The sequence below is a fragment of the Oncorhynchus mykiss genome, chromosome 9 (assembly GCF_013265735.2).
Source record: "Oncorhynchus mykiss isolate Arlee chromosome 9, USDA_OmykA_1.1, whole genome shotgun sequence".
NCBI classification, from domain to species: domain Eukaryota; kingdom Metazoa; phylum Chordata; class Actinopteri; order Salmoniformes; family Salmonidae; genus Oncorhynchus; species Oncorhynchus mykiss.
In genome coordinates, this window is record NC_048573.1 from 48,100,006 (window position 1) to 48,172,094 (window position 72,089).

General features: G+C 43.1%; 1 protein-coding gene across 1 annotated transcript; it reads left to right on the forward strand.

Annotated features, from left to right (window-relative positions):
- Positions 1-4,326: 4,326 nt before the first annotated feature.
- ntsr1 (neurotensin receptor 1 (high affinity)) lies at positions 4,327-58,959 on the forward strand. Its single transcript, XM_021615974.2, has 4 exons — positions 4,327-5,178; positions 44,765-44,966; positions 56,484-56,565; positions 57,771-58,959. Exons 1-4 carry the CDS (start codon positions 4,486-4,488, stop codon positions 58,018-58,020), a joined length of 1,227 nt encoding a protein of 408 aa, XP_021471649.1. The 5' UTR covers positions 4,327-4,485; the 3' UTR covers positions 58,021-58,959.
- The last annotated feature ends 13,130 nt before the right edge of the window (positions 58,960-72,089 follow it).

Here is a 72,089-nt window from a genome sequence, read left to right on the forward strand (position 1 = left end):
AAAAATAAAGAAAAACCCTTGAATGAGTAGGTGTGTCCAAACTTTTGACTAGTCATGTAGATCAAATAGATATGCAATCAAGACATGCTACATTTTCACTTTGATTTAGACTGTAATCCTAATTCGGTCTATCTTGCTCTGCTTCTCCTTACAACAAAAATGCATTATTAGCCATTATCATTTGCCTTTCCAAATGTAATTTGTCAGCTTTCCTTCATTTTTTTATGGAAAAGATAGCAGAGTAAATAAATGTTTTAATATCATCAACAACACCTTTCTCAGATATTGAAATGGATGGCACTTCTGATTTTTAATCTTTCTCTGCTATTCGAGTGTCACTGTTGACAAATGCATGGAATTTATTAAATGTCTCCTGAGATCTCACCTGTGGGATAATGCTAATATTTCAACCCCCCTTTTGCAAGTAAACGGATCGTGCCTCCATCTGGCGACCATTTAGATAAAAGAGTTCTCAGCTGAGGTACCAAATCTCATTCAGGAATATGAAGTATTGAATAAGAAGAGGTGGGTGAAAAACTCACTTTAGCAAGCATTGGCCAATCAAAACCTAATATAGATGTGACTAACCATACAATTATTACATCTAGGCTAATTAGATCAGGATCTGTCTTTCTCATCCACAAAGCCTTGAGCCATGAATAGCTGTTAAGCAGAGCTCTTCTGGCTCTGAAGAGAGGCTATACTGTAGATAAGTACACTGGTAAATATTAATATAGGTGGTTGTGACAGACTGGGACTGGAGCCTGCAGACAGAGCAGAGTAGCCCTCCAGCGTAGCCAGGCCCTTTGATTAGCCTGGCCTGAGGACAGCGAGTGAGTGAAGAAAGAACCCCATCTCCCTCAGCAGACAAATGTCAGTTTACAGGGTTATAAGATAAGAATCCCTCATTGACAGATAGCAAGAACTTCTCAGTTTGACAAATGTGTCAATGTTAAAATTACGCCAAGCATCCATCCAGCTGAGAGCCAGCACACAATGAATGCTACAGTGTTGAATCCACACAATATAGCTCACTGTGCACTGAAGCAGATAAACAAGGATGGATTCTGAGAATTATCTTTTTTAAATGCTGTATTAAAAACAACTTGTGGAGATGTGTCTGAGGTTAACTGTGTGCAACATCAGACTTGCCTGCCTCAGTGGGCTCTAAAGCAGCAGATACGACATCCCATCGCCTTTCAGAGGCTCGGCGACATTCTTACCTTTTCTTTGCGTTTGGGTCATCATCACCAGGCGACTCACTATGCGCAATCTACCGTTTATGGTTTCCAGCTGTGAAAGAGTTTTTCTTTTTAACCTCTGCACACTGTGGGGAGAGTGTGTGAGTTATGCACCTGTAACAACATGTGTGGAGCATACCAGCGCCCACTTCTTCCCACCTATGTCATCATCAACTTTGCAACAAGATGTCACGGTTTTACCAATTTCAATTTAGATTCTGACTTTTATCCACGTTTCTCGAAAAGTTACATTTTTAAGTTGCTCCAAATGTCAAATTTGTATGTTTTTTTTCACACCCTGGGTTGCTCCTCCTGCTCCGCCGCATCGTTCAGAATGGTTGAGAGAGAAAGAGAGACTTTTGGTCTTTCTTTAATGAAACATTCTCATTTCATCAAAGCCCCCCCCCCCCTTAAAATAAAACACAAAAATGTATCCTGTAGAGAGAGCTATCATCTACACACAACCCACTGGGCACACACTGCTTGAATCAACGTTGTTTACATGTCATTTCAATTAAATTATGTTGAACCGACGTGGAATATCAAATAAAATTGTATTCGTCAATGCATCGAATACAACAGGTGTAGGTAGACCTTACCTTGAAATGCTTACTTACGAGGCCCTAACCAACAATGCAGTTTAAACAAATATGGATAAGAATAAGAAATAAAAGTAACAAATAATTAAAGAGTAGCAGTAAAATAGCAATAGCGAGACTACATACAGGGGGGTACAGATACAGAGTCAATGTGCAGGGGCACAGGTTAGTTGAGGTAGAGTTATTAAAGTGACTGTGCATAGATGATAACAACAGAGAGTAGCAGCGGTGTAAAAGAGGGGGAGGGGGGATGCAAATAGTCTGGGTAACCATTTGATTAGATGTTCGGGAGTCTTATGGCTTGAAGCTGTTTAGAAGCCTCTTGGACCTAGACTCGGCGCTCCGGTACCGCTTGCCGTGTGGTAACAGAGAGAAGAGTCTATGACTAGGGTGGCTGGAGTCTTTGACAATTTTTAGGGCCTTCCTCTGACACCGCCTGGTATAGAGGTCCTGGATGGCAGGAAGCTAGGCCCCAATGATGTACTGGGCCTTTCAATGACAGCCTAGGAACAGTGGGTTAACTGCCTGTTCAGGGGTAGAACGACAGATTTGTACCTTGTCAGCTCAGGGATTTGAACTTGCAATCTTTCGGTTACTAGTCCAACGCTCTAAACACTAGGCTACCCTGCCGCCCCAGATTTTGGGTCATCACAGCGTGATCACACAGTCTTCTGCAACAGCTGGTGCTCTCAAGCATGTTTCAGTGTTCTTTGCCTCAAAGCGAGCATAGAAGTAGTTTAGCTCATCTGGTAGTCTTGTGTCACTGGACAGCTCTCGGCTGTGCCTCCTTTTGTAGTCTGTAATGGTTTGCAAGCCCTGCCACATCCGACGAACGTCAAAGCCGGTGTAGTACCATTCAATCTTAGTCCTGTATTGATGCTTTGCCTGTTTGATGGTTTGTCGGAGAGCATAGCGGGATTTCTAATAAGTGTCTGAGTTAGAGTCCCGCTCCTTGAAAATGGCAGCTCTAGCCTTTAGCTCAGTGCGGATGCCATGGATTTGTATGTACGGTCACTGTGGGTGGGGGGGGGACATCATCGATGCACTTATTGTTGAAGCCAATGACTAATGGGGTGTACTCCTCAATGCCATAGATATTGTGCACCAGCTGTTAGTTACAAAAATACATAGTCCGCCGCCCCTTGTCTTACCAGACGCCGCTGTTCTATCCTGCCGATACAGCGTAAAACCAGCCAGCTGTGTGTTGATAGTGTCGTCGCTCAGCCACGATGCTGTGAAGCAAAAGATATTACAGTTTTGATGTCCCATTGGTAGTTTAATCTTCCGCGAAGGTAATCTATTTTATTCTCCAAAGCTTGCACGTTTGATAGCAGAATGGAAGGGAGGTTTATTCGATCGCCTACGAATTCTCAGAAGGTAGCCCGCCCTCTGGCCCCTTTTTCTCCACCTCCTCTTCATGCAAACCACAGGGATCTGGGCCTGTTCCCGAGAAAGCACTATATCATTCGCGTCGGGTTCGTCAGACTTGTTAAAGGAAAACAAGGATTCTGCCAGTCCGTGGGGAGTAATCGTAGTCCTGATGTCCAGAAGTTGTTTTCGGTCATAAGAGACAGTAGCGGCAACATTATGTACAAAATAAGTAAAGAAATACGTTGTAAATAAATGAACAGAAAACACAATCGGTTGGGGACACATAAAACGTCAGCCTTCTTCTCCGGCGCCATTGTTACCATAGACGCTAAATTGACATCTGTCCCCAGTGGAAAGCTTCTAAGGATGTGGTAGCTTAAATCTTCTCCATGGGGCCCTGTGTAGAAATATCTTGGAGGAGAGGGAGTCGGCACCTTCTCCAACACAAAATCCATTCAAAAAGATTTAGGTGCTTCTATATCCCATTAGCAATAAGGCTGTACAAAGAGCCCTCTATAAACTAATGCATGCAATCATTGTCTGCTTAGTTGATTACATTTTTTTTGTTTACATTTTCTTTTTTTGCTGCTGTATATTTCACATTGATTAGGCATTATCCTCTGCTCTGCTGCTCTCCATACAGATGTGAGTTACTGTAACCATTCATCATGAATCTTTCTCTTGGGTACACACACACACACACACACACACACACACACACACACACAGACAGTCTGGCAGTCTCTGATACGAAGAGTAGTTAAGCACACCCAAGCACTCTAGTTTTCTAAAACTATTACATATCAAAATCCAGAGATCACTTGTCATTTTCATTCAGTCATTTCAATGTCAATTTTTTCCCCACAAATATATTAGTCCAATAGCCAATGATATTTCAGTCAACATTTATAGACATAGATGAAGGCTATCTACTTTCTAAAGCCATTAGTGGAAAGAATCCGTTTATAATGATCAAGTCTACTTTAGGTATTCAAGGTGAAATATCAATGCATATATCAAAAAAAAAAAAACACAATTTACTGAATGCCACTGCGTCATCGTACAAGGTTTCGAGTCAAAGCACGCCTCCTCCTGTGCCAGATATAAAATCATCACAACTTGCCTCCTGGGCTCTAATCCACACTCTCGCTTTGCTGCTTTTACGCGCAAACTCACTTCCCTCACTAACGCTACATGTGTTTTCTCAACAGGATTTTAATATTTTGCAGTCTTTAACAAGTGATTCTACGAGTCAATTATTTACATTACACAATATGGAGGGTAATTTTACACTGACAGGGCGCGACTTTCTAGATTTACGCGCGTTGGCTCAGAAACTTCTGACTCGGGGAAACAACTACTCTCTGCGTCTGGTGAACTACTCTCTGTTTGACAACGGATCGGGGTTCTATGAGGAGGACTCATTGGACGTGAACACTAACATCTACTCGAAAGTCCTGGTCACTGTGATCTATATCGCGCTCTTTGCGGTCGGTTGCTTAGGAAACTCCGTTACGTTGTACACCCTGCTGACCAAGAAGTCACTACAAAATCTCCAAAGCACTGTCCACTACCACCTAGCGAGTCTCGCCGTCTCCGACCTGCTCATACTTGTCCTTAGTATGCCCGTTGAACTCTATAACTTCATCTGGGTCCATCACCCTTGGGCGTTCGGGGGAGTCGTTTGTAAAGGTTACTATTTCATTCGGGATGCTTGCTCTTATGCCACAGCATTCAATATCGCCAGCCTCAGCGTGGAGCGTTATATGGCAATTTGCCACCCTTTCAAGGCGAAGAGCATCATGTCGCGCAGCCGCACCAAGAAGCTGATCAGCGGGATGTGGGTGGCTTCGTTCCTTCTGGCCTCTCCGATGCTCTTCACCATGGGCCAGAAGTACCATGGGCCCCAAAGGGAGAAGATATGCACCACAATCGTGTCACCTGTCTTATTGAAGATAGTGATTCAGGTGGGTTTGAAACGCCTCTTTATTTCACAACAATCAGTTGAGTAGTGCACAGGAGGTTGGCCCGTACCTTAATTGGGGAGGACTGGCTTGTGGTAATGGCTGGAGCAGAATGAGTGGAAAGGTATAAAATACATCAAAGATATGGAAACCATGTGTTTGATGTCATTCCATTTACTCCGTTCCAGCCATTATAATGAGCCATCCTCCCCTCAGCAGCCTCCACTGGAGTAGTGGTATTTTACGCACCTATTTAGTCACTGCACAGCACACACAGAGAGAGGGGGAGAAATGGTGCAGGAGAGTAGGGTGAGAGAGATACAGAAACAGAGATGAATACCCAATAATCAGAACATTTTCATTAATTTCCCCACTCATGAGAGACAACCTGGTGGTATATTTTGGAGATGCAATACCTAATACTGTTGAGGGGTCCTTGGATGGAAGTGGTCTGGTTGTCATGGTGATGGGCTGCTGCAGTTGTTTGTGGAAGTGTGTGACTGGTGATATTGTGGCATCAAGTAGCCTAGTGACTAAAAAAGCGGGCCAGCAACTGGAGGGTTGCTGGTTAGAATCCTAGCTCAGAAGATTTATTGCAGAGGGTTGCTGGCATTATCCTAAATTCTATCGCCTGCTGTTGTGCATCTAAACTAGGCACTTAACCACCTATAATTGCTGCACTGTGGTTGCTTCCCACCACTTGGCATATGTGTGTGTCTCAGGGGGTTGGGTTGTGCATAAAGATATGTGTCCAATCCCTGTACATTAATGCACTATAAAGTACATATAATCTTGTCCCTCCTTGCAATGTCCCCACACCCTCTACTTCCATCCTCACATATCATTGTCATATACAAAAACTGAGAGAAGAGCATCCAAATACAGGAAATCCTGTCTTCTAAGGGTGCTGTTGTTGCGCAACATATTTCTTCAGAATGAATGGTATAGCAAGGTCGAGCTCGGAGCTTGATGGAATGGGACCATAAATTGTATGAATTTTGCGCTTCCACAGAACTTATCATAATCTCCAAACTCATAAGAATTGCATTGCCAGAGCTGTCAGTTTTTTCTTTCCACTTCTCTTTTCCCTACATGACCATTTCTTACATCATGTAATTTCACTTCTTCTCCTCCTCCTACGCATAGGGATGTCATTACACATGCTGCAGGAACACACACTCTCCTCCGCAACAAACCATGTGTAGCCTAGGATACCTGGAGGGCAGCCACAAATGTCTTCGCTCATTTTATTTTGTTGGGCATAAATACTGACATTGTCAAGCATCAGGACACGGGAGGCAGTTTATCAACCTAAGGAATGGTGTGTGTGCATGTGTCAGAGATGTATTAGTGACTCCCATTTCAGAAGCAACTGAACTAATAAGTCTGTTGACCTTTCAGTTTAGCTTCCTGCTGTTTGGTAGTGCAGGGCCCTATAACACTTCATCCACCAGTTTGACCACTTCAGAGAAAGAAAGATAGTCAGATAGTTGCTCCACCAGCTGCCCACAGATGTTTTTGGGTGTGGTGGAAAAGTAGCCCTCTAAAATTGTTGATATTTGTTTGTCAGTGTATACGTGCATGTTTGTGTGTGTGTGTGTCAATGTTTGTGTGTTTGTGTATGTGGGCGTGTGCAGTATTACTTAGTTTTTGGCATAGAGCACCACAGAATAATAGGGGAACTCCGGGATTAACATGAGTGGTGTCCCTCTGTGCAGGGAACTCTCTGGTTGTATTTCTGGAGAAGTCCATGCTGTGTGAAACACTTGGGATTGTGGTCTTTCTTATTCCAACCACCTCAGCCTGCTGTGACGTCACTGGGAAACAAACCAAACTCTAACACTCATGACTGATGACAGAACCGTGGCACAGCTTTCTGTGCCTTCCAGGTAACACCTCACAAACTCAGCCAAGGCTCGACATGAGTCTTAAAGTGTCTTGCTGTGTTTAGGCAGCCCAATTCTGATCTTTTGCCCAAGTATTGGCCAAAGATCTGATCTGATTGCTCAAAAGACCAATTAGTGAAATTGGTCTGCAAGTGCACTGTATAAAAGTTGAGATTCAGTCAAAATGTCTCATCTTATCAAGCCAAGTCAACAAAATTAGGAAAATGTTAAGTTGACTCACTGAGAAAAAAAAATAATTCAGTTGAGTAAACAAAAACAATGTGTTTCCTCAAAGTAGAAGTACACAGCCATGAAGTCAAAGAAACTGAAGCAACATACATTTTGTTGACTAAAAATGTGACTGAATGGCTCAAATCGGTCTAATGTAGCAAAAATTGAAATTGTGTTTTTTACATTGGAAAAAAGTAGAGACTCAGAGGTACAAAATGGTATATCATACACTACAGTTAAGGAACAATGGGGAAGTAATTCTGCTTTGAAAGTTGATAAACTTGTGAACTCACTTTTGAGGAAATGGATTTTAAAATGTTTTGGTACTACTACTGGAGAGCTGTTCTTTATCTACACCCATTCAGCATCGTTCACACCCTCTTAAGCTTTAACCCCACCCATCCCACCCACCCCAGCGGGGTTCTCCATTCATTAAAAATTCTACATCGTGATTTTCTGGATTTTTTTTCTCATTTTGTCTGTCATAGTTGAAGTGTACCTATGATGAAAATTACAGGCCTCTCTCATCTTTTTAAGTGGGAGAACTTGCACAATTGGTGGCTGACTAAATACTTTTTTGCTCCACTGTATACTGTATATGAAATCACATTTACATACAATACCAGAAAAAAGTTTGGACAGACCTACTCATTCAAGGGTTTTTCTTTATTTTTACTATGTTCTGTATTATAGAATAATAGTGAAGTCATCACAACTATGAAATAACGCATCTGCACTTGAAGAAACTTTCAAAGTTCTTGACATTTTCCGGATTGAATAACCTCCATGTCTTACAGTAATGATGGACTGTCATTTCTCTTATTTGAGCTGTTCTTGCCATAATATGGACTTGGTCTTTTACCAAATAGCGATATCTTCTGTATACCACCCATACCTTGTCACAATACAACTGATTGGCTCAAATGCATTAAGAGGGAAAGAAATTCCACAAATTAACTTTTAACGAGCACACCTGTTAATTGAAATGCATTCCAGGTGACTACATCATGAAGCTGGTTGACAGAATGCCAAGAGTATACAAAGCTGTCATCAAGGTAAAGGGGGGCTATTTGAAGAATCTCAAATATAAAATATATTTTGATTTGTTTATCACTTTTTGTGTACTACATGATTCCATATGTGTTACTTTGATGTCTTCACTGTTATTCTACAATGTAAAAACAAATACTAAAAATAAATAAAAATCCTTGAATGAGTAGTTGTGTCCAAACTATTGTCTGGTACTGTATATGCAGGTATAGTCTATTTAATTTGATAGTAAATTAGATTAATTTAAAATGTGAAGTTCTCTACCAAAACATTAATTGATTCAACTATAAATAGCAGGTTGTACTGAAACTGTAAAGTTGACTTGACTTTCTTTTATTAGTCAAAGTACATTTGGTGTTAGTTTGGAAAACTCTACATTTAAAGTTATAACTAAAATTGACTAGGAAAATTGTAGGTTTTTGTTGTTTTTGTTGTTGTGTTATTTCTTACATTATTACCTACAGCTGAAAATAACTTTTTGATATTAGATCAACGGTCACTTACCTACATAAGGGACGCTGATGGCAGCTTCCGTATGGTTGATGAGCAATTTTACAAGGCATGACTTCCCTTACCAGAAATTTCCCTTTGTTTGAACTGCCCGAGTCAGCCCCGTTCATCCAGGAGATACTCCAAAACGTCACCGCCGGAGTGGGGTCTTAGTCAGACTCGGGAAGCAAGCATACCACTCACCGCTTCTGAGTATATTACTCTCTAACGTTCAGTCCCTGGAAAATAAAATAGATTAACTCAGGGCGAGGATCTCCTTCCAGAGCGACATAAAGGACTAACATACTCTGTTTTACGGAATTGTGTCGCTCTCTGGATATATTGTCCCCGTCCATACAACCAGCGGGGTTCTCCATTCATTGCGCGGACAGGAACAACAAACTCACCGGGAAACACAGAGGTGGAGCAGTATGTCTCATGAAAACTCATGGTGTGATTGGGGTAACGTACAGAAACTCATCCTTTTATTGTCCCGATCTGGAATACCTCACCATCAAATGCAGACCACATTACCCCTCAAGATAATTTTCTTCCATTATAGTCACTGCCGTGTACATTCCCCCACAAACCGACACCAACACGGCTCTCAGGGAACAACACTGTACTGGGCGGAGGTAGCCTAGTGGTTAACCTGTCTGGGAACGGGGTTCCGCTAGCGCCAACAGCCAATGAAATTGCAGGGCGCCAAATACAAATCAACAGAAATCTCATAAATCAAATTTCTCAAACATAAAAGTATTAGGCACCATTTTAAAGATAAAATTCTCGTTAATCCAGCCACAATGTCTGATTTCAAAAATGCTTTACAGTGAAAGTTCCACAAGAAAATCCCAGCCATTTTTCCAGCCAAAGAGAGGAGTCACAAAAAGCACAAATAGAGATAAAATGAATCACTAACTTTTGATGATCTTCATCAGATGACACAATACATGTATGTTTTGTTCGATAAAGTGCATATTTATATCCAAAAATCTAATTTTACATTGGCGTGTTATGTTCATTAATGTTGCAGAGAGCCACATCAATTTACAGAAATACTCATTATAAACGTTGATGAAAATACAACTGTTATGCATGGAACTTTAGATATACTTCTCCTTAATGCAACTGCTGTGTCAGATTTCACATTTTTTTACGGAAAAAGCATACCATGCAACCAGCCAAAAGAAATATCCGCCATGTTGCACAGTCAACATTAGTCAGAAATAGCATTATAAATATTCAGAATCAGAATGCACTCCCATGAATCCCAGTTCCACAATAAATGTTTGATTTGTTCAACAAAGTTAATAATTTATGTCCATATCCCTCCTCTTGTTAGGGCGTTTGGTAAACAAATCGAAACGCGCGTGCTTCCAGCGGAAAGGTCGGACGAAAATTCCAAAAAGTTAGATTACTGGTTGTAGAAACATATCAAACGTTGTATAGAATCAATCTTTAGGATGTTTTTAGCATGAATGTTCAATAATGTTCCAACCGGAGAATTCCATTGTCTGTAGAAAAGCCATGGAACGAGAGCTAACTCTGTGACACTCTGCCAGAGCACTGACTCAAAGAGCCCTCATTCCCCCCTCCTTTATAGTAGAAGACGGTTGACATCTATTGGAAGCCTTAGGAGGTACAATTTGACCCCATAGACACTGTATTCGATAGGCCAAGCTTTGAAAAACTACAAAACTCAGATTTCCCACTTCCTGGTTGGATTTTTCTCAGATTTTCGCCTGCCATATGAGTTCTGTTATACTCACAGACATCATTCAAACAGTTTTATGAACTTTAGAGTGTTTTCTATCCGAATCTACTAATAATATGCATATATTAGCATCTGGGACTGAGTAGGAGGCAGTTTACTCTGCAGTGGAAAGGGTCAAAAGCTTCAAGTTACTTGGCATGCACATCATTGACGACCTGAAATGGTCCCTTCACACCGACAGTGTGGTGAAGAAGGCGCAACAGAACCTCTTCAACCTCAGGATTTGGCTTGACCCCTAAGGCCCTCACAAACTTCTACAGATTGAGAGCAACCCATCAGGTTGAGAGCAACCATTGAGAGCAACCTGCCAGGCTGTATCACCACCTGGTACAGCAATTGCACCGTCTGCAACCACAGGCCTCTTCAGAGGGTGGTGCCCTCCAGGACATCTACAGCAGCTGGTGTCACAGGAAGGCCAAGAAGATCATCAAGGACCTAAGCCATGGCCTGTTGACCCCCACTACCATCTAGAAGATGGAGATAGTACAGGTGCATCAAAGCTGGGACCGAGTGACAAACAGCTTCTATCCCCAGGCCATCACACTATTAAACAGCCACCACTAGACGGCCTCCGCCTATTACCCTGCCCTCTGCCCAGTACGCTGCTCCTCAGTCACTGTCACTAGCCAGCTACCATCGGGTACTCTACCCTGCACCTTAGGGACTGCTGTCCTACAGAATTGACATAGCCATTGAACACTAGTCATTTTAATATTGTTTACATACTATTGATATATCTGCTGCTGTACTAAACTTTTGATATTTTTTTTATTTTGTATTATTGTGTGCTTGTTGACATTTACTTTTTCACTTTATTGATTGATAGGTACTAGGAGCATAAGCATTTAACTGCAGCCACCACAACACCTGCTATACTGTGTATGGGACCAATAAATACAATTATTTTATATTTTATTAGTACATTTTGTGTAAGCTAAGTTGATCGAGCTTGATAGAGGCCATGCAACTTTATGACTGGAAATAATAAGTTGAAACAACAAATACTTTTTTACGGTGGTCTAAACACAGCCTATTAGTGACTATTGCTGTGACTTGCAAACATACTCCATCTGCTTTATCACCAAAGCTTACATTCGGCAAACAAATCCCTTACAATTTGGGTAAGATTCAGGGGTAAATTACCACTTAATAACATTTTAAAGCTAGCTGTGTCTCTTCACCCACCGGACATATTAGACACAAAGGGACACACAAACATGTCCTGTCATTCCCACTACCATGCCAATTCATCTGCCATTCAGAACCTAGCATTAGGGTTGGCCAATGCCTCTGCGATATTGACATGTTGCACAGAAACACTCTCACAGAGAGTTGGGAGGATGGACACTAACACCCGTTTGGCTCTCTGGCCTGCTGGCATGTGGTCCTGGCACCACTCCCCTTGGAGAGAGAGCCTGTGCTGGGGTCTGGACACTGGTTTCCTGGCCCGTCTGGTCCACCTAGCTGCTGGCTAGCTGTTGATGCGATGACTCCTCTATCCCCACTCCTTCCCTCCTACATCCCCTCCCAACACTCAGGCTCAGAAAGAAGAAGATATTTGGTTTGAGAATTTGAAAACCTACAATATGGCCAACAGGAACTAGTCCACCAAGCCTTGTGTAAAAAGTAGATTAACTTTCTCAATGCAACCTAATCAACTTTTATGTTTTGTGATTATTCAGACCAAAGCATATTTTCTCCCGTGTGTTTGTATTGTAGGCTTCTGGCCTCAAACTCAGATACAATAACACATGATAAAGAGTTAACAACACCGCAGGGAAGGCAGTACCCAGACTCCTGTTTCCACTGTTCCATCTCTGAGGCTGGAATTCAGCACAAACTTGGCTGACAGGCAAACATTGTTTTCAACCAAAGCAATTGAGAATAAACAAAATAAACTGAGTTTAAACTGAGAGTAGTTTGGGTCTCATGTTGGTGATGCCTGTGGTTTTGTTTTGTTCATGCCAGTTTGGCGGTGCCAACAAGTTTATTTGGGTGTCTTTTCCAAACTAGCCAAAGCAAAATATGCCATTGTGGTGAGGTTGGCATGCTCATGTGTGAGGGGGAGGATATTTGGAAGGGTTGTGCAACCCGATGTATGGTCATCTCTGACTCTAGAATTACTTCAACAATGGATGATCAGTGAACTGCTGTTCAATGTGCCCTCATAGGAGAGGGAGAGGATGCATTGTAAATTATAATATGGATTGAACCTTGGGGCTAAGAGTTCATTTCTTTATTACAAAGGTATTACATTTTTTGGAATCCCATACCCAGGGCATAGGTATCAAAAACATTCATCATTTGTCATTTGCTCTCCATCACCCAGAGAGCTTCTAGACACCAGGTGAATTGAATCTCATTTCAGCTCCAGACTAAAAGCTATATCAATAGCATGAGTTACACCATTCAGAGAACTGCTCAGCTTAGTGTGCCTACGTGACCCAGGGACCCAGGATTTTTTTGGGCACACTAAGGGCTATGCTGGCCATAAGATTAACAGTAAGGTAATCACAACCTACAGTTAATTTATGAATTGATCTTCTACAGGGCAAACAGTAAGAGTTATTGCTTTTTTGGAGTGTGTAATAGCCTGCTAAATCCTTGAATAAATTTTCAATCTATCCTGGTGCCATTCTAGTGATTTAGTTTTAGATTAAAATAAGAAAATCTAACAGAATAGCAAATGACAGTTTTCTTGGCTCATCTATGTATATTGTTATGGCTCAGATAGCTGTCCAGTTGATTCCCTTGCTCTGTCCATCCACCAGGAAGAGACAGAGATCGTGAGCAAAGTATGTGAGCGGAGCATGCCCAATTTGACTTGAGTGCGGAGCGAGTTTCCCAAAGGCTGGAGAATCGGCCTTCACGCCCTCTCCAATTTCCGTAATGAGTTCAGGGCATGCCCAGCCCAGCATGTATTTGTAGGCTACTTGTGTGCTGCTATAACCCCTGTCATGGAGTTTGCTAAATATTTAAATAAATAAACTGATAAAAAACACAGGTGCAAAATCAAGGTGACTTACAAAGATGAAGTGGACCAAAAGCAAGAGAGGGAGTGCAGTGATGTAGTGTCCACAACTAAAGAATCATTGTGGAATCTAGACACGTATTCCTGAAAGCGTGATGCTATACTACATGGAACGAGATGGGTAGCCAACTAAGTGTGTCATTTGAGCAAAGTATTTTATAAGCAAACAATCAGATCTCTTAAAAGTTTTGTTAATTTTCAGTTCTATTATCTATACAATAGGCTATCATTGATTTTGGCCCAATAGGCCTGACATATTACCTCTTTCAAGGAGCTTTCCGTTTCTATTGGGTTATTTTGCCTAAAAACCTTTAGGCCTACCTATAGGAAAAAAACTCTGCATCCCTGCCCATTCTGTGAAGAGTGGCCTGAAGGGTGTTAAACATCTCCAGTGGCTCTGCAAGCGCAGAGAGGGTATTCTCTGCTGCTGGCCTGCTTTCCAGGCACCGTCGCATGAGCCTGAAGCCACAGACTCTGGCCAAACACCTCTTTCTAAAAGTTCATTCAAATGAATATTTATTTAATTCTAAGTCACAGCCTATTTGCGCGATTTATAGACTCTAATAATTTACTACAACTAAATGTTGTTTAAATGCTGAGCGCTTAATGTTCCTGCCAGCCTAGTGTGTTGCACTCGCAAATGCTTCACAATGTATTGGTCACGTTCTGACCTTAGTTCCTTTGTTTTGTCTTTTTTTTTAGTATGGTCAGGGTGTGAGTTGGGGTGGGCAGTCTGTTTTTCTATGTTGTATCTTGCGTTTTGCCTGGTATGGTTCTCAATCAGAGGCAGGTGACGTTAGTTGTCTCTGATTGAGAATCATACTTAGGTAGCCTTTTCCCACCAGTGTTTCGTGGGTGATTGTTTTCTGTGTCTGTGTGTTCCACACGGAACTGTTTCAGTTTTCGTTTTTGTCTTTCACTTTGTTATTTTGTATTTGTATAGTGTTCAGTTTGTATTATTAAAATGGACATATACCACGCTGCCAATTGGTCCGACCTCTCTTACTCCTCATCAGAGGAAGACGAATCCCGTTACAGTATTTCTTTGTAGGCTATAGCCTTGAAATATTAATAATATAGCTTAATAATATATTTTCGTTCCTTCTTCTGATCTATTTAGTGTTTATATACTGTTTTAATATATTATATGTAGCCTATGTAAGAAGCGCTCATCATTTCAAAGTCACCTTTTCATGTTGTTTATTGAAATGCTTTTTATTCAGATCATATGGTATGGTTTCAGTACTTCAAAACCAACTGGTAGGTCCAGGTAATCACAAAAATAGATAGGTGTTGGTTAAATTGTGATTTTAATGAATGAACGAATTTGGAGTAGCAGTGTTTTTTTCCTGTGAGCCAGGAGTGGTTGAAAAAGAAGTAAGGCGCTGGAACGGTGGAGCGATCGCTGTCTTGAAAATGACCGGACCAAGGTGCAGCGTTGTGAGCGTACATTGTCTCTATATTTTTAAATGTCGCCAACAAAACAATAAAAAACAAAAACGAACGCGAAGCTCCGTAAGGCTATGCATGAATTAAACGAGGACAACTACCCACAAATACAAAAGGAAAAAAGGCTGCCTAAGTATGATTCCCAATCAGTGACAACGATAGACAGCTGTCCCTGATTTGAGAACCATACCCGGCCAAAACACAGAAACAAAGAACATAGGGTTTCCCACCCGAGTCACACCCTGACCAACCAGACGGAGAATAAAAAGATCTCTATGGTCAGGGAGTGACAGTACCGCCCCATACCCACAAAACTGACACTATAGGGGGGGGGGGGGTGTCCGGGTGGGCATCTAGTTCGGTGGCAGCTCAAGACCACTGATAATCTCCCATGATCTGGGGCTCCACGCAAGATCTCACCCCGTGGGGTCAAAATGATCACAAGAACGGTGAGCAAAAATCCCAGAACCACATGGGGGGACCTAGTGAATGTCCTGCAGAGAGCTGGGACCAAAGTAACAAAGCCTACCATCAGTAACACACTACGCCGCCAGGGACTCAAATCCTGCAGTGCCAGACGTGTCCCCCTGCTTAAGCCAGTACATGTCCAGGCCCATCTGAAGTTTGCTAGAGAGCATTTGAATGATCCAGAAGAAGATTGGGAGAATGTCATATGGTCAGATGAAACCAAAATATAACTTTTTGGTAAAAACTCAACTCGTCGTGTTTGGAGGACAAAGAATGCTGAGTTGCATCCAAAGAACACCATACCTACTGTGAAGCATGTGGATGGAAACATCATGCTTTGGGGCTGATTTTCTGCAAAGGGACCAGGACGACTGATCCATGTAAAGGAAAGAATGAATGGGGCCATGTATCGTGAGATTTTGAGTGAAAACCTCCTTCCATCAGCAAGGGCATTGAAGATGAAACGTGGCTGGGTCTTTCAGCATGACAATGATCCCAAACACACTGCCCGGGCAACGAAGGAGTGGCTTCGTAAGAAGCATTTCAAGGTCCTGGAGTGGCCTAGCCAGTCTCCAGATCTCAACCACATAGAAAATCTTTGGAGGGAGTTGAAAGTCCGTGTTGCCCAGCAACAGCCCAAAAACATCACTGCTCTAGAGGAGATCTGCATGGAGGAATGGGCCAAAATACCAGCAACTGTGTGTGAAAACCTTATGAAGAAAACGTTTTACCTCTGTCATTGCCAACAAAGGGCATATAACAAAGTATTGAGAAACTTTTGTTATTGACCAAATACTTATTTTAAACCATAATTTGCAAATAAATTAATTAAAAATCCTACAATGTGATTTTCTGGATTTTTTTTCTCTCATTTTGTCTGTCATAGTTTAAGTGTACCTATGATGAAAATTACAGGCCTCTCTAATCTTTTTAAGTGGGAGAAATTGCACAATTGGTGGCTGACTAAATACTTTTTTGCCCCACTGTACTGGAGGCCTGGTACGTGGAGCAGAGACGCACTGGAGGCCAGGAGCGCTGTGCCGGCACCATCCATCCTGGCTGGATGCCCACTCTAGCCCGTCCAATGCGGGAAGCTGGAATGTAGCGCACCGGGCTGTGAACGCGCACTGGAGACACCGTACACTTCACCACATACACGGTGCCTGACCAGTACCACCCTCCCTACCGTGAGCACGGGGAGTTAGCTCCGCCAACCTCCCCGTGTGCCTCCCCAAAAATCTTTTTTCGAGTGGCCTCCCGGTATTCCTTGCCAGCCGTGAACCTGTGTAATGCTGGTCCCCTTTTCTCTCTACTTCCGCCTTCCTCGCTGCCTCTGCCTGCTTCCACGGCAGGCTCTCGTGTCCTGACATCACCTCCTCCCAGGTCCATGATGTCCTCCACTCTGTCTGCCCCTCCTGGCCACTCTGCTTGGTCCGTTTGTGGTGGGTAGTTCTGTCACGATCGCTGTCTTGAAAATGACCGGACTAAGGTGCAGCGTGGTGAGCGTACATTTTCTCTTTATTTTTTAATGTCGCCAACAAAACAATAAACAACAAAAATTAAACGAAGGCAACTACCCACAAATACAAAAGGAAAAAAGGCTGCCTAAGTATGATTCCCAATCAGAGACAACGATAGACAGCTGTCCCTGATTGAGAACCATACCCGGTCGAAACAAAGAACATTTGTTTCCCGCCCGAGTCACACCCTGACCAACCAAACATAGAGAATAAAAAGATCTCTACGGTCAGGGCATGACAGCAGGATTTCCGACTGCTCAAGTCAGCTCACATACTCTGATCATGAGAGATGAAAGAGGACCATCAAGATCTCTTTAGGTTGGGAATAAAGTGCTTTAGAGAGACGAGTCTGGACCTTAAAGGGATACTTTGTGATTTTATCTACTTCCCAATAGTCAGAAGGAAGTTGGAGGTAGTTTTGCGAGCCAATGATAACTAGCGTCAACGTAATGGCTGGAAGTCTATGGGTATCTGCTCGCATGCTCATTTCTACAATCCTAAAGTATCCCTTTAAATGTATTTCAACCCTGAAAGACGAGGCAGAAATGGAAAGGTGAAGGAGAGTTCTGTGTTTGAAGATATATTGTCATTATCTGAGAGAAAGAAGAGGAAAAATAGAGACCTTTACAGCAGGGCTGCAGGAAGATGTTTTGGTTTGGGGGTGCTGTCGACAGGGGATGCTGAGGAAAAATAGAGACCTTTACAGCAGGGCTGCAGGAAGATGTTTTGGTTTGGGGGTGCTGTCGACAGGGGATGCTGAGGAAAAATAGAGACCTTTACAGCAGGGCTGCAGGAAGATGTTTTGGTTTGGGGGTGCTGTCAATGGGGGGTGCTAAGGAAAAATCTAGACCTTTACGAGTGGAGGGAGATTTAATTTCACCGTATTTTCTTTCATTCCAGTGAAATTTGTTCCACATCTGCCCCTACTGTTTCTGAAAAGTGTAAATACATTCCTTTGCATATTCAAGGTCCTTTTCATTATTACATCAACAGTAATATCAAATGCCTTCATTGCATGTACAAGTGGGTAACTTGAAAAAATGTGAGGTGTGAAATGGAAATCCAAACTAGGGCTGTGGTGGTCGTGAAATTTCGTCAGCTGGTGACTGTCAAGCAAATAACGGTTAGTCTCATGGTAATTGACCGTTAATTAGCATCTCCTGGCATCTCCTGATGCAGACCTTTGGAACATCTACATTTTAAGGCGTCTAATAAATCCATGTAATATAGTCTACACCTTCACAATAAATCCCTTATTTATTTTAGACAGGTCTAAAGAAGCATGATATGAAGAAAATGTAGTCTATTTCAAAAGGACAGAATATCATACTCTGAGAGGTCCTGATATGGCTATGCCAAATGGCTGTGGGCTACACTAGTTGATTTGCTTAGATTTCCTTGGCATTATTTTATATTATTTTATAGTATGAAGAATACAATTGTACATAGCTGAACGATTTGAGGGAGTGCTGACATGCTGCTATTCTGTATTGAGCGGTTAACAAAGAAATAGGTACCCCTGTGTGCTTCATTTAGAGTTGTTAATATAACTTTAGTTCTACAAACGTTGGGCTATATGTTTTGATTTTTAATACATTGTAAGGCTGCATGATGGGACACCAATGATGATTTGAAAAAAAGTTGCATGAAAGGCATGTGCTCTGCTTTGTTTTTTTTGTTCAGGCTGTACACACTTCAGTCTCTCATTCAACATTTGACAAGCACTTGATAATGCCTCAAATTTCACGGTGGCATCACTTTTGGGTGGCCCTAATGCACCCCAAAAAAATCCATGCCTTTTGTGGCCATTGTGCCCTTGGCCCGGAGTGCTGCGTTGTGCCCTTCTCCCTGAGTGCTGCGCGCTCCAAAGCACCTCTCACTCACATGGCTCTCTGTCACTTGATCGGGTCTTTCTCACAGGCTACAAGTGAAGACAGACACAGAGGCAACTGCATGCGCCCTTATCCAATTCCGAATTGTCCACATTTACTTTTCATCAGCCAACAAGAACAGCAAAAGCACTAGGCTATGTCAATCTACTATCCCCCATAGTATAAAAGTTGACCTATTCTGTGTGAGAAATAAATATTCCAAACATGGTCTAGGACAGTTGTGGGACAGTTGTGGGATGCGATAGATCCCAAATTAATTAAACCGCTACCGTCAAAAACCTTTTTTTCACTATGAGGCTGACGCAACAGATCAGTACATTTAGCTTTAAATGTTGATCAACAATTAGGCTATTTCTTCACATTATAAGCGCAGCAATGTGCACATGGCAGTAGGCTATAAGTGCAAATGTTCCATTATCGGGAAAACACCATTATCAAAAGTGACCACAAATGTGACTGACCGGCTCAAATCAAGGTCCTGGGTGTCGTGAATGTGGAGTCAGGCGCAGGGAAACAGAGTTCAGAGTAGTGCTCTTTTAATGCACACACGGTGAACACGCCTCGAGGTCGACCCGGAGGACGAGGTGCAGGGCGATCCGGATGGAGGCGATGGAAATCCCTCAACATTGACGGATCCAAGATGTCCCCCACCGGTACCCAGCACCTCTCCTCTGGACCGTACCCCTCCCAGTCCACGAGGTACTGCAGGCCCCTCACCCGGCGTCTCGAGTCCAGAATGGCCCGTATCGTGTACGCCGGGGACCCCTCGATGTCCAGAGGGGGAGGAGGGACCTCCGGCACCTCACTGTCCTGCAGGGGACCAGCTACCACCGGCCTGAGGAGAGACACATGAAACAAGGGGTTAATACGATAATAGGAAGGGAGTTGTAATCGATAACACACCTCGTTTATTCTCCTCAGGACTTTAAAGGGCCCTACACAGTGCGGCCCCAGCTTCCGGCAGGGCAAGCAGAGGGACAGGTTTCGAGTCGAGAGCCAGACCCTGTCCCCCGGTACAAACACGGGGGTCTCACTGCGGTGGCGGTCAGCACTCCTCTTCTGCCGTCCACTCGCTTGTTGGAGGGATTCCTGGACAGCCCTCCAGGTCTCCTTGGAGCGCTGCTCCCATTCCTCCAGGAGCCTCGGTCTGGCTCGGATGCCATGGTGCCAGGACCGGCTGGTACCCCAACACACACTGGTGTGTGGCGTAGAGAGTTCTGGGCCATTTCAGCCCGGACGATGTATCTCGCCCACTCCCCTGGCTGATCCTGGCAATACGACCGCAGAAACCTACCCACCTCCTGGTTCACTATCTCCACCTGCCCATTACTCTTGGGGTGATAACCGGAGGTCAGGCTGACCGAGACCCCCAGACGCTCCATGAACGCACACCATACTCGGGATGTGAACTGGGGACCCCGATCAGAAACGATGTCCTCCGGCACCCCGTAGTGCAGGAAGACGTGGGTGAATAATGCTTCCGCAGTCTGTAGGGCTGTAGGGATACCGGGCAACGGGAGGAGACGGCAGGACTTAGAGAACCGATCCATAATCACCAGAACTGTGGTGTTCCCTTTAGACGTGGTAAGATCGGTCAGGAAATCTACGGATAGATGAGACCATGGCCATTGTGGAACGGGGAGGGGTTGTAACTTCCCTCTAGGAAGGTGCCTAGAAGCCTTACTCTGGGCGCATACCGAACAGAAGGAGACATAAACCTTAACGTCCCTAGTCAAGGTGGGCCACCAATACCTCGCCCGAAGGCTCCCCACTGTCCTCGCCACCCCAGGGTGACCCGAGGAGGGTAGGACGTGAGCCCACCGAATCAGTTGGTCCCGGACACCAAGCAGCACGTACTTTCGCCCCGCCGGACACTGAGGAGGCGCGGGTTCCGCCCGTAACGCCCGCTCGATGTCCGAGTCCACCTCCCATACCACTGGTGCTATCAGCCTCGAGGCGGGAAGGATGGGAGTAGGTTCGGTGGACCTATCCTCCGTGTCGTAAAGGCGGGACAGTGCGTCAGCCTTTACATTCTGGGAGCCCGGTCTATAAGATAATGTAAACTGGAACCGGGTGAAAAACATGGCCCACCTTGCCTGACATGGGTTCAATCTCCTAGCTGCCCTAATATACTCCAGATTCTGGTGGTCGGTCCAGATGAGAAAGGGGAGCGTAGCCCCCTCAAGCCAGTGTCTCCACACCTTCAGAGCCCTGACCACCGCTAGCAACTCCCGGTCCCCCACATCATAGTTACGCTCCGCTGGGCTGAGCTTCCTTGAGAAGAAAGCGCAGGAGCGGAGTTTTGGTGGCGTACCCGAGCACCCACCCCAGCCTCGGAGGCTTCCACCTCCATTATGAATGCTAGAGAGGGGTCCGGATGCGCCAACACGGGAGCATCCGTGAACAGCGCCTTCAACCTGTTGAAAGCTCCGTCCGCCTCTGCTGACCACTGTAACTGCACCGGGTCCCCCTTCAGCAGTAAGGTAATGGGGGCCGCTACCTGACCAAAATCCCAAAACCGCTGCACCTCTTTTACCGTGGTCGGAGACTGCCAATTACGCAGGGCCCTAATGCGGTCACATTCCATCACCACCCTCGAGGAAGGAAGGAGACAGCTCGTTTGGAGAACACGCACTTCTCAGCCTTGACATATAGGTCATGCTCCAGCAGTCTACCAAGCACCTTGCGTACCAGAGACACATGCGCGACGTGAGTGGCTGAGTAGATCAGAATGTCATCGATATAAACAACCACTCCCTGCCCGTGCAGGTCCCTGAGAATCTCATCTACAAGGATGGAAAAACGTCTGGAGCATTTTTTAACCCATACGGCATGACGAGGTACTCATAGTGGCCCGATGTGGTACTAAATGCGGTTTTCCACTCGTCTCCCTCCCAAATACGCACCAGACTATACGCGCTCCTGACATCCAGTTTTGTGAAGAACTGCGCTCCGTGAAATGATTCCACCGCCGTAACGATGAGAGGTAGTGGGTAACTAAACCCCACTGTGATGGCGTTTAGACCTCTATAATCAATACACGGACGCAAACCTCCCTCCTTTTTCTTCACAAAAAAATAAACTTGAGGAGACGGGCGAGATGGAGGGCCGAATGTACCCCTGTCCCAGCGACTCCGTGACATATGTCTCCATAGCCAACGTCTCCTCCTGGGACAATGGGTACACGTGACTATTGGGAAGCGCAGCGTTTACCTGGAGATCTATCGTACAATCCCTTCCCGGCCGATGAGGTGGTAATTTAGTCGCTTTCTTTTTACTGAAAGCGATTGCCAAATCGGCATACTCGGGAGGAATAAACACCGTGGAACCCTTGTCTGGACTTTCCACCGACGTGGTACTGATGGAAACTCCCAGACACCTTCCAGAACACTCCTCTGACCACCCCTGGAGAACCCCCTGTTTCCACTAAATTTTAGGATTGTGCCGGGCCAGCTAGGGAATCCCTATCACCACTGGAAACGCAGGCGAATCAATAATAGAGACTGATACGCTCCATATGATTCCCCTGCGTCACCATGTCCAGTGGAACCGTGGTCTCCCTGACCATCCCTGACCCTAATGGCCGGCTATCTAGGGAGTGCACGGGAAAGGGAGAATCTATCGGCACAAGCGGAACACCTAACTTAAGGGCGAGTCCGCAATCCATAACGTTCCCAGCTGCTGGTGCAGGGTGGGCCTCCTCCTCCGGTACCCCTCGGCACGGCCCCTCCCAACTCCATCGGAATGGGAGCGGAGGGGCTGGGTGGTGGTACACACAGGACCCTCTCCGAACGCCCTCGGGCAGCCAGCATATTGTCCAGTCGGATGGACGTATCAATCAGCTCATCAAGGGAAAGTGCGGTGTCCCGACACGCCATCTCCCTGCGGAAGTCCTCCCGGAGACTACACCGGTAGTGGTCGATAAGGGCCCTGTCGTTTAACCCAGATCCTGCTGCCAAGGTCCGGTACTCCAGCGCGTAATCCTGGGCGCTCCTCTTCTCCTGCCCGAGATTAAATAGTCGTTCTCCCGCCGCTCGGCCCTCTGGAGGGTGGTCAAACACGGCACGGAAACGGCGGGTAAACTCTGGGTAGTGCTCCTTTGCTGAGTCTGGGCCATTCCAGACTGCGTTCGCCCACTCCAGAGCACGACCCGTGAGGCAGGAGATGAGGACACTCACCCTCTCTGCTCCCGAGGGAGTGGGTCTTACGGTGACCAGGTACAGTTCCAGTTGGAGTAAGAACCCCTGGCACCTCGCCGCCGCTCCATCATAAGCCCTCGGGAGCGTCAGACGGAGAGCGCTGGAGTCGGGGGATGGGGAGTCCGGAACTGGGGGAGCCGAAGGTGGAGAGGGGAGACCACTCCTCTCCTATCGGTCGATTCTCTCCATCATCTGATCCATAGCCGATCCGATCCGATGAAGAACAGTGGTATGGTGGAGAACCCGTTCCTCCATTAATGGGAGAGGATTGGCCGCTGCTCCTGCTGACTCCATTTTAAAGGGTGCGGGATTCTGTAAGGTCCTGGGTGTCGTGAATGTGGAGTCAGGCGCAGGGAAACAGAGAGTTCAGTATAGTACTCTTTTAGTGAAAACATGGCTACCCACTAAACACTGGGTGCTTAAAACAAAATGCCCCAGATACGGGGAACAAAAATATAACAGCACTATACACTAACATACAACAGCACGTTCATCTCTAACCAACACCAGGGTTACAATATTCAATCCCGCACAAAGAAAGGGGCAGGCCGGCTGACTAATAAAGCCCAACTAATTACAAACTTAAAACAGGTGCTATCAATAAACATATAAGGAGGGGGAGGAAAGAAATCAGTGGCAGCTAGTAGACCACCGAGCGCCACCCGAACGGGAAGGGGAGCCACCTTTGGTCGGACTCGTGACAGGTACCTAGTGAAGAGCCCTTCTTTGTCTACACCCATTCAGTATTGCTCTTAAGCTTTAGCCCCACCCATCTCGTTTCACTCTTGGCACATTCAGAGTGCACACTTGATGCTCTGGCCGATGACTTGTTTACCTCTGGATAACATGAAAACAGCCTAATCAGCTCTGCTGGCAACAATTTCATTAGCCTTTTTGGCCGACTTTTACTGACACTGAACATATTCAATGGGTGTTGTGCGCTTTTTTGCCGATGTTTACTGACACCGGATATATTCAACGGGTGTTGTGCATTCGTAAATTCATCAGTTATTCTGAACCCTGGCATACTCAAACTGAATTTACCAATGTACCCGAAATGGTTACTTGCATAGTGGAGTCTTTTGTTAAGACATGTAGCTAGCCAGCTAGGTAAACAATGTGTAAGATCATCATTGGGGCCAAGCTTCCTGCCATCCAGTACCTAAATAATAGGCAGTGTCAGAGGAAAGCCCATAAAATTGTAGACTCCAACCAACCAGTCAACCAAGTTATAGACTGTTTTCTCTGCTACCGCACGCCAAGCAGTACCGGAGCGCCAAGTCTAGGACCAAAAGGATCCTCAACAGCTTCTACCCCCAAGCCATTAGACTGCTTAACAAATCCTCAAAATGCACTGGTTGGTTCAGGGCTTGTAAGTAAGCATTTCACGGTAATGTCTACACTTGTTGTATTCAGCGCATGTGGCAAATAAAGTTTGATTTGATTTCAACAACATAAAATTCAATGTGGAAAACTGATTTGGATTTGCAAAAATTAATCAACCTGAGGGATTTTTTGTTTTCTCTCAACTTTTAACCTAAATCCAATTACATGGTGACATTTTCTGTTGAATTCACGTTAGTTGCCAACTCAACTAAACCTAAATCAAAACTAGATGTTGAAATTGGGTCACATCAACTTGTGGTCACAGTGAGTCACAGTGAGTCACAGTAAGCAATCTGTATACCCCCCCAATCTGTATCGTTGAAGTGTTACAGATAGCACACTAGAAATGTAAAGGTAATTTCCGATTGAGCCAACATATGCAGCGGTTACCGTGAATGCATTGTCTGCTAACGTGGGAACATTGCCTTAAATTTCAATCACGCTGTAACGCTGAACTTCTGTTTATGGATTGAATAGAGCCCAAGTCATAGTGACCCATAGGGCAGGAGGACCCCCTGTTTCTGTAGCGAGTGTCACGCCCTGACCTTAGAGAGCCTTTTTATGTCTCTATTTGGTTTGGTCATGGTGTGATTTGGGTGGGCATTCTATGTTTTGTATTTCTTTGCGTTTGGCCGAGTGTGGTTCCCAATCAGAGGCCTCTGTCTATCGTTGTCTCTGATTGGGAATCATACTTACGTAGCCTTTTTTCCCACCTAAGTTGTGGGATCTTGTCCTTGTATTGTTGCAGTTGAGCCCTTCAAGGCTGTAGGTTTCGTTGGTTTTCTCTTTCTTGTTGTTCCTGGTTATCATTAAATAATGAGTAACCTACCTCACGCTGCATCTTGGTCCACTTCTTCAGACGAGCGTTACAGCGAGAGACAGCTTGGTGTACAAGTACGCCCCCTGGATAGAACGCTAGACAGGATGCTAGTCTGTCACAGGGCTTTACCCCTAATTCATCTCCTTAATGCTGAGTGCCAATCAGAGAGGGATATGTTGGATTCTTTGGTATGACTCGACCGAGGATCCAACTCCCAACCCGCCGATCGAACACCCAACCTTCCGATCACCTTACTTTCCACAACTTTTTTTTAACCTAAAAAGTCAGACCCCCACATACTGAGAACAGAATAATCACACATTTCATTAGGATCTTCAATAGACAAATCTGATTGTTTAATGAGTCAATTGTGCAAATATATTTTTTTAATTAGTCAAGACATGTCTAATGCAATGTACCTGGCTGTTATGAACACACCTGTTTATAGAACACTGCTGAACTATAAATACAATTTTATTTCACATACACATGGTTAGCAGATGTTAATGTGAGTGTAGCGAAATGCTATAGCTATATGGTTTAGTGGTATTCAAATCATAATTACATTATAGTATAGAGTGAGGGTTTCAAGGGAATTCATCATTCATATTTTCTTATCATGAAGCCTTTATTCAGGTCTTTGGGCACAGAAACTCCAAATTGGCCTGGTCATAAAAGGGTGGTCAAAACAGCCAAACTAAGAAAGGTTCACACAACACCCACAATAAGGGAATGGATGGAGAACAAAAGGGTAAAGAACTGTGAAATTAATTGCTACAGAAATTACGAAAAGAGACTTACAAAAAACATCTGTTAATTAAAGAGAAACGCGGTTAGCAGCGTTTGAGTTTGGATCAGGAGCAGGAGGGCTGACAGAATATGGCTACCCAGGACCAGTCATCATCAGAGCAACAGCCAATACTGCTGTTGGTAATCATGCAAATTCCACACATTGTATTTCCAAACGGAGCCAAAGTGTGTTTGATTAGTCCTGCTGGGTCCCTGTATGCGTAACGCCACAGAGCCAATAGCCTGACGTCAGCTGTCCTCTGATCATAAACAAAATTTATTTTTATTGAACTTAATGAGATTGGAGAGGAAATGAAACATGCCACTAAACATCAAGACACTTCCATCTACTTCTAAAAAAAACAATATCCTCTCCCCATCTGTACCTGCATAATTTTATGTATATGAGAGAGAGAGAGAGCAAGAGAGAAAATTGAATGCATGGGCATTCCCGGGAGGAGTGTTTTCATGGTGCTGAGGTTTCTGGGCAGGTATTCTTTGTTTTGTGTGTGAGACTGGCCTTGAGCCCAGAGCAGACAGCTCTCCCTGGGACCCAGTCAGAGACAGCACCGGGGTTAAACCCAGGGGCAAACCCAGAGCCAGCCTGTCAGATGCTCAATGGACTCGCACATTCCACAGACTGCAAAACAAACAAAAAATGTGTGTGTGCGTATGAAAAGCAACAATCATCGCCCAGCATTGACAATGCAATCTAACTCAACTGTATACCCACAAATGACAACTGGACGCCCACAGAGGAAGTTTCTGAAAGGTAGCGTTCATGACATTGCATTAAACAGTTAACATAGTACCAAAATAAAGCTGTTTTGGCTTTTCATCTTTTACTGGAGGCTTGGAGCTGCTGTCGCTGGAACATACTGTATTGATCTTGGGGACAGACAGAGACACCGTATGATTTAGAGATGTTTTATAGTCTAGACGGGTGTCCTCAGATTCATGATCCTTCCCTTAATCATGTCAGTTCCGCTGAACAAATGGGGAATGCTTAACGAGTGATACAGTATATGCTCTGAAGTTCAAAGGTCTGCTAAAGCCATGGAGTGCTAATAACATGGCATTCTCAAAGCATGCAACAGAGCATGCGAGCAAATTGTTTAAATCCTAATTTAGCCTATTTTTTTTCTCACAAAGTACAAGTTCAGAGAAAAAAATATGTAATTAGAAAGCTCTAATCATTGAAAGCTGTCATTGAAAGTGGCTCAGACTGGCTGCAGCTCGTTAGGGTCTTGTCTCCTCTAATTGCCTGCCCCAGCTTAGCCTCGTTAGGGCCATGCAATCAGATGGTTCATGTTTTCCCAAAGCATGTTCTGCCCTGCCGTTTCTGACCCTGTTCATTACGCACACTAAGTCCTCTCAGGTTTTCAGAAGGGGGAGCTTTTACACCAATTTTCCTGGCAGACAGACCAACCACCTAATTTCCAGTCATCTGTCTAAAAGCAGGAGGGCAGAACAGGGCAAAGGGAAACCCCAAACTCCTAGGGACCAGTGCCAAGACAACAGACTTATGCCGTGTCTGAATACTTGCATTCTAAATAGTAGGCATTTTGGGTATGCGAAAAAATTGTTTTATGAGAAATGTAGAATTGTTTTAATCTATCAGAATTCGCTGCACACTTGAGGAAGATAATCATCTTCAGAAACCCATGTGTGTCTGATAACGTCTAATAATCAGCTGAGGAGACGCACTGTACCAAAATGAATGGATGGCGGGACACAACCTTTGGAGTGTAGGGGTATAAAAAAAACTATGTACTGGCTGATCCTACTTTCAGTCATGTTAAATAGAAGTCACAGGCTCTCTGATTTGAAAGATCACAGGTGTTTTGAGGGTCCATACTGCTGTCGTGTCTTTGGCATCATTAAAACTGAAGACTTATTTATCAAATAACTCTGTAATTATTATTACACGATGTAACTGTAATTAACTAGGAAGTCGGGGCACCAAGGAAAATATTCAGCTTAGAAAGTTATTTTCCTAATATCTGATCAATTAGTCTTCGAATTAATGAATGGGGAGTTGGACGTGAATGAATTTGCAAAAGCAAATTAAATTAATCGATAATGATTAATCATGCCTGGATAGGCTATCTGGGAAGTTGGTTCATCTAGGTTACTATTGCAAAGTTTAAGATGTCTCATTTAATTGGAAGAACCTAGAAAGGTATGTTCGACAATTTAAATCAATTCAATGAGACGATGATACCCAATTGAGATTGCTGGGTTGTCATAAAAGTAATGTTAGGTACATTCACCACTATGGTATACTTTCCCCTCAGGCCACAGCCATATGGGATTCCCGCTGGAGGCGGGACAGATTGATTGTGCTTTGCAAAAGCAGATTTTACTGATTGATCAAACCTGTATAGGATATCTGGGAATTAAACTTTCAATTAACCTGAGAGCTTCATCTAAGTTAAAACTTCTTAGGGCTGCAATCCTGTTCACGGGATGATATGACAACAGCCAGTGAAAGTGCAGGGCGCCAAATTCAAAACAACAGAAATCTCATAATTAAAATTCCTCAAACATACATGTATTTTATACCGTTTTAAATGTAATCTTGTTGTTAATCCCACCACAGTGTCTGATTTCAAATATGCTTTACAGAGAAAACACCACAAACGATTATGTTAGGTCACCACCAAGCCACAGAATAAACACAGCCATTTTCCAGCCAAAGATAGGAGTCATAAAATTAATCACTAACCTTTGATGATCTTCATCAGATGACACTCATAGGACTTCATGTTACACAATACATGTATGTTTTGTTTGTTAAAGTTCATATTTATATAAAAAAATCGGAGTTTACATTGGCGCGTTATCTTCACTAGTTCCGAAAACATCCAGTGATTTTGCATGGCCACATCGATTCAACAGAAATACTCATCATAAATGTAAATGATAATACAAGTTATACACATGGAATTATAGATATACCTCTCCTTAATGCAACCGCTCTGTCAGATTTAAAAAAACTTTACAATAATCTGAGACGGCGCTCAGAAAAATAATACAATTAGCCGCCAGAAATTACATGATAAATATTCCCTTACCTTTGATGATCTTCATCAGAATGCACTCCCAGGAATCCCAGGTCCACAATAAATGCTTGATTTGTTCGATAATGTCCGTTATTTATGTCCAATTAGCTACTTTTGTTTGCGAGTTTGGTATACATATCCAAAACGCTCGTGCATTTCTTCGGACAAAAACTTTAAAAAGTTATATTACAGGTCGAAGAAGCATTTCAAACTAAGTACAGAATCAATCATTAGGAGGTTTTTATCATACATCTTCAATAAAGTTCCAACCGGAGAATTCCTTTGTGTCTTGAGGGGGAATGGAACACAAGTCGATATCATGTGGAATACGCGTGACCAGGAAATGGCTCTCTGCCAGTAAGCTGACTCATTCAGCTCTTATTCAGTCCCACAACACAGTAGAATCCTCATTCAAGTTTCTAAAGACGGTTGACATCTAGTGGAATCCCTAGGAAGTGCAACTTCATTCATATCCCAATGTGAATTCAATTGGGCCTGGTTTGAATATCCACCAACCACAGATTTCTCACTTCCTGTTTGGATTTCTTCTCAGGTTTTTGCCTGCCATATGAGTTCTCTTATACTCACAGACATCATTCAAATAGTTTTAGAAACTTCAGAGTGTTTACTATCCAATACTAATAATAATATGCATATATTAGCAACAGACTGAGGAGCAGGCCGTTTACTCTGGGCAGCTCTGGGCACCTTTCATCCAAGCTACTCAATAGTGCCCCTGCAGCCGTAAGAAGTTAATGTGGAAAACCTTAATCTTGTCTCATTGTAGAAGCCCAATAAAATAGGATATTATTTAAAAGGTAAATCTGTCAATTTCACTTGTTAGTTAACTTGAATGAAACATCGATATCCAGTCAATTCCGATTGGCTGGATATCTTAACGTGATCCACGTTTGGATTTACCCTACTTCTTTTAAAAGATGTACTTGCGATTCTTCACCATCAGTGATGCAGAATGCTGAAATCAAACGGAAGTACAAAGGGCTGGACATCCGTCGCGCAAGGCGGAGGAATTTAAATGGACACAGGAAATAATGTTTCCATTTTGTTAGCTTAGCATCCCGTGCAAGCTAATCCTACGTTGTTCAGAAATATCACTTCCAAGCACAAAATAGGGTCCTCTCACCATGGAAAGGGTGGGTTTACTAGTGACGTCTCACAATAACCCATTCGGCATAGCGTTATGTTGACCGGAGCGACACGGTACATAAATACAGATATGCCTGTGGTCTGCCCACACTTGCTTAGTGCGGTAGGAGGACAGAATACTTCGGCTCGGTCACGGAACAGATATCTTCTAATTTCTAACCTTACTGGCTCTATGTACTTGCTCTAGAAGTTAATATTGACCGACAGAAATAGTACCGTTTGGCCTAACGGACTAAATCTGGAATGTTTCACTCATTGCTCTGACGCTAACGACACACGACCGGAGGCGCTCCGTAATAGCTTGTTCCAATGGGAATACACACACAACCAATTTGTATAGAAAGCAGTCTGTTTGTACAATTCTGTTTGCACAATTGATATATAGAATTCCACAGCTGTCACGCCCTGACCTTAGAGATCCTTTTTAGGTCTCTATTTTGGTTTGGTCAGGGCGTGAGTTGGGGTGGGCATTCTATGTTTTGTGTTTCTAGTATTTTCTATTTCTACGTTTTGGCCGGGTATGGTTCTCAATCAGGGACAGCTGTCTATCGTTGTCTTTGATTGGGAACCATACTTAGGTACCCTTTTTCCCACCTGTGTTTGTGGGAAGTTAACTTTCTTTGATGGCACATAGTCTGAAGCTTCATGGTTTGTTTTGTATTGTTTGTTTTTGTCGGCGTCATTTCGAATAAAAGAGAAAATGTACGTTTACCACGCTGCACCTTGCTCCAGTTCCTTCAACAGTCGTGACAACAGTAAAGTCTAGTTCTCTTAGATTCCTCGCACGGGGGCATCAAATATGTCGTGTCTTTGGCATCATTAAAACTGAATACTCATTTATCAAATAACTCTCTGTAATTATTATTACGCGATTAAACTGATTAATCATGTAACTGTAATTAACTAGGAAGTCATTACCTCATTCCAAACATTGTAAATTGTTGGTTATCTGCACGAACCCAGTCTTCACTATGAGTCATCCATACATCAATTGTCTTAAAATGATTTATTTACTAACTAAGTACTCACAGAAATGCACCACAAACAGTAGATATGGTTACAAGGAAATTATAGGAGAATGTGCCCTAGTGGACTAAACCGGCATGGTGGCTTGTAAGAGACAAAAGGGGAGTGGGGGGGGGGGGGGGGGGGGGTCAGCTGAGAAGGCACTACAGAGTTGATAATTATAACCATTGAAATGCTAATCCTTTGCACATGAACGCTTACTCATTCGGAAATAATTGCAATCAATATATACAGTGGGGCAAAAAAGTATTTAGTCAGCCACAAATTGTGCAAGTTCTCACACTTAAAAAGATGAGAGAGGCCTGTAATTAGGTACACTTCAACTATGACAGACAAAATGAGAAGAAAAAAATCCAGAAAATCACATTGTAGGATTTTTTATGAATTTATTTGCAAATTATGATGGAAAATAAGTATTGAATGGGTGTGGACAAAGAAGAGCTATCCAGTAGGTTTACCAATTCATTCAAGGACCATTTTCTCAAAAGTGGGTTTACAAGTTTATCAATTTTCAAAGCAGAATTACTTTCCCATTTCTTCTCACCTTTAGTGTATAATATACCATTTTCTAGTCCCTACTAGAAGTCCCTACTTTTATCCAATGTAAAAAAACAATTTCAAACGTTGCTACTTAAATCCGAATTGAGCAGGTCGGTTACATCAGATTTATTTTCAAAACATGTGCTTTGTCATTATGGGGTATTGTGTGTAGCTTGATGAGGGGGAAAACAACACTTTTTGTTATGGTGAGTGAATGAGGACCCAAAAGCGAACTAACTTAAACAGAGCTTCTTTAATAACCAAACATAGGTAGGCTCAGATAGACCGGCAGATTCCGACAGGACAGGACAAGGTTACAGCAAACATGACGATAGTCTGGCTCAGGCATGAAACACAACAAACAAGAATCCGACAAGGACAGGAACAGAAACAGAGAGAGATATAGGGACCTAATCAGAGGGAAAAAGGGAACAGGTGGGAAACGGGGTGAATGGGTAGTCAGAGGAGACAAGGAACAGCTGGGGGAAAGCGGGGGAGAAAAGGTAACCTAACAACAACCAGCAGAGGGAGACAGGGTGAAGGGAAAGGACAGAGACAAGACACAACATGACAGTACATGACAGTACCCCCCCACTCACCGAGCGCCTCCTGGCGCACTCGAGGAGGAAACCTGGCGGCAACGGAGGAAATCCTCGATCAGCGCACGGTCCAGCACGTCCCGAGAGGGAACCCAACTCCTCTCCTCAGGACCGTACCCCTCCCAATCTACGAGGTACTGGTGACCACGGCCCCGAGGACGCATGTCCAAAATTCTACGGACCCTGTAGATGGGTGCGCCCTCGACAAGGATGGGGGGGGGGGGGGGGAAGACGAGCGGGGGCGCGAAGGACGGGCTTGATGCAGGAGACATGGAAGACCGGGTGGACGCGACGAAGGTATCGCGGAAGAAGAAGTCGAACTGCGACAGGATTAATGACCCGAGAAATACGGAACGGACCAATGAACCGCGGGGTCAACTTGCGAGAAGCCGTCTTAAGGGGAAGGTTCTGAGTGGAGAGCCAAACTCTCTGACCGCGACAATATCTAGGACTCTTAGTTCTACGCTTATTAGCAGCCCTCACAGTCTGCATCCTATAACGGCAAAGTGCAGACCTGACCCTCTTCCAGGTGCGCTCGCAACGTTGGACAAAAGCCTGAGCGGAGGGGACGCTGGACTCGGCGAACTGAGATGAGAACAGCGGAGGCTGGTACCCGAGGCTACTCTGAAAAGGAGATAGCCCGGTCGCAGACGAAGGAAGCGAGTTGTGGGCGTATTCTGCCCAGGGGAGCTGTTCTGACCAAGACGCAGGGTTACGAAAAGAAAGACTGCGTAAGATGCGACCAATAGTCTGATTGGCCCGTTCTGCTTGACCGTTAGACTGGGGGTGAAAGCCGGAAGAGAGACTGACGGAAGCCCCAATCAAACGGCAAAACTCCCTCCAAAATTGAGACGTGAATTGCGGACCTCTGTCCGAAACGACGTCTGACGGAAGGCCATGAATTCTGAAAACATTCTCGATGATGATTTGTGCCGTCTCTTTAGCAGAAGGAAGCTTAGCAAGGGGAATGAAATGAGCCGCCTTAGAGAACCTATCGACAACCGTAAGAATAACAGTCTTCCCCGCTGACGAAGGCAGTCCGGTGACAAAATCTAAGGCGATGTGAGACCACGGTCGAGAGGGAATAGGAAGCGGCCTGAGACGGCCGGCAGGAGGAGAGTTACCGGACTTAGTCTGCGTGCAGACCGAACAAGCAGCCACGAAACGACGCGTGTCATGCTCCCGGGTGGGCCACCAAAAACGCTGGCGAATGGAAGCAAGCGTACCCCGAACGCCAGGGTGGCCGGCTAACTTGGCAGAGTGAGCCCACTGAAGAACGGCCAGACGAGTAGGAACGGGAACGAAAAGAAGGTTCCTAGGACAAGCGCGCGGCGACGGAGTGTGAGTGAGCGCTTGTTTTACCTGCCTCTCAATTCCCCAGACAGTCAACCCGACAACACGCCCCTCAGGGAGAATCCCCTCGGGGTCAGTGGAGGCTACTGAAGAACTGAAGAGACGAGACAAAGCATCAGGCTTGGTGTTCTTAGAGCCCGGACGATAAGAAATCACGAACTCGAAACGAGCGAAAAACAGCGCCCAACGCGCCTGACGCGCATTAAGTCGTTTGGCAGAACGGATGTACTCAAGGTTCCTATGGTCAGTCCAAACGACAAAAGGAACGGTCGCCCCCTCCAACCACTGTCGCCATTCGCCTAGGGCTAACCGGATGGCGAGCAGTTCGCGGTTACCCACATCATAGTTACGTTCCGACGGCGACAGGCGATGAGAAAAATACGCGCATGGGTGGACCTTGTCGTCAGAGAGGGAGCGCTGAGAAAGGATGGCTCCCACGCCCACCTCTGACGCGTCAACCTCGACAACGAACTGTCTAGAGACGTCAGGTGTAACAAGGATAGGAGCGGATGTAAAACGATTCTTGAGGAGATCAAAAGCTCCCTGGGCGGAAACGGACCACTTAAAGCACGTCTTGACAGAAGTAAGGGCTGTGAGAGGAGCTGCCACCTGACCGAAATTACGGATGAAACGACGATAGAAGTTTGCGAAGCCGAGAAAGCGCTGCAGCTCGACGCGTGACTTAGGGACGGGCCAATCAATGACAGCTTGGACCTTAGCGGGATCCATCTTAATGCCTTCAGCGGAAATAACAGAACCGAGAAATGTGACGGAGGAGGCATGAAAAGTGCACTTCTCAGCCTTCACAAAAAGACAATTCTCTAAAAGGCGCTGGAGGACACGTCGAACGTGCTGAACATGAATCTGGAGTGACGGTGAAAAAATCAGGATATCGTCAAGGTAAACGAAAACAAAGATGTTCAGCATGTCTCTCAGGACATCATTGACTAATACCTGAAAGACAGCTGGAGCGTTAGCGAGGCCGAAAGGAAGAACCCGGTATTCAAAGTGCCCTAACGGAGTGTTAAACGCCGTCTTCCACTCGTCCCCCTCCCTGATGCGCACGAGATGGTAAGCGTTACGAAGGTCCAACTTAGTGAAAAACCTGGCTCCCTGCAGGATCTCGAAGGCTGAAGACATAAGAGGAAGCGGATAACGATTCTTCACTGTTATGTCATTCAGCCCTCGATAATCTATGCAGGGGCGCAGAGACCCGTCCTTCTTCTTGACAAAAAAAACCCCCGCTCCGGCGGGAGAGGAGGAGGGGACTATGGTACCGGCGTCAAGAGCTACAGACAAATAATCTTCGAGAGCCTTACGTTCGGGAGCCGACAGAGAGTATAGTCTACCCCGGGGGGGGGGTGGTTCCCGGAAGGAGATCAATACTACAATCATACGACCGGTGTGGAGGAAGAGAGGTGGCCCTGGACCGACTGAACACCGTGCGCAGATCGTGATATTCCTCCGGCACCCCTGTCAAATCACCAGGCTCCTCCTGTGAAGAAGAGACAGAGGAAACAGGAGGGATAGCAGACATTAAACATTTCACATGACAAGAGACGTTCCAGGAGAGGATAGAATTACTAGACCAATTAATGGAAGGATTATGACAAACTAGCCAGGGATGGCCCAAAACAACAGGTGTAAAAGGTGAACGAAAAATTAAAAAAGAAATGGTTTCACTATGATTACCAGAAACAGTGAGGGTTAAAGGTAGCGTCTCACGCTGAATCCTGGGGAGAGGACTACCATCCAGGGCGAACAAGGCCGTGGGCTCCTTTAACTGTCTGAGAGGAATGTCATGTTCCCGAGCCCAGGTCTCGTCCATAAAACAGCCCTCCGCCCCAGAGTCTATTAAGGCACTGCAGGAAGCTGACGAACCGGTCCAGCGTAGATGGACCGACAAGGTAGTGCAGGATCTTGAAGGAGAGACAGGAGTAGTAGCGCTCACCAGTAGCCCTCCGCTTACTGACGAGCTCTGGCCTTTTACTGGACATGAAGTGACAAAATGACCAGCGGAACCGCAATAGAGACAGAGGCGGTTGGTGATTCTCCGTTCCCTCTCCTTAGTCGAGATGCGGATACCTCCCAGCTGCATGGGCTCAGCACCCGAGCCGGCAGAGGAAGATGGTAGTGATGCGGAGAGGGAGGCGACGGAGAGCGCGAGCTCCTTTCCACGAGCTCGGTGACGAAGATCAACCCGTCGCTCAATGCGAATAGCGAGTTCAATCAAGGAATCCACGCTGGAAGGAACCTCCCGGGAGAGAATCTCATCCTTTACCTCTGCGCGGAAACCCTCCAGAAGACGAGCGAGCAAGGCCGGCTCGTTCCAGCCACTGGAGACAGCAAGAGTGCGAAACTCAATAGAGTAGTCTGTTATGGATCGATTGCCTTGACATAGGGAAGACAGGGCCCTGGAAGCCTCCTCCCCAAAAACAGATCGATCAAAAACCCGTATCATCTCCTCCTTAAAGTGCTGATACTGGTTAGTACACTCAGCCCTTGCCTCCCAGATTGCCGTGCCCCACTCACGAGCCCGTCCAATAAGGAGAGATATGACGTAGGCGACACGAGCAGTGCTCCTGGAGTAAGTGTTGGGCTGGAGAGAAAACACAATATCACACTGGGTGAGGAACGAGCGGCATTCAGTGGGCTCCCCAGAGTAACACGGCGGGTTATTGATTCTGGGCTCCGGAGATTCGAAAGCCCTGGAAGTGGCCGGTGGATCGAGGCGGAGATGGTGAACCTGTTCTGTGAGGTTGGAGACTTGGGTGGCCAGGGTCTCAACGGCATGTCGAGCAGCAGACACTTCCTGCTCGTGTCTGCCTAGCATCGCTCCCTGGATCCCGACGGCTGAGTGGAGAGGATCCGAAGTCGCTGGGTCCATTCTTGGTCGGATTCTTCTGTTATGGTGAGTGAATGAGGACCCAAAAGTGAACTAACTTAAACAGAGCTTCTTTAATAACCAAACATAGGTAGGCTCAGATAGACCGGCAGATTCCGACAGGACAGGACAAGGTTACAGCAAACATGACGATAGTCTGGCTCAGGCATGAAACACAACAAACAAGAATCCGACAAGGACAGGAACAGAAACAGAGAGAGATATAGGGACCTAATCAGAGGGAAAAAGGGAACAGGTGGGAAACGGGGTGAATGGGTAGTCAGAGGAGACAAGGAACAGCTGGGGGAAAGCGGGGGAGAAAAGGTAACCTAACAACGACCAGCAGAGGGAGACAGGGTGAAGGGAAAGGACAGAGACAAGACACAACATGACAGTACATGACACTTTTAATCAATTTTAATATGAGGCAGTTGCATAACAAAATGTGGAAAAAGAGAAAGGGTCTAAATATATTATTCTTTAACCTTTCTTTAACTAGGCAAGTCAGTTAAGAACAAATTCTTATTTACAATGATGGCCTAACCTGGCCAATCCCGGACGACGCAGGGCCAATTGTGCACCGCCCAATCACAGCCGAATGTGACGCAGCCTGGATTCGAACCAGGTACTGCAGTGTCTTAGACCACTGCACCACTCAGGATTCCGAATGGCGCAGTACATACTTTCCGATGCACTGTAAATTAGATTTTTCTGTATTTAATCTTCAAACAATTTGCAAAAATGTCTAAAAACATGTTTTCCCTTTGTTATTATGTGTTATTGTGTGTAGATGGGTGAGCTGTTTTATTGATTTAATCAATTTGGAATTCAGGCTGTAACACAACAAACTGTAGAATTAGTCAAGGGGTATGAATACTTTCTGAAGGCACTGTAAGAGCGAGGAGTGTAATTCAACCAGATACAATTTTTCTCTGTCCCTGCTCTACCTAGCATTTTTCATTTCCTTTATAACTATTATTTTAATTAGCCTACCCCACCCTCATTAGCCAGTATCTAGTTTATATTCTACTTTATAACATTATGATATGTCGTTTCTATTTTAAAGGAATTCAAATCTATTAACGAATGTTTTAGGTAGGAAAGACATAGGCTACTGTAAAATGTAATTGAATTTCTCTTGGAATAGAAGCACCATAATATAAATTAAATCCTGTCTCGGCGCTCTGCAGACAATTTCTTCGACCTCATGGCTTGATTTTTGCTCTGACACGCACTGTCAACTGTGGGACCTTATATAGACAGGTGTGTGCCTTTCCAAATCATGTCCAATCATTTGAATTTACCACAGGTGGACTCCAAGTTGTTGAAACAACTCATGTATGATCAATGGAAACAGGATTCACCTGCACTCAATTTTGAGTCTCATAGCAAAGGGTCTGAATACTTATCTAAATTATGTATTTCTGTAGTTTTTTAAAAATGATATAAATGTGCAAAATAAAACAATACAACCCTTTTCGCTTTGTCATTATGGGGAATTGTGTGTAGATTGATGCGGGGGATTAAAATAATTTAATCAATTTTAGGATAAGGCTGTAATGTAACAAAATGTGGCAAAAGTCAAAGGGTCTGAATACATTTCGAATGTGTGGGCATGTGGACTCAGCAGACCAAAAACATAAAGCATGGCACGTCTTTGTACTTGAGCGGCTGTGCCTTTTTAGGTCTTCTTAGCTCAAACTCCTCTCCTAATGTGCATTATGTCAGTATACATACATTGAAGAAAGACTGACAGTTAAGTACTGTGGTCAGTTTGTATTACCTTATAAATTAAAGTATAGTGGCTGTTGGGGTCTAATTTGGGAGAGAGGGTCCACCTAGAGACTGAAATGGGATCAGTGGAGGCACCACACACGCCTAAGAGAAATGTCTGATGCCCTCCCAGTCACCCCAACCCAATCCCCTGGCTAAAGCCCCTCTCCATTCTCACCAATAACCACCATTGAACCTTTGTTATTATGACAAGCAAGGTATAATAATGATTAAACATCCTTTCTTATCTGTCCAGAACTCAAATTCATTTTACAATGGGTTTGCAAGTCACACAAAAAAAGCATTGTAGTATATAATTAAGTCCTTCCTTCTCACTTTCTCTCTCTATCCCAAACCAAATCCATCCCTCTCCACCACCCCTCCCAGTTCTCCCCCTTTACCCTACCCAAGTTTATTCCAACCTCACATTTGTACTTTTTACTCACCCTTTTTGCCAAACAAGCATAGCTTGTTCCACCCTCCCATCCATACCCATCCTTGCGCCCCCAAGCCAAGCTTATCACCACCTCCCATACATGTCCTCTCTTACCCACCTAGGGCAAGTTTTCCCAACATCCATCTTTTCCACCCTCCCTTCTTCTCAGACATGTCTACACCCCTCTCTAAATCAAATCAAATCACATTTTATTTGTCACATACACATGGTTAGCAGATGTTAATGCGAGTGTAGCGAAATGCTTGTGCTTCTAGTTCCGACAATGCAGTAATAACCAACGAGTAATCTAACTAACAATTCCAAAACTACTACCCTATACACACAAGTGTAAAGGGATAAAGAATATGTACATAAAGATATGTGAATGAGTGATGGTACAGAACGGCATAGGCAAGATGCAGTAGATGGTATCGAGTACAGTATATACATATGAGATGAGTATGTAAACAAAGTGGCATAGTTAAAGTGGCTAGTGATACATAAAGATGCAGTAGATGATATAGAGTATAGTATATACGTAGACATATGAGATGAATAATGTAGGGTATGTAAACATTATATTAAGTAGCATTGTTTAAAGTGGCTAGTGATATATTTTACATCAATTCCCATTATTAAAGTGGCTGGAGTTGAGTGTGTTGGCAGCAGCCACTCAATGTTAGTGGTGGCTGTTTAACAGTCTGATGGCCTTGAGATAGAAGCTGTTTTTCAGTCTCTCGGTCCCAGCTTTGATGCACCTGTACTGATCTCGCCTTCTGGATGATAGCGGGGTGAACAAGCAGTGGCTCGGGTGGTTGTTGTCCTTGATGATCTTTATGGCCTTCCTGTGACATCGGGTGGTGTAGGTGTCCTGGAGGGCAGGTAGTTTGCCCCCGGTGATGCGTTGTGCGGACCTCACTACCCTCTGGAGAGCCTTACGGTTGTGGGCGGAGCAGTTGCCGTACCAGGCGGTGATACAGCCCGACCCGATGCTCTCGATTGTGCATCTGTAGAAGTTTGTGAGTGCTTTTGGTGACAAGCCGAATTTCTTCAGCCTCCTGAGGTTGAAGAGGCGCTGCTGCGCCTTCTTCACGATGCTGTCTGTGTGGGTGGACCAATTCAGTTTGTCTGTGATGTGTACGCCGAGGAACTTAAAACTTACTACCCTATCCACTGCTGTTCCATCGATGTGGATGGTGGGGGGGGGTGTTCCCTCTGCTGTTTCCTGAAGTCCACAATCATCTCCTTAGTTTTGTTGACGTTGAGTGTGAGGTTATTTTCCTGACACCACACTCCGAGGAGGGTACTATGGTGTTAAATGCTGAGCTGTAGTCGATGAACAGCATTCTCACATAGGTATTCCTCTTGTCCAGATGGCTTAAGGCAGTGTGCAGTGTGGTTGAGATTGCATCGTCTGTGGACCTATTTGGGCGGTAAGCAAATTGGAGTGGGTCTAGGGTGTCAGGTAGGGTGGAGGTGATATGGTCCTTGACTAGTCTCTCAAAGCACTTCATGATGACGGAAGTGAGTGCTACGGGGCGGTAGTCGTTTAGCTCAGTTACCTTAGCTTTCTTGGGAACAGGAACAATGGTGGCCCTCTTGAAGCATGTGGGAACAGCAGACTGGGATAAGGATTGATTGAATATGTCCGTAAACACACCAGCCAGCTGGTCTGCGCATGCTCTGAGGGCGCGGCTGGGGATGCCATCTGGGCCTGCAGCCTTGCGAGGGTTAACAAGTTTAAATGTTTTACTCACCTCGGCTGCAGTGAAGGAGAGTCCGCATGTTTTGGTTGTGGGCCGTGTCAGTGGCACTGTATTGTCCTCAAAGCGGGCAAAAAAGTTATTTAGTCTGCCTGGGAGCAAGGCATCCTGGTCCGTGACTGGGCTGGTTTTCTTTTTGTAATCCGTGATTGACTGTAGACCCTGCCACATACCTCTTGTGTCTGAGCCGTTGAATTGCGATTCTACTTTGTCTCTATACTGACGCTTAGCTTGTTTGATTGCCTTGCGGAGGGAATAGCTACACTGTTTGTATTCGGTCATGTTTCCGATCACCTTGCCCTGATTAAAAGCAGTGGTTCGCGCTTTCAGTTTCACGCGAATGCTGCCATCAATCCACGGTTTCTGGTTTGGGAATGTTTTAATCATTGCTATGGGAACGACATCTTCAACGCACGTTCTAATGAACTCGCTCACCGAATCAGCGTATTCGTCAATGTTGTTGTTTGACGCAATACAAAACATATCTCAGTCCACGTGATGGAAGCAGTCTTGGAGTGTGGAATCAGATTGGTCGGACCAGCGTTGAACAGACCTCAGCGCGGGAGCTTCTTGTTTTAGTTTCTGTTTGTAGGCAGGGAGCAACAAAATGGAGTCGTGGTCAGCTTTTCCGAAAGGAGAGCGGGAGAGGGCCTTATATGCGTCGTGGAAGTTAAAATAGCAATGATCCAAGGTTTTGCCAGCCTTGGTTGCGCAATCGATATGCTGATACAATTTAGGGAGTCTTGTTTTCAGATTAGCCTTGTTAAAATCCCCAGCTACAATGAATGCAGCCTCAGGATATGTGGATTCCAGTTTGCAAAGAATCAAATAAAGTTTGTTCAGAGCCATCGATGTGTCTGCCTGGGGGGGGAATATATACGGCTGTGATTATAATCGAAGAGAATTCCCATGGTAGATAATGCGGTTGACATTTGATTGTGAGGAATTCTAAATCAGGTGAACAGAAGGACTTGAGTTCCTGTATGTTGTTGTGACCACACCACGTCTTGTTAACCATAAAGCATACGCCCCCGCCCCTCTTCTTACCAGAAATATGTTTGTTTCTGTTGGCGCGATGCGTGGAGAAACCAGCTGGCTGCACCGACTCCGATAGCGTCTCTCCAGTGAGCCATGTTTCCGTGAAGCAAAGAACGTTACAGTCTCTGATGTCCCTCTGGAATGTTACCCTTGCTCGGATTTCATCAACCTTGTTGTCAAGAGGCGAGAAGTATGCTAGGGAGTGGTGCGCGATGTGCCCGTCTCCGGAGTCTGACCAGAAGACCGCTTCGTTTCCCTCTTTTACAAAGTCGTTTTTTGGGGTCGCCGGCTGGGATCCATTCCGTTGTCCTGGGGGAAAGGCAGAACACAGGATCCGCTTCACGAAAGTCATATTCTTGGTTGTACTGATGGTGAGTTGACGCTGCTCTTATATTCAGTAGTTCTTCTCGACTGTATGTAATGAAACCTAAGATGACCTGGGGTACCAATGTAAGAAATAACACGTAAAAAAACAAAAAACTGCATAGTTTCCTAGGAACGCGAAGCGAGGGGGCCATCTCTGTTGGCGCCATCCATTCTCCTTCATTCACACACAACACACAGAGGGTACAAAATATTAAGGACACCTGCTCTTTGCATGACAGACTGACCAGGTGAAAGCTATTATCCCTTATTGATTTCACTTGTTAAATACACTTCAATCAATGCATATGAAGGGGTGGAGACAGGCTATAGAAGGAGTTTTAAGCCTAGAGACAATTGAGACATGAATTGTTTATTTGTGCCATCCAGAAGGTGAATGGGCAAGTTGAAATATTTAAGTTCCTTTGAACAGGGTTTGGTAGTAGGTGCCGGGTATACCGGTTTGTGTACAGAACTGCAACGCTGCTGGGTTTTTCATGTTCAACAGTTTCCCTTGTGTATCAAGAATGGTCCACCACCCAAACAACATCCAGCCAACTTGAAGCAACGGTGGAAGAATTGGAGTCAACATGGGAATGCTTTTGACACCTTGCAGAGTCCATGCCCTGATGAATTGAGGCTGTTCTGAGGGCAAAAGTGGGGGATGGGGGGGAGACTCAATATTACTAATGTTTGGTATACTCAGTGTATATCTATATGCACATACACCCACTCACACCCTCTCTCCCACACAAACAGGTCAATTATTGACAATTACTAACATACATGCTATATTTCCCATTTATATTGTGTTTTAGTGTCCATGTATCTCATTGGCATCGGCTAATTCCATGCCTACTTCCTAAAGAAGAACAGTTACTTGGGGACAATAGATTGAGTCTTGATTTTATTGGAGGAGGGGGAAAGAATATTGTCTGAACTTACAATAAACTGGTATTGGGCATCACTGTATGTAGCCTAGTATGCTTATCACTTATTTCAGCTTCTTCCTCTCCTTAGGGCATTGGGCTCTCATGTCACGCCCTGGTCGAAGTATTTTGTGTTTATCTTCATTTATTTGGTCAGGCCAGGGTGTGGCATGGGTTTTTGTATGTGGTGTGTTGGTATTGGGATTGTAACTTAGTGGGGTGTTCTAGTTAAGTCTATGGCTGTCTGAAGTGGTTCTCAATCAGAGGCAGGTGTTTATCGTTGTCTCTGATTGGGAACCATATTTAGGCAGCCATATTCTTTGAGTGTTTTGTGGGTGATTGTCCTTAGTGTCCTTGTTCCTGTCTTTGTGGTTTGCATCAGATAGGGCTGTTTTGAGTTCTCACGTTTATTGTTTTCGTTAGTTTATTCATGTATAGCGTCTTCATTAAAGAAACATGAATAACCACCACGCTGCGTTTTGGTCCGCCTCTCCTTCACCTAAAGAAAACCGTTACATCTCAACTGGAAAGATTTCCTGCAACCTGTTCAGGGCTTCATTGGCGAATGTGAACTCCATCCTCTGTGTTCCCTTCCATACCCACAGCACTGCCGGGAATCGGAATTGAGTCTTTATTACTTTTTCCTCCAGTGACTGTTTGAACAGAAGGAATTGCTTACGTTTTTCCCTCGGTTTAGCAGACAGATCCTAGATTAATCATGAACTGGCCATGGATTTGAATCTCCTTTCCCCCTTGTCTTCAGAATATTGAGTTTGGTCGCATAGTTTCACAGTTTACAGATTACCATGCAAGGGTATTTAGCATTCTTCTGTTTTATGCCAATCTGATGGCATCGCTCCAGATCCTCCGGTGATACATCCACGCCAAGCTCCTCTGATAGTTTGTGTTCCTTTTGGGTCTGTTTTGGGTAGTTTGGGGTGATTCATTTGGACCCCCTATCTCCCCCCATGAGCACAGCAAAGTGCATGACACAAATAATTATCCAAAGGTTTAGCTTGGGCACACATTACAGCACCAGCTTTGCAAAAGCACTTGCCCAAATTATTATTTTGACAGCATACCATGGCATTATCCGTTTTCTCCCATTTCAAGCCTAATCAGTATGTAATCTAGGCAAACTGAGAGCCACTAAAATTCTGCAATCTGTTAATTAAGACGATTAACATCTTTCTTCCGAAATTATCGTTGCGCTTGAAAAAGCAATGGAAGCGGTGCAAGGCGGGGACTGTGGGGGCACAGCAGGTAGGGCGGGGTGGGGATAGGGGTTCCCAGAATACTAATGATGAAACGCATATTGTTCAAGCACCACCACTGATATTAAAGGACAGCAGCTAATAAGAGAGGGGAACTTGGCTGAAACTTCTGGTCTGTCTGGTGTAGCATTCAGATATCAGATAACATATAACTAATTATTTCCAGACACAGGTACAGGGCCATCTCTCACATTGTCCTCTCCTCTACTGTTTACTCTCTCTCTTTCAGACCAACTTTTAAACAGACTTAAAAGGAATCAATATGTCTATTGATCGTTGATGATTGCATTTCCAAAACTGTTTGAGGCAAATACTATATTGGCTCATTGGCAGAATTCCAAAAAGTACACAGTCTTACTAACTTTATCTCACTGCCCCTCCCTTTCTCTGGACAGGTGAATGTGTTCCTGTCCTTTGTGGTTCCCATGGTAGCCATATCTGCTCTGAATGGGGTCATCGCCAGTCAGCTGCTGCGTATGTTCAGAGAGACGAAGCAGGACACCCGCATCTGCATCATTGAAGGCAACCCTACCATGCTGAGTATCGCTGTGGAGCCAAACCGCACACAGTCGCTGCGTCATGGAGTCATGGTTCTACGTAAGTATATAATGCTCACTTGTGTACACATACAAGCACGCACGCACACACACACAGCTATGAAGAGTTAAACACAAGACTATGCCTTTTAACTGGCAGAAATGCTTAAACAGGTATGTGCAGTTGAAGACGTAAGTTTACATACAGTTAGGTTGGAGTCATTAAAACTCGTTTTTCAACCACTCCACAAATTTATTGTTAACGAACTACAGTTTTGGCAGTTTCTAGAAAATGATGTCATGGCTTTAGAAGCTTCTGATAGGCTAATTGACATCATTTAAGGAAATTGGGGATGTACCTGTGGATGTATTTCATGCCTACCTTCAAACTCAGTGCCTCTTTGCTTGACATTGTGGGAAAATCAAAAGAAATCAGCCAAGACCTTAGAAAAAGAATATGTAGGCCTCCACAAGTCTGGTTCATCCTTGGGAGCAATTTCTAAACAGCTGAAGGTACCACGTTCATCTGTACAAACAATCGTACGCAAGTATAAACACCATGGGACCATGCAGCCGTCATACCGCTCAGGAAGGAGACACGTTCTGTCTCCTAGAGATGAACGTACTTTGCTGCGAAAAGTGCAAATCAATCCACAGAACAACAGCAAAGGACCTTGTGAAGATGCTGGAGGAAACAGGTACAAAAATATCGATATTCACAGTATATAGTATTCCTTGCCTCTCAGCAAGGAAGAAGCCACTGCTCCAAAACCGCCATAAAAAAACATACTACGGTTTGCATCTGCACATGGGGACCAAGATCGTACTTTTTGGAGAAATGTCCTCTAGTCGGATGAAACAAAAATAGAACTGTTTGGCAATAATGACCATCGTTATGTTTGGAGGAAAACGGGGGATGCGTGCAAGTTGAAGAACACCATCCTAACTGTGAAGCACAGGGGTGGCAGCATCATGTTTGTTTCTTTGCTGCAGGAGGGACTGATGCACTTCACATAATAGATGGCATCATGAGGAGGGAAAATTATGTGGATATATTGAAGACATCAGTATATTGAAGACATCAGTCAGGAAGTTAAAGCTTGGTCGCAAATGGGTCTTCCAAATGGACAATGACCCCAAGCATACTTCTAAAGTTGTGGCAAAAAGCTTAAGGACAACAAAGTCAAGGTATTGGAGTGGCCATCACAAAGCCCTGACCTCAATCCTATAGAAAATGTGTGGGCAGAACTGAAAAAGTGTGTGCGAGCGAGGAGGCCTACAAACCTGACTCGGTTACACCAGCTCTGTCAGGAGAAATGGGCCAAAATTCACCCAACTTGTTGTGGGAAGCTTGTGTAAGGCTTCCCAAAACGTTTGACCCAAGTTAAACAATTTAAAGGCAAAGCTACCAAATACTAATTGTATGTAAACTTCTCACCCACTGGGAATGTGATGAAAGAAATAAAAGCTGAAATAAATCATTCTCTCTACTATTATTCTGACATTTCACATTCTTAAAATAAAGTGGTGATCCTAACTGAACTAAGACAGGGAATTTTTACTAGGATTAAATGTCAGGAATTGTGATAAACTGAGTTTAAATGTATTTGGCTAAGGTGTATGTAAACTTCCGACTTCAACTGTATGTATGTATTATGTTTGTAAGAACTACTGCATACCGAAGAACAGTCATTAGTCATTAGAGACCCCATCTCCAAGCCAATAAATAACATATTGGTAACAACTGAGATTAAGGTTGTTTATGTCCTGATAAAATTGTAAGTAGCCTTGCACGAGCAATAACAGCTCATAGGAACAGTAGTATGTCCTATTTCTGTAGTGTGAGCCGGCTTGATGTACAAGTAAAACCCCTGGACAGGACGCTAGTCTTTCGTAGGGCCTTACCCCCTATCTATCTATTTAATGCTGAATGCCAAGCAAAAACGCATCAGGGCCCATTTTTACAGTCTTTGGTATGACTCGGCCAGGGATCAAACTCCCAAACTTCCAATCTTAGACACACTAACCATAAGGCCACTGAGTTGGTTGATATAATAGCGTACTGGAGTTATAAAGAGTAAATTTATCCAAGGACGCCAAAGTAGTCCTCCCTCCCATGACAAATATGCGTAAAGATGTTTAAAAGAACAGACGCCGGCCCATCCAGCCTGAGCCTCACTCTTCATATCTCTAAGCACCACTGATTTCATTTGCAGTAAGGGACACACTATCTGAGAACCTGCAGCCAAATCTACTACCTGAATAAATCCTTTCCATTAGCTAGGTTTTCATCTAATTGGTGACAAATTTTCATGTGAATATCCTAAAATCTGCATACAGAAAATATGCAAATCTTCCCACAGTGGCGTTTCCAACAAATGGACTTGTTACAGAAAACAGTGCGTGAGGATGTAGTGCACACAAAATGTACTTTTTCGCTTAAATTTTCATGTACTAAATAAAAATCTGAAGTTCAATGTGTTTCCATCGCATTTTCCACTCTACTTAGAGTTTTGTCACAAAAACTCTGGTCGTCTTGGCACGTGCGCTCTAGCCAGCAGCTGGAGATACATAATTAAATTATTATAGATCAGAGCAAGAATATACAGTACCAATCAAATATTTGGACACACCTACTCATTCAAGGGTTTTTCTTTATTTTTACAATTTTCTACATTGTAGAATAATAGTGAATACATAAAGTATAAAATAACACATGTAATAACAAAAAAAGTGTTAAACAAATCAAAATATGTACATTTTATGGACACAATGTATTTTACAATAGTTATATTTTGTTTGTTTTTAATTCCGTCCTTCAGCTACGTACAGTGCCTTGCAAAAGTATTCATCCCCATTGCCGTTTTTCCTATTTCGTTGCATTACTACCTGTATTTTAAATAGATTTTTACTTGGATTTCATATAATGAACATACACAAAATAGTCCAAATTTGTGAAGTGAAAATAAATAACTTGTTTAAAAAAAAAAGTGGAAAAGTGGTGCGTGCATGTGTATTCACCCCCTTTGCTACGAAGACCCTAAATAAGATCTGGTGCAACCAATTACCTTTAGAAGTCACATAATTAGTTAAATAAAGTCCACTTGCATCCAATCTAAGTGTCACATGATCTGTCACATGATCTCAGTATATATACACCTGTTCTGAAAGACCCCAGTGTCTGCATCACCACTAAGCAAGAGGCACCACCAAGCAAGCGGCACCATAAAGACCACCATTAAATCTATTATTAAAAAATGGAAAGAATATGGCACCACAACAAACTGCTAAGAGAGGGCCACCCACCAAAACTCAGACTAGGCAAGGAGGGCATTAATCAAAGAGACCAAAGATAACCCTGAGCTGCAAAGCTCCACAGCGGAGATTGGCGTATCTGTCCGTAGGAACACTTTAAGCCGTACACTGCACAGAGCTGGGCTTTACGGAAGAGTGGCAAGAAACAAGCCATTGCTTAAAAAATATACATATATACAGTGCCTTGCGAAAGTATTCGGCCCCCTTGAACTTTGCGGCCTTTTGCCACATTTCAGGCTTCAAACATAAAGATATAAAACTGTATTTTTTTGTGAAGAATCAACAACAAGTGGGACACAATCATGAAGTGGAACGACATTTATTGGATATTTCAAACTTTTTTAACAAATCAAAAACTGAAAAATTGGGCGTGCAAAATTATTCAGCCCCTTTACTTTCAGTGCAGCAAACTCTATCCAGAAGTTCAGTGAGGATCTCTGAATGATCCAATGTTGACCTAAATGACTAATGATGATAAATACAATCCACCTGTGTGTAATCAAGTCTCCGTATAAATGCACCTGCACTGTGATAGTCTCAGAGGTCCGTTAAAAGCGCAGAGAGCATCATGAAGAACAAGGAACACACCAGGCAGGTCCGAGATACTGTTGTGAAGAAGTTTAAAGCCGGATTTAGATACAAAAAGATTTCCCAAGCTTTAAACATCCCAAGGAGCACTGTGCAAGCGATAATATTGAAATGGAAGGAGTATCAGACAACTGCAAATCTACCAAGACCTGGCCGTCCCTCTAAACTTTCAGCTCATACAAGGAGAAGACTGATCAGAGATGCAGCCAAGAGGCCCATGATCACTCTGGATGAACTGCAGAGATCTACAGCTGAGGTGGGAGACTCTGTCCATAGGACAACAATCAGTCGTATATTGCACAAATCTGGCCTTTATGGAAGAGTGGCAAGAAAGCCATTTCTTAAAGATATCCATAAAAAGTGTTGTTTAAAGTTTGCCACAAGCCACCTGGGAGACACACCAAACATGTGGAAGAAGGTGCTCTGGTCAGATGAAGCCAAAATTGAACTTTTTGGCAAAACGTTATGTTTGGCGTAAAAGCAACACAGCTCATCACCCTGAACACACCATCCCCACTGTCAAACATGGTGGTGGCAGCATCATGGTTTGGGCATGCTTTTCTTCAGCAGGGACAGGGAAGATGGTTAAAATTGATGGGAAGATGGATGGAGCCAAATACAGGACCATTCTGGAAGAAAACCTGACGGAGTCTGCAAAAGACCTGAGACTGGGACGGAGATTTGTCTTCCAACAAGACAATGATCCAAAACATAAAGCAAAATCTACAATGGAATGGTTCAAAAATAAACATATCCACGTGTTAGAATGGCCAAGTCAAAGTCCAGACCTGAATCCAATCGAGAATCTGTGGAAAGAACTGAAAACTGCTGTTCACAAATGCTCTCCATCCAACCTCACTGAGCTCGAGCTGTTTTGCAAGGAGGAATGGGAAAAAAATTCAGTCTCTCGATGTGCAAAACTGATAGAGACATACCCCAATCGACTTACAGCTGTAATCGCAGCAAAAGGTGGCGCTACAAAGTATTAACTTAAGGGGGCTGAATAATTTTGCACGCCCAATTTTTCAGTTTTTGATTTGTTAAAAAAGTTTGAAATATCCAATAAATGTCGTTCCACTTCATGATTGTGTCCCACTTGTTGATTCTCCACAAAAAAATACAGTTTTATATCTTTATGTTTGAAGCCTGAAATGTGGCAAAAGGTCGCAAAGTTCAAGGGGGCCGAATACTTTACGGAGCTATTTCTAATACACAAAGAATCTTTTTGGAAAAACTGATTATCTGCTATCTAACTGAGAGTCTCCTCATTGAAAACATCTGAAGTTCTTCAAAGGTAAATGATTTTATTTGAAGGCTTTTATGTTTGTTTTGAAATGTTGCGTGCTGGATGCTAACGCTAATTCTAACGCTAAATGCTAACGCTAAATGCTATGCTAGCTAGCTACTTTTACACAAATTATTGTTTTCCTATGGTTGAGAAGCATATTTTGAAAATCTGAGATGACAGTGTTGTTTACAAAAGGCTAAGCTTGAGAGATGGCATATTTATTTCATTTCATTTGCGATTTTCATGAATAGTTAACGTTGTGTTATGCTAATAGATTTACACAATCCTGGATACAGGGGTTTTTTCATAGCTAAACGTGACGCAGAAAACGGAGCGATTTGTCCTAAACAAATAATCTTTCAGGAAAAACTGAACATTTGCTATCTGAGAGTCTCCTCATTGAAAACATCTGAAGTTCTTCAAAGGTAAATTATTTTATTTGAATGCTTTTCTGTTTTTTTGTGTAAATGTTGCCAGCTGAATGCTAATGCTAAATGCTACGCTAAATGCTACGTTAGTCATCAATACTGTTACACAAATGCTTGTTTTGCAATGGTTGAGAAGCATATTTTGAAAATCTGAGATGACAGTGTTGTTAACAAAAGGCTAAGCTTGAGAGCTAGCATATTTATTTCATTTCATTTGCGATTTTCATGAATAGTTAACGTTGCGTTATGGTAATGAGCTTGAGTCTGTATTCACGATCCCGGATCCGGGATGGGGAGATCAGAAAGGTTAATTTTACCGACACAGAAAGATCCCACCATGTCGAAGGAAGGAATTATCTTTCTGCATTTATAAAATTGTACCGAAGCGTCCTATTTCCATCCCAGCTGTCATTATTTATTTTTTCTAAGTTATGACTTTACTCTACTTTACTCACCTAAAAACTGTGGATGGAAATGTGGTTAATGAAGTACCAAAAAGGAGAATAGTATCTCACAGCTTTCTCCATCTGCTGTGGCTAGTTGGGTAGACACATGACCAAAGTCTTCAAAGGACAAGTTTAACCTCCTTCAACTCCTGATTACCATAATAATAGGATGGAGTTGTTTCTTTATGCCTAGTGTCAGGCTGTCAGCATTATTAGCTTAATGCCTCCTCCTCATAGAGTGGAAGACGGACGGACGCCACTCAGTGATTACATGCACTTGAAACAATAGTGGACCATAATCATCAGCCTCTGTCCTCTTAGTGAACTAGCTGCCCGCTGATAAATACAGGCAAAGGGAATCTTTCTGAAAAACTGCCATATAGTAGTAGGACAAGGCCATTACTGTTGGCACTTAACCTCAGTGACAGCACTCAGAGTCCCACTCAAACTGATGCAACTGGCTTGTTTTGGTAACAGACATTAACCTCCCCTGAACACACTAGCCCATGCCTGTCACTCCGGCCTCTGATCACAATCATGACGGGAAAAAATGGAAAGGCCCCTTCTTAATTGATTGGCAATCACAAAGTGGAACTAAGTGGACTTAATGTGAGTTAATGTGTGTGTATGAGCGCGTTCAGAAATTAACCAACCCTGGAAAAAATCAGAGGCTTTAATCACTGTGACAGTATTATCCAGTCTGTCCGAGCTGAGTCACTGAGAAATGACTGTTTTACTCTTTCATGTTTATTTGCTCTGTGTTAATGTTTAAGTGTGTGTCTTTGCCCGCCTGCTGCTTCGTGTTGCTAACGGCTGGATGGTGGGGTTAAATAGACTTTGATCAGAGCCACAGTGGAGCTCCACATGGAGACAGACAGCGCTCTGACTCACAAAACTACAGCGAGATGCCCTTTCTTCCCGCTCTATCATCTCTTTCATGAGCTAATGAGCCAACATGATATCATATGCCATTTGTAAAGGTAAGACAATGAAACCTGCAGCGTTCATAGACTCAAAGCACTCTTAGCTGAACTCTGTATTGTAGACTTTCCAGGGAAATAGGTGTCTCGCAAGGAATTCCACCACCCAATGGATAAAATTCCATACAGTCCATCATAGTTCCTGTAACAACTGATTGTCCATTGTGAAAGCATATGTGCCGACATGTAAGTTAAGTTTGCTAATTAGACACAGGTTTGTTACCTTGACCATAAGATAAAGACCCAAATACACAGAAACAGACTGGGTTTACACATCCATATCTGTATACTACTGTCTATTCTGTGAACTTGATAGCACTGCTTGCTGATAATCCTAACAGTTATCACAATTTAATTCATCCTCTGAGATTCAAGTTTAGTCGTTTTCCTCGCTATTAGATCATCAAGGACAATAAAACAAATATATGAATGAATTGGAAAGACATGTTAATTGTGATTTACAGATACAATAAGCTTGACCATAACAAGGCTCCAGCATCTCTAATTATCCTTTATGGTCCATGACTAAAGCCCAGGCTCTGATTCAACCAGGGTATGTCACTGACACTGCCTAATGGACACCCATCTGAGGTAACGTTTCAGCCCTTGCAAATATCCAATTAAAATAGTTCAATTAGTTTTTCATTTGGACCCCAGATCAGCGCTCGCTTAAACTAATCTTGGCACTGAGAACCAATTCTCATGTGTGACATCACATCTGTCACAAGAGACTAGTAAAAACAGCAAACTTGATTTTAAAATGTAAAGTAATTTCGTATAGGGACAAACTTTTCTGCTCTGTTTCACACACATTTTTAACTGCTTCCACGGACCACAACAGGGTGGTCATTGTGTGGGTGTCAAGACTGAGGAAGAGAGATTGGCTTGGACTGAGAGCAGTCGTGAAACCGCCAGCCTGTAATGTACTCATGACAAAATGTGACCGACAGAAAAACAAATGTAAAGAAGAAACAAAGGATGTCTCCATGAAACTGATGTACTCCCACAGCGCAGAGACACATTGAAGACTATGGAAAAGGACAAATTCACACATCATGGTTGTCACGTCTACTCCCGCTCCTTCCCTCCAGCGTTTGATGTCGCCGGAATACTAACCCCCGGTCCTGGGATCCATCATTACGCACACCTGCTCGTCCTCATCAGACACACCTGGACTCCATTACCTCACTTATTACCTCCCCTATAGCTGGCACTCCCTCAGGTTCTTTCCCCAGGCAGTACTGTTCCTGTGTTTATGCGTAGGCACTAGTGTTATATTGTCTCGTTCCAACTTTGTTGTTTTATTAAATGTTTCACCTGCTTCTCGACTCTTAGCATCTCCGGTACAACGGTGGTTGTCAATAAATATCATGGATCGCGGAATCTGTTCAATTTCGGAATTGACTGGCATCGATGTGGAATTGACTCAAATTCCAAGGGACAATGGTCTGATTATGAGAAAAAGTTGTGTTGAGTTGCATTGAACATACTTGGTAATTTGTTACACCTTTGCTGGCTATCATCACATGAGAAAGAATGTTCTGTTCAAAGAGACCATTACAAAGTACACAGATGCTCCCTTTTTAAAACCTCCCTCAATAAAATGTAGTCTTTGACCACACCACACACACCCACGTCAATGTCCCAGTTTAGGCCCATGTCCCACAGTACCTGGATAGGGAATATGGGGCAGGTGATCCCTATCGCCCTACAGTCCCTGACAAACTTGAGGAAGGGGTCGATACGGAAAAAGAGCTGGGTGATTATGAAGTCGGCCCCGGCGTCCACTTTCTCCTTCAGTCTCAGGTCCTCGTCGTAGCTCTCCGTGGCCAGTGGGGTAGCCTGCCACAATGAAAGGGTTTTAATGCTCAATTCGTGTGTGTTTGAGTTTATATAGATCACATTTGTGACCCGTATGTCACACGTCACTACTTCACAGGAGAGGAATTTTAACGTTTTTTTTGTTTGTTTTTTATCTAGAAAATGCCTTCTTGAACATGTGAACTTTCATGTGCCTTAATAACAAATGTGTATGCCATTTGGAAATATGAATACAATTGTTAAATTATGGGCTGGACATGCCGAGAGATGAGTTCGGATTGGCCCGCCATGTAGCTCACTTCTTTCTATAACATGAGCTGCTCAGTATTTGTAGATAATCCTTGCTACCGCAGCTTTTTGGAAAGATATAATGTTAGCCATGGAAAACTGCAAAAGTGTTGCTACAGCTCTCAACATCGCTGTGCAGAATTTAGCTATCGACAAAGATCCGTGGGAAAATGTATGGTGGACCACTTTCTGCACATGGTCAGTGTGAACTGGAGCAACTTGACACAACAACGGGCCAGGTATTCTAGTGGAGCGGCAGGTAGCCTAGTGGTTAAAGCGTTGGGCCAGTAACCAAAAGGTTGCTGGATTGAATCCTCAAGCTGACAAGGTAAAAATCTGTCATTCTACCCCTGAACAAGGCAGTTGTTCCCCGGTAGGCCGTCATTGTAAATAAGAGTTTGTTCTTAACCGACTTGCCTAGATAGTACATTTTTTTTCAAACTAAAAAACAGGCTGTAGCTATCTACAAACCAAAACGGAAAAGACACGCTGCCGTGAAGCGTTCATCCATGTATACGGGTAACAGTCTAGCTACATTTTCAGATATTACACATTTCTAATTTTGTCAGAAAGTAATTTCATTGCAAGTTAAAGTGTACTGTTCACAAGCTACATGTCTAAAGAAAATACTTCACTTTTTCAGAGGATTACATGACCCATCAACTTAGCCAGGTGTGTCTAGGGGTGATTATGGCCATATATTATATTTCATGAACATGTGTACAGTATCAGTCAATAGTTTGGACACACCTACTCATTCCAGGGTTTTTCTTTATTTGTACTATTTTCTACATTGTAGAATAATAGTGAAGACCTCAAAACTATGAAATTACAGATGTGTAATCATATGGGGCGGTAGGCTCACGTCACTAGGCAGCTCACGGATGCGTTTCCCTTTTGTAATGCATTATAATTTTCAAGGCCTGCCACATCCAACGAGCATCAGAGCCGGCATACTAGAATTTGATCTTAGTCCTGTATTGACGCTTTGCCTGTTTGATTGGTCGTCGGAGATCATAGCGTTATTTTACATAAGCGTCCAAATTAGTGTCACGCTCCTTGAAAGCGGCAGCTCAAGCCTTTAGCTCAGTTGCCTGTAATCCATGGCTCCTGTGTGGATACATATGTACGGTCACTGTGGGGACGACATCATAGATGCACTTATTAATGAAGCCGGTGACTGATGTGGTAAACTCCTCAATGTTTTCAGATGAATCCCGGAATATGTTCCTGTATCTTAGCATCTGCTTCATCGGACCACTTCCGTATTGAGCGCATCACTGGTACTTCCTGCTAGAGTTTTTGCTTGTAAGCAGGAATCAGGAGGATAGAGTTATGGTCAGATTTGCCAAAGGGAGGGCAAGGGAGAGCCTTGTATGTGTTTCAGTGCGTGAAGATCTAGCATGGTGTCATCTTTAGCAGCACAGGTGACATGCTGGTAAAAACAGAATATTTCAGGTCCAGTTGATGGAATAGTCTCGAACAGAGGTCATCCAGTTTATTCTCTAGTGACTGTATGATAGAACGGAGAGTAGAGGCAGTTTATTTGCTTGCCAACATAGTCCCGTCAGGATACCGTCTCCTCTGCCTCTCTTACTCCGTCGCATCCTCTTTCAAGTTCTGGGATTAGGGCCTGGTCCGTAGTAAACACGTTGAAGTAGAAATTGTCATCCAAATCAAGGTTAGTAATCTCTTTTCTGATGTCCAGAAGCTGTTTTCGGTTGGCAGAGATATTATGTACAAAAACAGTTAAGATCAGCGTCAGAAAATAGCAGAATTGGTCAGGAGTCTGTAAAATGGCTGCTATCCACTGCAGTGCCATCTCACCCTGTAACAATTAAGCTAATTAGTCTTTGGTTTATTTAGTAGAATGTCAAATACCTACAGCGCGGTTCCCCAACTGGCGGTCCGCGGCCTGTGTGTGGCCCCCCAAGTTTTTAGAGCCTTTTTAAATGTATTTTTATTTCAACCACCGGGAAATCAGCGATTTTTATTGAAGAAATCTGTATTCCCACGCATAATTTGAGAGAAGTGATCGTATACAAATGTGAGCAAGGTTCGAAATGATTTGGTTTTAGTTAAACATCTGTTTGGGCTTCTTGCGGTCAATTTGCAGTCTACAAACTATTTGTAATTATGTTGCGAGCTCCCGACCATCAGCTCAAGAAAAAATCGTCCCGCGGCTGAATCTATTTGATGATCCCTGACCTATAGTATACTGCTCATATATTACTGTACTGCTACTGTAACTGTGAAAGCAATGTTTGTCTTAGACCCACTGCACCTAATTCAACTGTGCAGGCTTTGATCATGTGTTACCCTGATGACTATATAAGGGATAGGGTACCATTTCAGATGGAGCGTCTGTCTCTGCCTGAATAGTATAACATGTCTTTACATCTCTCTCTCTCTCTCTCTCGGCAGGGGCTGTGGTTGTTGCCTTTGTGGTGTGCTATCTACCGTATTATGTACGGCGCCTCATGTACTGTTACGCAGAGTTCACAGAGTGAGTAACCTGCAGACATTTCAATGGGTACATATACCAGTAAATAAGTGTTTTGTATACTTTATTTCATACATAGTACACACACATTTGTTGACTGGTCAGAGAGTCATCCATCAGAGCAGGGTGACAGAGGGGAGCTCAGCCACCCATTCAGAGTAGATAGATCTCCCTGAATAAATTAGCTAAGTCTTTCTCTCGCCAATGTCCAAACGATCGCCTGACTACTATCAATATATGTTTTTTTAATTGAACCAAATGCACACCATTGAGTAAGTGATTGCAGAAGGGAGATAAGCTAAGGAAGCACGTCCCAGAAAGGATTAAAATAAAACTTCACAGATGGAGAAGGTGGTTGTGTATATATATTTATACTGGGTGTACAAAACAATAGGCATGCCTTACTAATATTGAGTTGCACCCCCTTTTGCCCACAGAACAGCCTCAATTCATCAGGCATGGACTCTACAAGGTTTCGAAAACGTTCCACAGGGATGCTGGCCTATGTTGACTCCAATGCTTCCCACAGTTGTATCAAGTTGGCTGGATGTCCTTTGGGTAGTGGACCATTCTTGGTACACACGGGAAACTGTTGAGCGTGAAAAACCCAGCAGTATTGCAGTTCTTGACACACACAAACCAGTGCGCCTGGCACCTACTACCATGCCCAGTTCAAAGGCACTTAAATATTTTGTCTTGCCCGCTCACCCTCGGAACGGCACACATAAACAATCCATGTCTCAATCGTCTCAAGGCTTAAAAATCCTTCTTTAACATGTCTTCTCTCCTTCATCTACACTGATTGGAGTGGATTTGACAGGTGACATCAATAAGGGATTATAGCTTTCACCTGGTCAGTTTGTCATGGAAAGAGCAGGTGTTCCTTATGTTTTGTACACTCGACGTGAAAGCCTTCTGTAAACAAGTTTTCCCATCTGACATTCTTCAATGGTTTACTTCACCCCTCTATCATCTGAGACCTAATGCTCAATTTAAACACATTTGTCTTGGAGAGGACAGTAGAAGTACATGTTGTTAACAGTTGTGGTTAATAAAGAGGAAAACTATGGGCAAACAATTATTTAAATTTACAATGACACATTAATTGGCATACATGTTGGTGATATGAAGCTTTTCAGTATTACATCAATCAATGAAAACCACTGATTGTTCCTCCCTGTGCTCCCCTCCCTCCACCTCCCCGACAGGGAAGGGTATGATTACTACCACTACTTCTTCATGGTGACCAACGTCCTCTTCTATGTGAGCTCAGCCATCAACCCAGTCCTCTACAACCTGGTCTCAGCCAACTACCGGGAGATCTTCTTAAACACGCTCCGCTGCCTCTGCCTACCATGTCGTCGCAAGAAACAGAGACGTCCTCTGACCAGACACTCCATCAGCATCTGCAGTAACCACACCTTCTCCTCCAACATCATCAAGGAGACCGTCTACTGACGACGACAGAACCACACCCCTGATAACATTCCATTTCAGAACTACAATGTATGTATTCTAGTACTCGTCAGGACTAAATATGGGCTTGATGGGGACTCTGGCACTTTGAATCACTGACACGTTGTGCTACATAGGCTACACACACAGAACATATCCAAAATGTGATATTGGTATGATTAATAGAAAGAAAGAAAGATTAAGTGTTGGATGTAAAAGTCTTTAACGCTGTAAATAATGTAACATCTATGTACATTCAGATTTTTATAGAACTATCAATGCTACTCGGTTTTAACCACACAGTAGTTTATAAAATGATATGATGACGATCAGAACACGTATCTTTGAAGTAGGAGGCAAAAAACGTTATGCTGTGACAGTTACCAGGAAGTGACTTCCCCTCAGTTTTTGAACATTGTAAGCTTTTTAATTGGTCTTCAATGGGAAAAAACTAAGGGCAATGGTGTTTCAAGGGCAAAAACATAATAAAAGGCATCTGGCAGAAGTAAATTCATCCACATACACAAATATGTGTATATATATTTATCTTTAATGCGTTTTCACAAATTGTATGTAATAATCGTAAAGCCAGTGCATAAGATTAGGGGACATGACGTGGCAGTAAAGTGGAAGGGGCTCTTTTTTTGTGCCTGGAAAGAGTATTGATAAAAACAAAATGTCTGGTCATTAAAAAAATGAAATGCTCTGCTTGAACTGTGAATGTTAATGAAATGCTGAGAGAAGATGTAATATTGTGAAGAGGAGCAACAGATGGCAGTTACAGTTCATGGATGATCTGCTGTGGGGTTGAGCCCTATAGGCTGTTCTAGTATGCCAACTCCTGACCAATTACAGCAAACACAGTTGAAGTCAGAAGTTTACATACACCTTAGCCAAATAAATTTCAACTCAGTTTTTCACAATTCCTGACATTTCATCCTAGTTAAAATTCCCTTTCTAAGGTCAGTTAGGATCACCACTTTATTAGAAGAATGTGAAATGTCAGAATAATGGTAGAGAGATTTATTTCATATTTTATTTCTTTCATCACATTCCCAGTGGGTCAGAAGTTTACATACACTCAATTCGTATTTAGTAGCATTGCCTTTAAATTGTTTAACTTGGGTCAAATATTTTGGGTAGCCTTCCACAAGCTTCCCACAATAAGTCGGATGAATTTTGGCCCATTCCTACTGACAGAGCTGGTGTAACTGAGTTAGGTTTGTAGGCCTCCTTGCTCGCAAATGCTTTTTCAGTTCTGCCCACACATTTTCTATAGGCTTGAGGTCAGGGCTTTGTGATGGCCACTCCAATACCTTGACTTTGTTGTCCTTAAGCTTTTTGCCACAACTTTAGAAGTGTGCTTGGGGTCATTGTCTATTTGGAAGACCCATTTGCGACCAAGCTTTAACTTCCTGACTGATGTCTTGAGATGTTGCTTCAATATATCCACATCATTTTCCCTCCTCATGATGACAATATTTTGTGAAGTGCACCAGTCCCTCCTGCTGCAAAGCACCAACACAACATGATACTGCCACCCCCGTGCTTCACGGTTGGGATGGTGTTCTTCAGCTTGCAAGCCTCCCCCTTTTTCCTCCAAACACAACGATGGTCATTATGAACAAATAGTTATATTTTTGTTTCATCAGACCAGAGGACGTTACTCCAAAAGGTACGATCTTTGTCCCCATGTGCAGTTGCAAACCGTAGTCTGGCTTTTTTATGGCAGTTTTGGCAGCGACATCTTCCTTGCTGAGTGGCATTTCAGCTCATGACGATATAGGACTCATTTTACTGTGGATATAGATACTTTTGTACCCGTTTCCTCCAGCATCTTCACAAGGTCCTTTGGTGTTGTTCTGGGATTGATTTGCACTTTTCGGCACCGAATTTCATTCATCTCTAGGAGACAGAACGAGTCTCCTTCCTGAGCGGTATGACGGCTGCATGGTCCCATGGTGTTTATACAGATGAACGTGGTACCTTCAGGCTTTTGGACATTGCTCCCAAGTATGAACCAGACTTGTGGAGGTCTACAATTTGTTTTGGGCTGACTTGGCTGATTTCTTTTGAAAAGAGGCACTGAGTTTGGAAATCGGCCTTGAAATACATCCACAAGTATACCTCCAATTGGCTCAAATGATGTAAATTAGCCTATCAGAAGCTTCTAAAGCCATGACATCCTTTTTGGGAATTTTCCTAGATGTTCAAAGGCAGTCAACTTAGGGTATGTAAACGTCTGACCCACCGGAATTTTGATACGGTGAATTATAAGTATGTCCTAACAAAGTAGGTGTCCTAACCGACTTGCCAAAACTATTGTTTGTTAACAAGAAATTTGTGGAGTGATTGAAAAACAAATTTTAATGACTCCAACCTAAGTGTAGGTAAACTTCTGGCTTCACCTGTATTTTGTAGGGCTGGTTTTGGAATAATTTGGATGTATCACATCACTACACACATGGCGTCAATTGGTCAAGTAACCAATATCTTTCCTACTGAGGCTTTTACCTAACTGTGATTTAACTTACCTTTTAACAGTGTTTTATTTGAAATAATAATGTTTAAGAGGCTTGTATGAAATGAATGATGCATTACAAAATGGAGAACTACGGACACAATATGGACTCTATTCTTTGAAGCATGGAGAGAGCACTGTAGCTAACCTGGAAGTAGTTTACACCACACTGTCATGACCACTGAGTGTCTTTACAATATGTTGTGTACCATGGAGAATGGTGAACATTTCAGAAATCGAGACAGTGAGTCAGAAACTGATCACGCGGTTCCAATTAATCAAACGCATTGAAAGAAGAAAAGTCGATTTAAAGTGGATGCAGGAAATCGACCAGATTATTTTTTTAGGACAAAGGAGGGGAAATAAGTGTATTCTCCTGGACAGAGGGAAGGCCCACTCAAATCAAAATCAAATGTATTTGTCAGAGACTTGTCCCGATCCACAACCTGCGTTGTCTTGGCTTTGTGCTGAGGGTCGTTGTAATTTTTGTCCTCATCAGTCTACACCCAATAACGCATAACGACAAAGTGAAAACAGATTTTGACATTTTTGCAAATGTATTAAAAATATATAGAAAACATACCTTATTTACATAAGTATTCATAACCTTTGCTATCAGACTCAAAATGAAACTCAGGTGCATCCTGCTTCCATTGATCATCTTTGATATGTTTCTATGACATGATTGGAGTCCACCGGTGGTAAATTCAATTGATTGAACATGATTTGGAAAGGCACACACCTGTCTATGTAAGGTCTCACAGTTGACAGTGCTTGTCATAGCGAAAACCAAGCCATGATGTCAAAGGAACTGTCCGCAGAGCTCCGAGACAGGATTATGTCGAGGCACAGATTTGGGGAAGGATACCAAAACATTTCTGCACCATTGAAGGTCCCCCAAGAACACATCATTCTTAAATGGAAGAAGTTTGGAACCAGCAAGACTCTTCCTAGAGCTGGCGGCCTGGCCAAACTGAGCAATCGGAGGATGGTCACTTTGACAGAGCTCTAGAGTTCCTCTGTGGAGATGGGAGAACCTTCCAGTAAGACAACCATCTCTGTAGCACTCCACCAATCAGGCCTTTATGGTAGAGTGGCCAGACGGAAGCCACTCCTCAGTAAAAGGCACCTAAAGGACACTCAGACCATGAGAAACAAGTTTCTCTAGTCTGAACGAAAACCAAGATTTAACTCTTTGGCCTGAATGCCAAGCGTCACGTCTGGAGGAAGCCTGGCACCATCCCTACAGTGAATCACAGTGGTGGCAGCATCATGGTATGTGGATGTTTTTTTAGCAGCATGGACTGGAAGACTAGCCAGGATCAAGGGACAGATTAATAGAGCCAAGTACAGAGAGATTCTTGATGAAAACCTGCTCCAGAGCACTCAGGACCTCAGACTGGGGCGAAGGTTCACCTTCCAACAGTACAACGACCCTAAGCACACAACCAAGACAACTGAGGAGTGGCTTCCGGACAAGTCTCTGAATGTCCTTGAGTGGTCCAGCCATTCGAACATCTTTGGAGAGACCTGAAAATAGCTGTGCAGCGACGCTCTCATTCAACCTTACAGAGCTCAAGATGATCTGGTGAAAAGAATGGGAGAAACTCCCCAAATACAGTTGTGCCAAGCTTGTAGCGTCATACCCAAGAAGACTCGAGGCTGTAATCGGTGCCAAAGGTGCTTCAACAAAGTACTGAGTAAAGGGTCTGAATACTTATGTAAACGTGATATTTCAGTTGTTTTTTGTATACATTTGCAAAAATGTCTGACAAACAGTTTTTAATTTGTCATTATGGAGTACTGTGTGTAGATTGAGGGGGAAAAAACAATTTAATCAATTTTAGAACAAGGCTGTAACCTAACAAAATGTGGAGAAAGTCAAGGGGTCTTAATACTTTCCAATGGCACTGTTTTAAGTGCATTAATGACAGAGTAACCGTTTGTTGTACAAGGCTATGCTCAGGATATCTAGGCACAAATCTATTACCACTTTCCCAGCCGTTGCCATGGTGATGGTTTGAATGTGATCCTAATTAGAACAGGAAAGTTATGTTTTTCTCCCCAAAGATAGCTTGGATATGAGGTGAATGTAGTCAACAGTAGCACAGCGTAGCCTAAATGTTTAAGTCTGGAATCCTAAATCAAAATAATGATTAATGCTTTAATTCTTTGAATAATGATAATCAAATTCCTGAACTGAACGTGGGTGCAGTATGAACAAGCATGCCCCTCTTCAACGCTGCCGGCAGGCTTTGATTAGTAACACTCAGGTGTGCAGGTTCCACAGCTTAGTATGCACCAACAAACGCCTTGTAGCCTTCAATATAGTTTGGAGTTTCAAAGTTTATTCCCCACATGCACAGGATACAACAGGTGTAAATAGTACAGTGAAATTCTTCGTGGCTAAGGAGGGTGTGTCACGCACCTCAATACGCCACAGTACATTGAAAGAGATCCCAACCCTGAACCATGGTACTTACCTACTGGACAAAAACTGGTTAAATCAATTGTTTTCTATGTGATATTGTTAAATCAACACGGAAAACTCATTGCATTTGCAAAAAGTCATCAACGTAAGGGCATTTAAAATGTTTTTCACATAGCTTTTAACCTAAATCTAATGACATGGTGACATGTTTTGTTCATGTCACATTGAATTCACAATAGTTGACATTTCAACCAAATGTATATCAAAACTAGATGTTGAAATGACATCTGCGTCCAGTGTGTAGCTTCTGACAGGTGCTGTTGTATGTATTCATACCGTTTGTCTAAGTATTTTCTCATGATGTACCCCTGCAGCTTACTGTAACTACTGTGCTCTATGCCAATGGTGATGTCTGAGTTCTGTTATGGAAAAGGGAGGCTTATTTCTGCTTTATCTAAGAGTGATATACTGTATCTCTACTGGCTCTGCTTTATAAATGTTTTGAAAATAAATAGTTCCATCTCATTTTGCTATATATGAATAAAAGAGTGAATATAGTGATATCAGTTTTCTTGATGTGTTGTTCATGATCTTCCACACACACAGGCACACCGTGCATTCATACTGCCACACAGACAGGCACACACTCGCACACCAAGTACACACACTCCCAGATGGATACACCAAGCACACACACAGAGGCAGGCACATGCACCATTTAGCACAGATGTGTCTGACCTTCTCTAAAGTGTACCCTGGTGGCTTATCAGCTCTGCCTTTATAATGGAGCTGTCAATCACGGGGGTCATGGGACAAGCTGAGATAGTGTGTTCTTCATCCACCTAGCCCATTGAGTGTTTTGTGGTGGTGAAAGTCCTCAGCCATAACTACAGTTGAAGTCGGAAGTTTACATACACCTTATCCAAATACATTTAAACTCAGTTTTTCACAATTCCTGACATTTAATCCTAGCAAAAAATTCCCTGGTCAGTTAGAACCACCACTTTATTTTAAGAATGTCAGAATAATAGTAGAGATAATGATTTAGTTCAGGTTTATTTCTTTCATCGCATTCCCAGTGGGTCAGAAGTTTACATACACTCAATTAGTATTTGGTAGCATTGCCTTTCAATTGTTTAACTTGGATCAAATGTTTTGGGTAGCCTTCCACAAGCTTCCCACAATAAGTTGGGTGAATTTTGGCCCATTCCTCCAAACATAACAATGGTCATTATGGCCAAACAGTTCTACTTTTCTTTCATCAGACCAGAGGACATTTCTCCAAAAAGTACGATCTCATCCCCATGTGCAGTTGCAAATCGTAGTCTGGCTTTTTTATGGCAGTTTTGGAGCAGTGGCTTCTTCCTTGCTAAGCAGCCTTTCAAGTTATGTCGATAAAGGACTCGTTTTACTGTGGATATAGATACTTTGTACCTGTTTCCTCCAGCATCTTCACAAGGTCCTTTGCCGTTGTTCTGGAATTGATTTGCACTTTTTGCACCAAAATACGTTCATCTCTAGGAGACAGAACGTGACTCCTTCCTGAGCGGTATGACGGCTGCATGGTCCCATGGTGTTTATAATTGCATACTATTGTTTGTACAGATTAATGTGGTACCTTCAGGTGTTTGGAAATTGCTCCCAAGGATGAACCAGACTGGTGGAGGTTTACAATTTTTTTCTGAGGTCTTGGCTGATTTCTTTGGATTTTCCCATGATGTCAAGCAAAGAGGCACTGAGTTTGAAGGTAGGCCTTGAAATACATCCACAAGTACACATCCAATTGACTCAAATGATGTCAATTAGCCTATCAGAAGTTTCTAAAGCCATGACATCATTTTCGGGAATTTTCCAAGTTGTTTAAAGGCACAGTCAACTTAGTGTATGTAAACTTCTGACCCACTGGAATTGTGATACACTGAATTATAAGTGAAATAATCTGTCTGTAAACAATATTTGGAAAAATGGCAGTAGATGTCCTAACAGACTTGCCAAAACTATCGTTTGTTAACAAGAAATGTATGGAGTGGTTGAAAAACTAGTTTTAATGACTCCAATCTAAGTGTATATAAACTTCCGACTTCAAATGTACCTCTATGTGATGAACAAAGAAGGCAGTACATCACTTATGAAGATTTGTTCAACAATTTAGCAAATGATAAAGCTGTTTTAAGGCATTGAACATGCATGCAGCTGCCTTGAGTTTATTTTCAAGTGCTTTCTCTGTTTCACTAGTCTACCCTATACCGTACTGTCTCAGAGATACAGATGCAGTACACTGTCACTCAAGATAACTCCCCATTCATTTGAATACCAAATTAACAGTGCAGAAGTTTACAGTTTGTAAAGCCTTTTTCTGAGAGCAATAGCTTTCTGAAAGTCCAACCCTGATGCAGCTTAATGTTCATGCCATTTCACCCATCTGTGCTGTTCGTCCTCACCCAATTCCTTATTCCCCTCTGCCTCTCTCTCTCACTCCATTTTCTCTCTCTCTCTCTCTGCCTGTCCTGTCTCTGCTCTCTCCAGCAGGTCCTTGTTAGGGTTCTAGGAAACAGTTACCCTATTGGGCAAAAACTGGTTGAATCAACATTTTTCCACGTTATTTCAACCAAAAAAATGTATGTGATGGTGTTGAATCACTGTGGAAAACTGATTTGATTGGCAAAAAGTAAAGGCATTTACTCTTTTCACCAAACTTTTATCCTAAATCCAATGACATGGTGGAATTTGTTGTTGATTTCACGTTGAATTCACGGTTAGTTTTGACAACTCAACTAAATGTAAATCAAACTTAGAAGTTAAACTGATGTCTGTGCCCAGTGGGATGGCTCTGCCTTTCTCTCTCTGTCCAGAGGGCTGAGTCACCCCCCTCATGATTATGTCACGAAGGCAGGACTTGATTTACAGCAGGTGTTGGGGGATTGCACAAAATAGGAACATGTGGATTAAAACAACCGGGATGGCACACCGGGTAGAGTTCACCTCAGTGACCAGCCTTCTCTTCTCAGGAAATCATGCAACATAAATCTTAATCTCATCTCATTTCAGCTCTGTCACCCGCTTGGCTACTCCCGTTCAGGGAGGGAGAGGAGCTTACAAGATTCCTGCCTGGCAGAGTGGAGAGAGAAGAACTTGCAGACTGAATAATTCACTACAGCCAGGTTATGTTCGTTTTGTTTTCAAGCTGGAACCCAAGGGATTGTCTATTCCTGTAAACTCAATCTCCTTACTCTCACTAACGATAAATGCAGTGATCAGATGACAGCCTGAGTTAAGGAATGTATATAAGATATAAAATCATCTAAGACTTGCTTTATCTAAGACAGGTGCATAAGATCTTCGATATTACCAGTGGCGTCATTCCCATAGGGAACACAAGGGCATGTGCCCCCTCAGATATTGTTTTCTTTTTTGTGTTCAACTAACTACTAAACTTCATTTTTAAGCCCATGGTTTATCTATTCTCCCTAGTATGTGGTTCCTTCCAAGGTGCACAAAGGAGCAAAGATATGCTAGGCTGGACGCTAGCATATCTGAGAGAGAGAGTATCGTATGTGGAGGAGGAGAAATAGTGTAGCGTTTGATTGTTTTTTAGCTGCCGGTGATGGGAAGGACTCGCAGGATGTATGTTTTTAAATTAATTTGATCAAGCTATGTAGCCTATTAATTCATTTTTGATGAATAAAAATAAAACAACGTTTTGTTATTTCTCTGTAATACTAGCCACCTACTGTAGCAATTTTATGAAATTGGCTTTAGCTAGACAGCTATATAAGTTCCCAATCTCCCAACTTCATATCTAGCAACCAATCCAATTCAGGCTATCAATCAAGTAGAGAACCTTGCCTAACTATCTTAGCCGGCATGCCTGTTGGCAAGGTTGCTACATTAGAAAAGTAATCCACTACTAAATGTACTGAATAAGACTCACATTCCTTTCAATCTATTACCCAGATTTTAGCAGAGATGCAGGGAAGCATATTTACAGTGCCTTGCAAAAGTTTTCACCCCCCTTGGTGTTTTTCCTATTTTGTTGCATTACAAACTGTAACTTAAATTGATTTTTATTTGGATTTCATGTAATGAACATACACAAAATAGTCCAAATTGGTGAAGTGAAATGAAACAAATAACTTTTTAAAAATTATACAAAAAACTAAACGGAAAAGTGGTGCATGCATATGTATTCACCCCTTGCTATGAAGCCCCTAAATAAGATCTGGTGCAACCAATTACCTTCAGAAGTCACATAATTAGTTAAATAAAGTCCACCTGTGTGCAATCTAAGTGTCACATAATCTCAGAATATATACACCTGTTCTGAAAGTCCCCAGAGTCTGCAACACCACTAAGCAAGGGGCACCACCAAGCAAGCGGCACCATGAAGACAAAGGAGCTCTCCAGGTCAGAGACAAAGTTGTGGAGAAGTATAGATCAGGTTTGGGTTATAAAAAAATATCCAAAACTTTGAACATCCCACAGAGCACCATTAAATCCATTATTAAAATATGGAAAGAATATGGCACTACAACAAACCTGCCAAGAGAGGGCCGCCCACCAAAACTCATGGACCAGGCAAGGAGTGCATTAATCAGAGAAGCAACAAATAGACCAAAGATAACCCTGAAGGAGCTGCAAAGCTCCACAGTGGAGATTGGAGTATCTGTCCATAAGACCACTTTAAGTTGTACACACCACAGAGCTGGACTTTACAGAAGAGTGGCCAGAAAAAAATAAGCAAACATTGTTGTTCGCCAAAAGGCATGTGGGAGACTCCCCAAACATATGGAACAGGTACTCTGGTCAGATGAGACTGAAATTGAGCTTTTTGCCCATCAAGGAAAACGCTATGTCTGGCACAAACCCAACACCTCTCATCACCCCAAGAATACCATCCCTACAGTGAAGCATGGTGATGGCAGCATCATGCTGTGGGGATGTTTCCATCGGCAGAGACTAGGAAACTGGTCAGAATTAAAGGAATGATGGATTGCGCTAAATACAGGGAAATTATTGAGAGAAACCTGTTTCAGTCTTCCAGAGATTTGAGACTGGGATGGAGGTTCACCTTCCAGCAGGACAATGACCCTAAGCATACTGCTAAAGCAACACTTGAGTGGTTTAAGGGGAAACATTTAGATGTCTTGGAATGGCCTAGTCAAAACCCAGTCCTCAGTCCAATTGAGAATCTGTGGTATGACTTGCTGTACACCAGTGGAACTCATCCAACATGAAGGAGCTGGGGCAGTTTTGCCATGAAGAATGGACAAAAATCCCAGTGGCTAAATGTGCCAAGCTTATAGAGACATACCCCAAGAGACTTGCAGCTGTAATTGCTGCAAAAGGTGGTTCTACAAAGTATTGACTTTGGGGGATTTGGGGGGTGAATAGTTATGCACGCTTTTTTTTGTCTTATTTCTTGTTTGTTTCATAATAAAAAATATATTTTGCATCTTCAAAGTGTGTAAATGTTGTGTAAATCAAATGATACAAACCGCCCCAAAAATACATTTTAATTTCAGGTTGTAAGGCAACAAAATAGGAAAAATGCCAAGGGGGTGAATACTTTCGCAAGCCATTGTAGTTTCTTAAGAAAAAGAACCACCAGTCAGTAGGATACAGTTATGCTTCGATATGCAGAAAAATACTTGGTTTATATGTACAGTAGCCTGGCACCTTAATTAAGATATTATCATGATATTTTTGCATTCACGATGCCATGACATGTGCCTGTATTGACGATGTGTGTTATGATATCATGTATGGTGTTTTCATTTGGATGGAATATTCTAGGCATGTTAGTGCAGTATTTTGAGTGATTTAGGAACGGTCAGAATGACAATTGAACAGGTAAAGAGGTATGATTAGATAACCTATGTAGAAAAATTTACATTTTTTACACAAAATTAGGCACAATGATTATGGTTCTGGATTGCAGGTGTTTGAAAAAAATAAAATTCTCCAACTTCTTCATACTCAAGTACTTCGTGGCCCCTCTAAAATAATGGATGCATGACACCCCTGGATATCCCGCATAGATAAGTAGGTGAAAGGTTGTGCTATTCATGTTTATGGCAATGTTCGCTAGTCACGGTTGGGAACACAATGTACTGATATGTATATTGCATTTCCCTTTTCACCTTGCAGTGAGCATATAAGGGAATTAATGTGTAAAACTAAAACGATACATCAACACATTATTGGATGCAAACCAATCTGTTTGAAATGCAAGGTCATCTGGTCATAATGTGAAGTGTGGCTCTCATCTTGTCCCAGTCCATTGATGAAAGGTCATAGCCAGGTCACGTTTGTTCCCCAATGACAGTTCGAAAATAAATACGAGTTTCCATTTCCTTACTCTAGAAATGGCAGCATTGGTTTCAGTCTGTGCTTTTCTCTCCCCATTGCTCTTTCACATTTCTTTTTCTGTCCTCAGTGTTGTCTGAAATTGGACTGGTTTCATGGTTGTTTTTCGTACACTGTGGGATGTGCCTCCTCTGAGCCAGTCTTTCTCTGGAGCCGGGAACACGGGGGAACACGGACCAGTCAGGCAGAAAATGCTCTCAATACACACCCAGAAGGAAAAGAGAAATAAAATACTGAGTGATATGAAGCGTATGAACCCCATGTTATTGTCCAACCACATGGGGCTGTCAAACTAATACAGGTGCAAATAGTCTCAGGTCTGGGAACCTGGTCTGCAAATTATTTTTAAGGAAAACATTGGAGCACGAACCACACTGTAAACAATACATTTTTGGATCAACCAAGTACATTTGTTTTCTCAATTGGAAAAAAAATGTTTTTTGTTAAAACCCAATATATGATTCTGCCACCCCGAAATTGCCCCCACTGCTATTCAAATAGCAAGTGCTGAAAGCAATTTAGAAACACATTGATCTGACAAATTCGTTATTGGATTTCAGACAGTTTGAATAAAATAGTTTGAACGCACCAAAGCGTAATTTTTAATCATTCCAGTCAGTAAAAGCACTTCAGATGAAAACCAGCGCTTTCCCACTTTTTACAGTGCAGCTTCCCACAGACTTTGGCAAAGCAACAGAGGCATGCCCAGGCAGTGGACTGGAAGAGTCAAGTTGGCAAGCCAAAGAGGGCATTCCTCACTTTCTTCCCTTTCTTTTACAGAATGATCACTTTCTTTTACAGGAGTTTAAATGAAAGGGGCTAAACAGGGGCTTATTGGAATACCACCTGGAGGGGCTCAGATATCCCTGGACGTGTCTGAAGATAGGTGAGACAAGCAGCGCATCCATCAGGACCAATTGATGCCACTGCTCATTAGTGTCACAGCATCGTAGATACCAAATTCATTAATGTAGACTAATAATTGGTCCCATCAATCAAGCAGGCGACAATGTCCATACAACACACAGAGACAGTTACAGTGTGTGTCTGTGTGCTGAATTAACAGTATTAACAGGATGTGATTCAATTTATCTAGAGGAATGAGAAATATTAAAAGTGTGGAAAGTAGGTGTGAAAGGAGAAGGAAGTGAAAGGAGAAGAGAATTTGGCTTCAAGATTTGAAAACAACTGTAAAAAAAAAAAGCTTATGCTTGCTTTGTTCATCACAGTGTCACACAAAGCCGCTGGGCAAGCCAAAATCAATACATTCAAGACAGTTGAGATAAATTGAACAAATTTGGTGTTCAATAGGGAGGCTGTTTTTGAGTGTGGAGAAAAATGCAAAAAGCTATGGTAATAAACTTAACATTTACAAAAACGTGATGAGCTATTGCTTTCTCCTCTTTCTTACTGGATCTAAAATGTGATAATCAATACTAGGCAATCCTTGACTAAACTTTAGGCCTCTGTGGGAATATCATTATTTAGATACGTGTCTTCATGTTGCTTGTGTTGTGACAGGGACAGTTAAACTGAATAACGCGTAATCATCTCACATGGCCGCTCTTAATATTAATTTATTCTCTATAGCCATTATTATTATCTCTCACACTGCTGTTCATAAATCATCTTCTCATTCCATATTTCCCCCCTTGTTAGACATTTCGGCTCTTCTCACCCATTTCTCCATTCCTTCCCTCAAAACGTATTTCCTCTCCTAGTTGTTGCTGCCATGATTTCTGCTATGTAATAATTAGCTCATTATCTTTTCTTTCTGAATATGTCTTTCTACCTGTCTTTCTGTCTGCCTGCATGTACAGAAGTTTAGACCCCTTGACTTTTCCCACATGTTGTTACGTTACAGCCTTATTTAAAATGTAATAAATATTTTTTTCCCTCATCAGTCGACACACAATATCCCATAATGAAAATAATCTTGTTTTTCATGGTCTGAGAGTCCTTAAGGTGCCATTTGGCAAAAGCCAAGTGGGCTGTCATGTGCCTTTTACTGAGGAGTGGCTTCCATCTGGCCACTCTACCATTAAGGCCTGATTGGTGGTGTGCTGCAAAGTTGATTGTCCTTCTGGAAGGTTATCCCATCTCCACAGAGGAACTCTGGAGCTCTGTCAGAGTGACCATCAGGTTCTTAGTCACCTCCCTGATTAAAAAAAAAAAAATCTATTTTAGAATAAGACTGTAACATAAGAAAATGTGGAAAAGGGTCTGAATATTTCCGAATGCACTGTAATTGCTTACAGTGTTTACAACCAATGTTTCAGTGATGTAAAAGTATCATTTAGATTTTCAAAACAGGTGAAAAATATTTTTTACAAAGCAGACTTCCTATGCCTGTGTAAAAAAAAAGTGTGGGGGGGTAAAAAACGTATAAACACCTCCTTGCAGATAACACACTTATACAGCAAGGCCATTATGGCCAAGGCAGCTACCATGGTGACAAGACTGACTACAGAGGAATTACATGTGTCAAAATAATAGGTCAGAAGGTCCTATTATAAAAAAACGATGTTTTTGTTTTAATTGATTGGCATTTCCATCTAAATGACCTTTAGGGAAGCACTAAGATGCCATGATGGGGCGGCAGGGTAGCCTAGTGGTTATAGCATTGGACTAGTAACCGGAAGGTTGCAAGTTCAAACCCCCGAGCTGACAAGGTACAAATCTGTCAGTCTGCCCTTGAACAGGCAGTTAACCCACTGTTCCTAGGCCATCATTGAAAATAAGAATTTGTTCTTA

Bases quoted from the DNA above. Each gene is read 5' to 3' on its own strand.
- ntsr1 (XM_021615974.2), top strand. From the start codon at position 4,486: ATGGAGGGTAATTTTACACTGACAGGGCGCGACTTTCTAGATTTACGC. The intron at 5,179-44,764 runs GTGGGTTTGAAA...TTCTCTGGACAG, and splicing joins TATTGAAGATAGTGATTCAG to GTGAATGTGTTCCTGTCCTT. The intron at 56,566-57,770 runs GTGAGTAACCTG...CCTCCCCGACAG, and splicing joins TGTTACGCAGAGTTCACAGA to GGAAGGGTATGATTACTACC.